Source organism: Lactuca virosa, chromosome 4 (assembly GCF_052849685.1).
Source record: "Lactuca virosa cultivar CGN04683 chromosome 4, Lactuca_virosa_CGN04683_v6, whole genome shotgun sequence".
NCBI classification, from domain to species: domain Eukaryota; kingdom Viridiplantae; phylum Streptophyta; class Magnoliopsida; order Asterales; family Asteraceae; genus Lactuca; species Lactuca virosa.
In genome coordinates this window covers 359,726,370-359,798,458 of record NC_136429.1, presented here as the reverse complement: position 1 = coordinate 359,798,458, position 72,089 = coordinate 359,726,370, and positions in this window count along the sequence as shown.

The following is a 72,089-nucleotide window of genomic DNA, read 5'->3' as shown; positions in this document are numbered from 1 at the left end:
GGGATGCGCCAGGTCAGCCAGAGGGTTTTGTCGATGCGAAGCATCCTAATAGAGTGTGTAAGCTTGAGAAATCCATTTATGGATTAAAACAAGCGTCTCACAGATGGAATCTTTGTTTCGAAGAGAAAGTCAAAGAGTTTGGCTTCCTGCGAAGCGAGGATGAATCATGTGTATATGTCAAAGCTAGTAGGAGTATAGTTAGCTTCCTCGTATTGTATGTCGATGACATACTACTCATAGAAAACGACATCCCGACCCTACAGGAAGTTAAGTCCTGGCTTGGGAAGTGTTTCGCTATGAAGGACCTCGGAGAGGCTGCCTATATTCTGGGAATAAGGATAGTGAAAAACAGGAAAAAAGACTAATAGTACTTAGTCAGAATACTTACCTAGACAAGGTACTAAAGCGTTTTAGTATGGAGAATTCCAAGAAAGGGGAGTTACCGATCCAAAGTAATGCCAAATTGAGTAAGACTCAAAGCCCGCGTACCGAAGTCGAGATAGCAGAGATGAGTCGAGTACCTTACGCTTCTGCAGTTGGCTCGATCATGTATGCTATGACTTGTACTCGCCCTGATGTGGCCTTCTCTTTGATCATGGTCAACAGATATCAAGGGAACCCTGGCAGAGCACATTGGACCGCAGTTAAGAATATTCTTATGTACCTTCGGAGGACCAAGGAATGGTTTCTAGTCCTCAGTGGGAGTGATGACTTAAGGGTGCGAGGGTATAGTGATGCCAATTGTCAGACCGACCGAGACAACTACCGTTCTCAGTCGTGCTGGGTCTTTTCCATGAATGGAGGAGCAGTAACCTGGAAAAGTTCCAAGAAGGAGACCATAGCTGACTCAACGTGTGAATCAGAGTACATAGCGGCGAGCGAAGCGTCAAAGGAGGCGATATGGTTGAAGAACTTCATTGGAGACCTTGGAGTTGTGGCAGCCATAAAGGAGCCCATGGAAATTTTCTGTGATAATGAAGGAGCGGTTGCCTTAACCAAGGAACCGATGGATCATGGTAGATCTCGACATATCGACAGGAAATATCATTTTATTCGACATCGGGTGGAAGAGGGACTCCTCGTAGTGAAGAGGGTATCGTCAGAGGATAACCCAGCATATCCCCTTACGAAGGGACTGAGTAGGGTTAAGCACTTGCAACACGCTAGGAGCATTGGGCTGAACGACGATATTATTTTAGATTAGATAGCTTCAAAACGTGTAATAGATAAATTGTAATTAACATTTGATGATTAAATAAAGAAGTATTATTTATGAGTAAAGTTACTGTCTTATGTTAATTCTTTACCTATTGTTTCATTTTTCTTGTTTTGACTTCCTGAATAATAAGATTATTCAAACAGTCCACAGTCGCTCATACTTTGGAAGTAGGTGTGAAAGAAGACTGTCATGAATTGGTTTGTAGATTGTCTAAAGTGTATTAGACATAGCAAAAGTTTGTTGCAATGTTCATGAGTGCTTATGAATAAGAGTTGAGCATTGGATTAAACCCGCGCTTGCTGGTATTACTTCATGGAATTTATCACGAGTGATCGCAAGACGATAATATCATATGTTCTATAAACCTAGATATATGGTTTATTGTTTGCAAGTTGGTTGTGCATTGATAATGCGAAAACACATCAGTAACTTGATGTTATAAATCCCATTGTTGTGCATGATTTGATGAGTGAATGGTAAATGCATATAAGTCGAAGTTTATCTATTCCTTTTATCCTAAGAGGGTAAATGCAATATTTAGGCCCCTCGATGATTTGGTTTGACTTATGTGTCGGACCCGGTTAGGACTTAATTGATGTGTTCAATTAAGTTCTATGTCAGACGAATCAGAGATCGAGAAACAAACTGCTGGACAATAAGTATGACTATGTTCCATGTAATTGTTCGTACAATATCTAGAACGGAGGACCGTACGATCCCTTTTCTAAAGGACAGGTTACTGATTAGTCAGAGTTCGACAACGTCTTTGAGAGCTAGGATTGCTAATCGGATCCTGAAGTCGTACTTGTATTTACAGTTACTAGACTTATCTAAGTGGGAGAATGTTGGATTAGTGTCTAAGCCCGTAACTATATTTGGTATGTACTTGACCCGGTTGTGCATACTCCTTTTGGGTTGCCTTCACCAAAGCAACAAACCAGGATGATTTATGGAGAGAGAGAGAGAGAGAGGTTATTATGGTTTATTAATATATTATATGAATAATATATTAAAAGAGAAATCATATAGTTTGATTAATATTGGTCAAGAATTAGTTAAGAATTAATTATGTGGGTAAAAGAGATTAATTAAATAAAGGGGGACTAGAACTGTCAATTATAAGATAATTGAATTTGGGCTGTGAATCCTAATGGGCATAAGGGGGACGAAATTTGGAGTGGAAGCCCACCCTAATTTCATCCAAAGGGGCCTTATTCCAGAAAGTTCTTAAGCTGCTTAGAGCCTAAGTCACCCAATTAGGGTTTTGACTGAAAACTTTTGACTGAAACCCTAGCAGCTCAGCTATTTAAGGTAACCCAGGGCTTCAGTTTCGGCTACACTAAGAAACCCTAGAGTTACTATAGCCGAAATTGTGCCTCTCCCCTTCTCTCTTCTAGATCATCTTCTTGCTTTGGTGTTTGTAAGCCATTAGAGGTGTTACACTTGTGACACTAAGCTTCTTGAAGATCAAAGACTCTTGCAACTATTGAAAGGTATCATCTAAACTTGTTTTGTTATAGATCTCATTTTTCAAAGTATGTTAGATTAGGTTTTACAAGCTTTAGATAATTTGCATGTACAATGGAGAAACCTAGATCCAAATGCTTTAGGGTCTTGCATGTATACATAGGATGTTCTTTTGCTCAAAACCCATCAAAGTCATCCTATCAAGTTGCAAGATAGAAGGCAACCTAAAAGGATTATGCTTCTATCAATTCAAGTATATATGTAACATCCCGTTTAAAATAGAATAAGTAAATAATAAATCTAGAACCCCAAAATGTAATTTTATTATTATTTTATAGCCAAAATCAAATAATGATTAGCGGGGCATTGGTTTCGGGGAGCCAAATGTCATGATTTAGAGTTTTGGGGGTTAAAGTGTAATTTTGGGATTTATTTTGCAAAGGATTTTAGAAGTCAGGGGGTGTTTGGTATCATTTGGACTTAGATTGAAAAGATTTTTGGAAGCTGGGGGCTGCTTGGTAAATATTTCGGACTTGATTTGTAAGGGTTTTCGGAATGGGAGGTTTAAATGTTAAATATTGGGTTAAAGTTGAAAGGATTTTATGGAGTCAGGGGCTAAAGGCTAAGTTTTGGGTTTTATTTAAAAAGAATAAGCGGAGGGGGGGGGGGGAGACTGGAAGTGTAAATTATGGAAAGTTCTTAAGTGACCGGGTATATGAACCCGTAACCCTAAACACCGCATATTGCAACCGCCACCTCTCCTTCCTATTGTCCGACCGCCACCACCTTATACCCCATTCTTTGTCGTTCCGATCAACCAAGACACAGGCGAACCCTTTGCTGTCGGCGAAATCGTGAGACATCGAGCACCACCATCTTGCTAGCCAGGAAGACCGGAGGAAGAAGACTGGAGTTGTGCCGCCGCTGTACCGCTTCAGTTGCAGACGAAGCAATCGCCGGGACGCGGCAACTGTTATGGTTGTTGTTCCAGTTCACCTCTTCTCCATTCTCTTCCACCGTTGCGCCGCCACTGCCGTTGTTTCGTGCTACCACTCTTTCGCCGCCCCTCTACCGTTGAAGCTGGAGAACAACCGTTAGGGCGTCGTCAGTCGGGGCGTCATCATTCATGCCGTCGTTGATGTTGCTCACGATTTTTTGTATGTCGGAGACCTTGAGAAGAGTGTTGAGACGGTGTTGTGGCCGCTACGGCTGCTGCTGCTATTTTCCGTCACCACTAGCCACCGTGGAAAGTGGCTGTGTGCGTGCTTTCTATGTACTTATGTGTGTGTGTAATGCTGTTGTATTTCATTAAGAGTGTGTGTGGTTTGTGTAAACGGGAAACAAAAGTGAGCCACCACCACCACCGTGAGGTGGTGGCTAGCACCTCCGGCCACTGCCTGCCGCCACAGTGCGGTTGTGTGTGTGTGTGTGTGTTTACCTTGGTGTGTGTGTGTGTGTTTATTCGGGATTTTGGGTTGTAAACTGTAATCGGTATAAGAATAATAAAAGGAAAACTTATAACCACCACCGTGAGGTGGTGGCTGCCGCCTCCTGCCGCCACCAGCCGCCGTGTTGGGTGGCGGTGTGCCTCGTTTGCTTTTTGACTCGTTTGGGATGCTTGGACAGAATGGGCCCAATGAAACCCTAATGGGCCCAATGAAGCCCAAATTGATCTAAAAGCCCAAACATGTGACTAATGGGCTAGTATTGGGTTGAAAACCCTAATTAGGGTTTGGAAAACCCTAATTTTGGGGATTTATCGGGACCCGAAGTAGAATTATTTAATAAACTTAAAATATTAGCTAATAATCATTTGCAAGTTAACCTAAGGGAATATTGGAATTAATGGATTAAGTCCTTAATGGGTTAAGTAAGAAACACTTAACCCTAATCGTCATTTTATGTGAAAACCCTAACTTCACTTGGGCCTTGAGTTGGGCTTTCCTATTGGGCTTTGGTGATTGGACTATTGATGGGCTATCCAAGATCAAGTAAATGGACCAAAATAATTGGATGAGCTTTACGATGAGGCCCATGTGAAGGACTTGGGCCCAATTTGGAAAATTGGGCCACAGGTGGGCCATAACTGGGCCTTGATGATTATGTGAGATTGGGCCATGGAAATACTAAGAGTTTGGACTAGATTAACTGGATGGGCCTTAGGGTAAGACCATGTAGAGGTCTGGGCCCAATTTGGAAAATTGGGCCATATGTTGGGCTTTGGCCCATTACTTGACTTTTGGGCCTTTAGGGTGTGAGTTGGACCTTGGGCTTAGAACCTAATTATTAATTGGGTATTGTTTGATGTTGGCAGTTCGGGAATCTGTCAACCAACATCTGGAGTTTTATCCGTGGGACTTCAGCAGTGCCAGGTGAGTTATCCTCACTATACTCAAGGGTCTAAGGCACCAAGGTCGACCCTTTTGGATTGTTATCCTGATATGTTGTATGCTTGAGTATTGTATGATCCGTTAGATCAGTATCCTGGTAGATGGGATGTTATATGTTGTTATGATCCGTTAGATCAGTATCGTGGTAGATAGGATGTTATATGTTGCTATGATCCGTTAGATCAGTATCCTGGTAAATAGGATGTGCTATGTTGTTATGATCTATTAGATCGGTTTTGTCACACCCCAAAACCGGAACGGTGGAAACGTTCGGGGGTGGAGGACGTCATGTTTAGTATCACAAGACATGCATCATTGAAACCAAAGTAATAAACAACCATTTCATTAGAAAGAAAGTGTTTACAAAGTATGTGGTTCACAAAACATAGACTACATATGTAAATAACAAAACAAGACATGAAGGTATTATGCTCCATCTTCTGATAACCCAGTGCGCGTACCTGTCTATTGGTCTCCTAAGAATACAAGTTATTTTGAAAGAGTATATCAGCATTTAACCTAGTGAGTTCATAAGATTTTAGTGATCTAAGTAACTTCTAAGTTCTTATTAGAAAAGTTCGCCTGTTCCTCCAGAAAATACTATATTTCCTGCTTTGATGAAAGATAAGTAAAAATGACTCTACAATCCTTTCTATGAGTACTAAATGGATACTAGTTATATAAAACCCAGAGTAAACAAACAATCGGTTGTGTGAATCTGCCCTAAGCCCACAACCAAACAAGGAACAGGAAATGAGGTGGAAGTCACACATCCCATTGGTTGTTACATCATCGTTGTATATAACCCTGGTGTATTCACTTGGTACTCACAGAGTTAACTGCAATAGTTCCTTTATATTTGATGAAAACATTCCTTAAGAAAACCGTTATTTCTTTTAGTAAAAATAGTAACCACAATAGTTCCTTCTATAATCACTTAGTTTATACTAGTTATATATAATCTAATATCGAACGGATAGTTAATTGTATAAATCTGCCTTAAGCCTACAACCAAATAAGGAACAGGAACTAAGGCGGAAATCACACATCCAACTACCTATCAGATATTAATTATATATAACACTGATGTATAAACTAATGTATTATAGAATTAACAACTTAAGGTCCTTTAAGTTATACTGGTTTAATAAAATGGATTAGACCCTTGTTTCCTTTAGTAAAATGGTAACCACAATAGTTCCTTCTATAATTACTTAGTTTATACTGGCTATATATAATCTAATATTGAACGGATAGTTAGTTGTGTGAATCTGCCCTAACCCCACAACGAAACAAGGAACAGGAAGTAAGGCGGAAAGCACACATCCAACTGCCTATCGAATATTAATTATACATAACCCTGATGTATAAACTAAGGTATTATAGAATTAACCACCAAAGGTCCTTTTTCTGATAAGTTTCTAGTTTAGCCTACTAAGTGTTCTAACTGAAAAGTATGTTCTTATACTAGAAAACGATGTATTTAGTTTGTATACCATGACCTGACCTATACTTGGTACTCCTTATGATTACTTCGAGTATACAGAATATATATAACTAAGATCGGATAGATAGTAGACTGGGTGCATCTGCTCTAAGCCCATAACCAAACAAGGAACATGAAATGAAGCGGAAAGCACACATCCTACTATCTGTCGGACCCGATTAATACATATCCCTGATGTATAATCTAAGGAATGATAAAGCTAGAATTATAGGCCCCTTTCTACTGAATATACTAACTACCTTAAAACCAGTTTGTTAATTAAGGTTGAATTGTGATGTGATTATAACCATACTGATATGACACGTGATTTACCACGTCGACCGAATGGCGCCGAAACTGATGTGACGTTTGTCACCCTGTTAAGCGTGTCAAACCCAACAAATAAAGGGTACAAATGACTCCTTAAACACTACTACTATGCACTAAAAACGTAGTACAAGGTAAGTAGGGTCGATCCAGAGAGACACGGGACAAGTGTTTATACCTTTTTGCGTAAGGTACAAAAATGGTCACAGAATGGGGGGGGGGGGGAATTTATAAGCAATGATTCAAACTATAGAATAAAGCAATAAGTAAATGATTGATTAAGTGAAATAAGTTCAAGATTTGTAAGTACTCCAACTCTATGCAAGACAAATTAGCAATGTTATTCCATGGATGACAAGATATTTGTTTAATTCTATCTAAGTTGGTACTTGAAAGTGTTAACAAGCTCTAACACTTCCCTTTCACCACAATAATTAACCAAAACAAGCTCTTTGATTAATCCTAACCTTACCAATCTAATCTAAACAAACTCTTAGAATTAGGTTGAAATATTGCATTAAACTTTATGTGAATGTTCCCAACAACACTCAATACTCCTCATAAGCTCGGGAGCATAAGAATGTGTGAATAAGATTTACACTAAATTCATTCAATAGAAATCAGTTTAGTGCTTGTTACCTAGTCCAATTTACAAAACAATTACGGATTTTGCAATTAGATAACTTGAATGATCTAACCCTAATTCAAATGGCCAATAAGAATCACAATTAGAATCAAACATTCGATTGAAACAAAATCAAATTCACTAGATAGAAAATTGAAAGAAAACATCAAGTCATATGATTGAAATCACAACTAGAAGTCAAGACATAAAGTTGGAGAATCTGGGGTTCTAGCCACTCATGACTAGAACAAGATCACAAATCTAGAAAATGAAATTAAAGTTCTTACAAAATGAAATCAAATGTTCCCAAGTGTTAATCTACTTCCAAAAGCTCTGAAAATCGCCTTCTCTCCGCCCAAAAGTCGACCTCCCTCCAAAAAAATCGATTGTCTCAATTATATGAGAGTAAAACTACTTTAAAAACTGTCGAGACGTTTACACGGCCCGTGTAAATTAAAGGGTACAATTTACACGACCGTGTAAACAAGAAAAGTAGAATGCTCCTGTATATGCGTTTACACGGCCCGTGTAAATTATAGGCTTCCATTTACACGGCCGTGTAAACTCCTGTAAAACCAAAATCTTCATTTTCTTCATAACTTCCTCCTCGATGCTCCAATAGCCCTGAAATTTTACCCTCAACTCTTTTTAACCTCCTAAAGCAAGATCCAACCTCCAAAAGTCCCTGAAATATTACAAAAGTGTGTGAATGGAATTGCATCATGAAAAATCCCGAAAAACATGCAAAATGCATGAGTTTAAGCCTATATGCAATGTACTTTTATGAAATAAAGCTACAAAATGGGTACATGAAATGCACCTAACACACCCGTAGACTTGCAAGTCCCATTGTAGCTAGCAGCAAGGTGTGGGGTGTCAATCCCATATAGATCTATACACAAACTCATGCTCTCCCTCTAGGAGACTCTGGTTACAAAACGCAACCTAGCAAGTATATTGCTAATTCATGAAGTAGTGGCTCACATTAATGTTATAGTATTCTTGTATTAGTATTGTATGTTCTCTCTGGATAGTGTATTGTATGTTCCTCCCTGTTTCTCATTGTAGTATGTTTGAACTCCTAAACTATACCTATTATATTTTACTAGTGTGTTTACTTGAACTGTTACTGACTTGATGAAAAGACTCATTTATCTACTAAGTTATGATTGTACTTTAAAAACGGAGTTTTGTAAACTATAAAGTAACATAACTTAAAAAAGACTGTTTGAAGTGTTTTGATCACTTATAAATACATAAGCAATCTATTAAAATGATGTTTATAGAAAAACATTTACACAGTTATCATTGTGTTCAACTTGTATTCCCCCCCCCCCTTAAAAGCATTTAAAATAATTAAAAGATTGATTATTGGGGTATGAACTCACCTTAAGTGGGTGACTCAATCGAATATGCGCGTAAGGATGAGAAGTTCCACGAATGAATTCCCGAGACACAAACGAGTCCTAATGACATCTAAAGGCATGAATTTAGTGTTTAAAGCAACTAACATGCAAGGAAACACCCTTAGGGACTAGGGAACACTTGAAATGAAGTGTTGAAGTCACATGTGATTGATCAAAGGTAGTTTACGGCCACACCTTAGGAGTTTACGGCCATATGGTGAGTTTACGGCCAGGAGTTCTTGAGTTTAAGAGGTGTTTACGGCCATAACTAGCATCTATTAAGGGTTCAAGGTCCTATGTTTGGTCTTAAGGAGTGTTCATGGCCAAAACATGCCCAAAACAAGGGTTTACGGTCATAAAAAAAGAGTTTACGGCCGTAAACTCTTGGGGTTTATGTAGCTAGATGATGTTTAGAGGTCTTGAATCAAGTGCTTTTTATGCGTAACTAGATGATATAGGAAAAACTCACACTTTGGATGACTTTATGGAGTTTATGGCCACCAAGAATAAGGAGATGTTCTTGGTGTTCTTGGTGTTCTTGAAGATCTAACTCAAAAAGAGATGATTTCATGGATTAAATCATAGAGTTTCACTAGATCAAAAAGGCTATTATGAAAGAAATGGAAGAATCACTTACATTTTTGAAGATCAAGATGAAGATCCTTATGATACTTGAGAGAGAATGGGTGTTTCTTGACTTGGAAATGTGAATAATGAAGAAAGTGAAGGAATATGAGACTTATGGGCATGAGTTTACGGCCACCATGAGTTTACGGCCATAAACTCATGTGTTGTGGCCGTAAACTCCTCATGATGGAGTTTATGGCTTGTTTGATGGTTTTGAACTTCAGCAGATACTTCCTAACACTCATTCCTTCGATGTACTAGGCTTAGAACCCTCAAACAGACTCTAAACAAGGCTAAAAGATAGCAGAAACGAGTCTGACACACGGTTGAATTGAATGGCTGGACTTACAAGGCAAAAATTTTCGGGTTGTCACATCATCCCCCCGTTAGATAGAATTTCGTCCCGAAATTAGCTTTCTTAGCAGTACTACTGGGGTTGTGCTCCTCTGATTGGCAGAATACTCACTCGTAGACCTGGCAACTTTGCCCTAATGTTAATAATCGGATTCATACCTGGTCCATCTATGTGACAACCCGAAATTTCTATCTTGTACATGTATTCAACTCAATCAAAGTCAGACTCGTTTCTGCTAACTTTTAGCACTATTTAGAGTCTGTTTGAGCATTCTAAACCTAGTACATCAAAGGATTAAGTGTTAGGATATGTCAACTGAATTTCAAAACCAACAAGAAAGCCATAAACCCCTTTATGAGGAGTTTACGGGCAGGGAACATTAGTTTACGGCCGTAAACTCATGATGGCCGTAAAGTCTTGGCTATATGTTTAAAACTTGGCCATTTTCCAACACTTTTACCATTTCCAAGCCAAGAAATCGGGTTTTGCTCTCAACTATCATCAAGGATCTTCATTTTCTTCAAAAATGTAAGTGATTTATCCTTTGATTAGTCACTACATCTTCTTATCTAGCATAACCCATCAATTACATCCATTAACATCATCTTTCGGGTTAGATCTTCAAGAAACACCAAGAACACACACTAGTGTCTTGGTCAAAAATCAACCTTTTTAGCTTCTATATCGTAAGTATTACTTCCCTATACTTGATATCTATTTGAAACACGTGTTAAACACCTTGAAATCATCCATTTCCCAAGAACAAGACGTGTTTATGGCCAAGAGCATCTCCCTTGGCCGTAAACCCTAGTTTGAGGTGCATATGAGCCTTAAACTCTTCCTAGGGCTTGGACTTAAGGCTAGAACACTTCTTTGTGGTATGTAAGACCTTAAAACACCATTTGGCACAAATCATCATGAGTTTACGGCCATAAACTCATGAGGCTGTAAACTCCATTGGGCCGTAAACTCCATGGCCGTGAACAACTTGTGTGGACGTAAACTCCTTTAGAACAATCACATATGATTGTAACACTTAAATTCAAGTTTTTCCTAGTCCCTAAAGTGGTTTCCTATCATAATTAGTTGTTATATATACTAACTATATCCATATATGAATCATTATATGTTTAATAGGATCCGTTGTGTTCAAGACTTCACTTGACACTTAGCATCCTACACCGATTATACATTTGAATAACTTACATCAGGTGAGTTCATACCCCCGTATTTTCATATTTTTTACTGTTTTAAAGGGGGGGGGGAATACGTCTAACACAAAGTTTTTGTGTTATAAACAAGTGAATTCAAATATCTTATCAAAATGAATTTCAGTTATCATCAAATCAAATGGTTTTCAATGTTTATTTCAAAACGACATCAAGTCACCAAAAAGAATTTTAAAATATCAAACTTCTTTTAAATGATTTTATAAACTTTTATTTCTCCCAAAATCATACAAGTATATATATATTTATATAAATAAGATTTAAAAGGCTTAGGACTGATAACCCACTTTGGTTCCTTTTCCTTGTTTGGATGTGGGATTATAATTATTAGTTATTTGTCCGAGTGTCATTTAAATTTTACTTATATATAATTGTATATGTATACAAGTATAAAAGTTAGTTCATTAAATTTCAATTACCCTATGTAACATGTTGAGCAAGGGGTTACATTCATGAATACTCGTTATCAAATCAGAAAGTACATATAAATTATAATAGGTATAATTTATGACTCTCAGAACATTAAATCATGATCCAAGTATACCAAAGTACATTGTTTTACAAGAACACAGGATTGATTCAAAACTATTCAAGGGTATACATTCTTTCAGATTTATACTAAGAGCATACTATCAATCATCTAATTCAGAATGAGTGGATTTTTCATAACTATTATACATGTAACGTTTATATGCTTTTATGAGTCAAGTAGTACAGGTTGTTTAATTTATTTAAACAATATAGTAATGTCCTGACATTATAACCAGAATCTCCGGCCGGAGATCGAGACAATGTGTGTATAGATCTATATTGGGATTGACAACCTCGCACTCGGAGTGCTAGCTACAGTCAGGCATACACGCCTGTGAGTGACAAATTGTTATCAACATGTTTTCAACGCATTCATAGCGTTGGGTCAGGCCATCTAGTCAATATGTTTTTAATAACTCATTAAAAGATATTAACAATACGTTAGTGTATAATTAATTAAACTTATGTACTATTTTAAAGTACTAGTTTACAAGATATAGTTTACATATTAAAGAAATAGAAGACATTCTTCCAAAACATAAACACTTATGCACTCACTCAACCAGTAGATAGGTACACCTCGAGCTTTTGAGAAGATGGAGCTATTTATGTCTTGTCTTCTTCTTTTGTATAACTATTTGGTTTTAGTATATTATGATGAAACACATGTAAATACTTATACTTTTTAAATACCGTGGTTGCTTGTACTCTGATTACTATAATGCGTGTGTTGTGATACTACAAATGAAGTCCTCCACCCCCGGACGTTTTCGCCGTCTGGTTTGGGGGTGTGACAGATTGGTATCAGAGCATTGTTTTTTGTGAACTCAGTATATCAATCCATAAAAGATATACAAACTATAAATACATTTGGTGACAAGAGCTCTGACTACAAGTATACTTTAAAAAATTTAAGTATTTTTACTAGAAGTATACTAACACTCATACCTACAAGTACAGTATCACAGTCATAAGAACTTAAAAGTATTTGGATGTTGGACATTACAGTCAAACCTGGGCAGTTATGTAATCATATATGGGATTAATATAGCCTGATCAACTATATTAATATGAGATATGACCAACATGTGTTTGGGGGTGATAGTGGTGTTGCGACATGTCTAAAACTTGCCAATTATACATATTCAGAAGAACTCTAGAACAGAACATAAAGATTAAAATAGTATAGGGGTATTTTAGGCACTATATACTAATAACAAATATGTGAAAACAATAGAACAATTAAGGGTAGAACTATAAATATTAAGGGTATATTACAATTATATATAATTAAAGTTATATAGACTTAGAATATGTGATTTAGCTTCATTTCCTGTTCCTTGTTTGGTTGTGGATTTAGAGCCGGGTCATTTAATCAAAGGTCGAATATACCCAAGTTATATATAATTAGTATACACTTTATAGTTATAGTAATGTCTAGAACAAGTCATACAGAATACATTAGTTGTTAACTGTAGGTCTCTCTTGTAGAAACTTGTATCCTTAATCTATCGTTACTAACTATATTCTATATCTCTTATCCCTATTCTCGCTTAGATAACAATGGCTGGATTTCACTTACCTGGAGATCCGTACTTCCCCGATCAAGAACAAGAGGCCGAGCCAGAAGAAAATTACGAAATTCCCTTAGATGATGATTTTGCAGAAAACTTTCCTGAAGACGATGATTCCGAATCAGAAGCCTATAATCCACCACCAGTTGCCCAAAATCCTAACCCTCGTCCGGCTTTTCAAGACCAGACACCTCTGTGGGTAGAAAGCTTGGAAACATGGAGTCAATAGCAAGGTCAACCCATGCCATTCAATGGAGACAAAATCTTCTACAATTTGAGCGAAGGAAGATCAGCAAACAGAGTTCTGCCAATTCTGTTCCGCAGGGCTGCTCGAAATGAAATACAGGGTAGGACAGCCATCAACCGAATTATGGAAGTTGATGCCAATGCAGGAGTTAATACAGTCCGCATTCGTCGTCTTGAAGATGCTCGTGACAGAGCTACGAGAGACAATGAGTCTCTGCTGCAAGAGTTAGCCGTAACTCGAGCTGAAGTCATAGAGCTCCGAACTCGTCTGACAGTTTATGAAATACATTTGCTTGCTGTGGAGCGTCAACTGGCTGAGTTGAGGTTTCGTCCAAGTGGTACCCGTCGCCATTAGAAGATGCTCTACTCATTTCATGTTCACTCTTTTGGTTATAGTTTAAGTCTACGGATAGGTTCTAGCTTTATTTTTCACGTTTTTCAATAAGACCACGAAAATTTTATTTTTCGTAGGTCTGTATGACGTCGATGTTTTTCTCAGAATTTGGTGTATTGTAGACCTGTTTACGGTCAAAATTTTCAGACCTTATGTATTCAATATACCAATTTAATCGACATGCATTTGCTTACTATTTGAAAAATAACCATTCAATTTCATATCATTTTGTTACAAGTTGTACTTGTCGTAGACTTCTATTTCCAATTCATTACAAGATTCATGTTGAACTATATGTTTTAGTTCAGAGATATCAAAATTCATATTCACTCTTGATATCTTACCATCTTTGTATCTTTTGACTTATATAGAAAAAGATGCCTCCTCGTAGAAATCCAAGACGTAACATTGTTAATGAAGAGCCGGTGCCACCTCCGCCACCACCTCCTCAGTTCGACCCCGCTATGTTCCAAGCGGCGGTCACGGCGGCTGTAGCTGCTGCCATGTCTCATATTAATACTTTTGGAGCTAGTGGGTCGGGAGTTGGTGCATATCCTTCTAACCATGGCGAGAGTCATGGGCACTCGTGAGAGTGCACTTACAAAGATTTTCCAATGCCAAACCCAGGACCTTTAATGGAACTGGAGGAGTTATGGCATTAAGATAGTGGATAGAAAAGATAGAAGCAATTTTCGAAATCTTCTCCAGTCCTGAGAACAGCAAGGTCAAATTCGCTGCTTGTACCTTTTCGGATAGAGCTTTAACGTGGTGGAATGGCCACGTTAAGTCACTTACTCTGGTAGTGGATATTTCGATAAGCTGGGAGAACTTCAAGGCCATGCTAATGCGGGAATACTGTCCGCGAGGAGAAATTTAGAAACTCGAGCAGGAGCTCTGGGGTCTTACAATGGTTGGTTCTGACATATCAACCTATACTAGTAGATTCTGTGATCTAGCAATTATGTGCCCGGATATGGTTGCTCTGGAGAGCAAGAATATTGAGAGATATATTTGGGGATTGTCGCCCCAAATTCAGTCAAGTGTTTTAGCTTCGAGGCCTATTACTTTTGACAGTGCCAAAGAGCTGGCACAATCTCTTATCGACCACAGAGCCCATCAACACTCAGTGGTTGCTTTACCAGAACAATCGAAGGGAAATAACAACAACAACAATAACAACAACAATAACAACAACAACAACAACAAGTAGAAAGGTCAGAACAAGAGGAAGGGCAAGTTTACACATGATTCCTCAAAGAAACAACAGCTAGTTACACTTAATGCTGCTACTGTACCCGCTGTTGTTCCTATTAACCCAGTACCAGCTAAGCCTTATGCTGGTAATCTCCCTAAGTGCAACAAGTGCAATTTTCATCATAATGGAAATTGCAGAGAAATGCAGTGTCGTAACTGCAACAGAAAAGGGCAAACTTCCCGATTCTATAGAGCACCACCGCAACCACTTAACCAAGTACCTGCTGCTGGAGTAGGTCAAGCATGCTACCAATGTTGTGAAGTGGGTCATTTCAAGAAAGATTGTCCTAAAGCTGGAAATTCCGGTGGAGTTGGGAGAATTTTAGCTTTGGGTCATGCATAAGCGGTAACAGACCCCGCAGTAGTTACGGATACGTTCCTTCTCAACAACACTTATGCATGCATTCTATTTGATTGTGGTGCTGAGAAGAGCTTTGTGAGCCATAATTTCAAACACTTGCTAAATCAAAACTCCCAACCACTAAAAGAAACATTCACAGTCGAAATGGCTAACGGAAAATCCAAATCTACCAATGATATATACATAGGATGTATTCTTACCTTGAATAACTTTTCATTCTCAATAGACCTTATGCCGGTCTCTATCAAAAGTTTCGACGTGATAATAGGTATGGATTGGTTGTGCCCTAACCATGCTGACATCCTATGCTATGAAAGAGCCATTCGTCTGAACTTGCCAACTAACGAAACTCTTGTTATTTACGGCGACAAACCCGAAACGAACCTCCAGATCATTTCTTGCATCAAGGCACAGAAGTACCTTCGCAAAGATTACTGCGCTTTCTTAGCTCACGTGGTAGACAGAAGCCAAGAAGTGAAGGATATTGCGAGCATTCCTGAAGTCTGCAACTTTCCTGACATTTTTCCCGATGATCTTCCAGGAGTGCCTCCTGAACGACAAGTCGAATTCAGAATCGACTTAATCCCTGGGGCTACCCCTGTAGCCAAATCCCCCTATCGTCTTGCACCTTCAGAAATGTAGGAATTATCCAGCCAACTTAATGAACTCCTTAACAAAGGTTTCATAAGACCAAGCTTCTCACCCTGGGGAGTACCAGTCTTGTTCGTAAAGAAGAAGGATGGATCATTCCGTATGTGCATAGACTACCATGACCTAAATAAACTTACCAGTAAGAATCGATACCCTCTGCCTCGCATTGACGATTTGTTCGACCAACTTCAAGGTGAGAGCTACTTCTCAAAGATAGACTTAAGATCAGGGTATCACTAGTTATGGATTTTGGAGGATGACATTCCCAAAACCGCATTCCGAACTCGTTATGGTCATTACGAGTTCGTAGTGATGCCATTCGGATTGACGAATGCACCTGCTGTGTTCATGGATCTAATGAACAGAGTGTGTCGTCCATTCCTTGACAAATTCGTTATAGTCTTCATTGACGACATCCTTATCTATTCAAGAAGTGAAGAGGAACATAACCAACATCTTCGTCAAGTATTACAAACTCTTAGATCATAGAAACTCTATGCGAAGTTTTCAAAGTGTGAAATTTGGATCAGGAAGGTTGAATTCCTAGGTCACGTGGTCAGTTCAGAAGGACTACACATCGACCCTTCCAAAATTAAGGCAATTGAAAACTGGTCAGCACCCAAAACACCTATAGAAATCCATCAATTCTTAGGTCTCGCTGGCTATTATCGCAAGGTTATCCAGAATTTCTCTCGAATAGCTAAACCTCTTACCACCCTGACGCAAAAGGGTGTGACTTTTAGCTGGGGAGAAAAACAAGAGACAGTGTTCCAAATGCTGAAACGAGCTTTGTGTAGTGCACCGATCCTGTCTCTCCCTGAAGGGACAGAGGATTTTGTAGTGTACTGTGATGCTTCTAATCAAGGGCTTGGATGTGTTCTTATGCAAAGAGGAAAGGTGATATCCTATGCCTCAAGACAGCTAAAGACACATGAAGTCAACTATACAACACATGACCTTGAACTAGGAGCAGTAGTATTTGCTCTGAAGATCTGGAGACATTACTTATATGGCACGAAATGCACAGTATTCACGGACCATAAAAGTCTCCAGCATAATTTCAATCAGAAAGAGTTGAACACGAGACAACGACGATGGGTGGAGCTACTGAACGACTACGATTGTGAGATTCTTTATCACCCTGGTAAAGCTAACGTAGTAGCTGATGCCCTTAGCAGAAAAGAATACTCGGGACGCCGAGTAAAGTCGTTGACCATGACAATCCATTCACATCTGTCCACATAGATCAGAGAGGCTCAAATTGAGGCCTTAAAACCTAAAAATGTGGCAGGTGAAACCTTGAGAGGAATGGATAAAAACTTCAGAGTCAGGGATGATGGAGTCTATTGTTTCATGAACCGAACCTGGACACCAAAGTTTGGAGGTTATAGAGATGTGGTTACGAATGAAGCACATAAAACCCGATACTCCATTCATCCAGGTTCAGACAAGATGTACCTGGACCTCAAGAAACTATACTGGTGGCCTAACATGAAGGCCGGAATTGCTACCTTCGTGGGCAAGTGCCTTACTTGTGCCAAAGTCAAAGTGGAATACCAGAAACCTTCAGTATTATTGCAACAACCTGAAATCCCTGAATGGAAGTGGGAGCGGATTACAATGGATTTAATAACCAAGTTACCCAAGACATCGGGTGGTTATGATACTATTTGGCTAATCATCGATAGATTAACCAAATCCGCACACTTCTTACCAATCAAAGAGACAGACAAGATGGAGAAGCTAACGAGAACTTACCTCAAAGAAATCGTTAGACTGCATGGTGTTCCAATATCTACTATTTCTGACCGAGATAGTAGATTCACTTCTCTTTTCTGCCAGTCTTTACAAAAATCTTTAGGAACTAGGCTGGACATGAGTACAGCCTACCATCCACAAACTAACGGACAAAGTGAGAGGACGATTCAAACTCTAGAAGATATGTTGCGAGCTTGCGTGATAGACTTTGGAATGGCATGGGATACTCATTTACCCCTTGTCGAATTCTCTTACAATAATAGTTATCACACTAGCATAAAGGCTGCTCCTTTCGAAGCTCTCTATGGCCGCAAGTGCAGATCACCTCTGTGCTGGGCTGAAGTGGGTGACACGCAACTAGCTAGAAGTCAAGTTCCTGATGGTGCTCTCACTGGTCCGGAAATCATTCGCGAAACTACGGAGAAAATCGTACAAATCTGGGAGCGACTTAAAGCTTCCAGAGATAGGCAGAAAAGCTACGCAGACAAAAGAAGAAACCCTTTGGAATTCCAGGTTGGAGATCGCGTCATGTTGAAGGTCTCACCCTGGAAAGGAATGATACGCTTTGGAAAGCATGACAAGCTGAATCCTAGGTACATAGGACCATTCGAGATTCTTGCTAGAATCGGATCCAGTAGCTTACAAACTCCGACTACATCAAGAACTAAGCAACATACATCCTGTTTTCCACGTATCGAACTTGAAAAAGTGTCTGTCCAACGAGACTCTTGTGACAACCCGAAATTTCTATTCTGTACAACCATTCACTTCAATAGAAGTCAGAACTGTTTCTGCTAACTTTTAAGCTTTTTGGAGTCAGTTTGGGTGTTTTAAAGCTTAGTACTTCAAGAGATAACTGGAGAGAGGATACTTTAGGGTTTATTGTGCATCGATAAAGTCTCAAAACTCCAAGAGTTTGGAGTTTACGGCCCAAACATGGAGCTTACGGCCGTAAACTCTAAGGAGTATATATATGACACTTAGTCATTTTATACACTTTTTACCATTTCAAGCCTAGAAACTCATTCTCTCTTAAGTAGCATCCGATTTTCCTTCTTGATCTTCGACTTTGTAAGTGTTTCTTGCCTTAATTAGTTGATATCCTTCATCATATAGTGATCTTACATGATTTCATCCATGAAATCTCTTCGTTTTGTTAGATCTTCAAGTGTTCTTCATTTCACCAAGAACACCAAGAACACACACTAGTGTTCTTGGACTTTAAACACCCTTACAAGCTTCTATATTGTAAGTACTCTTACCTTAGCTTGTTATAGGCTTGATATACTTGTTAAACAACTAGAAAACAACAAGAAACATAAGATCATAAGAGTTTACGGCCAAGGCAATCTCCTTGGACCGTAAACTCTAATGAAAGGGCCATTGTGAGCCCTAGTCCCTTACTAAGCCTTGGATACAAGTCTAGATCACTTCCTTGTGGAGTATAGGACCTTAAACAAACAAAAGAACCAAGCACACATGAGTTTACGGCCGTAAACTCATGAGGAATGGTCCATGGGCCGTAAACTCTAAAAGGTGGTGCAATGGTGCCACAATTACTTCCTAAGGCTTGGACTTGATCATAGTATGCTTAACCTTGACTTGTTAGACCTTAAAATACCAAATGGTAGAACTTACCATGGGTTTACGGCCGTAAACCCAAAATCGTAAACTCATGAAGAGTTTACCCTTGGGCCGTAAACTATAAAGCAAAGCCCTACAACCCTTAGATGCAATCCTTGGTACTTATAGCACTTGAATCAAAGTGTTTTTCATGTCCTAGGGTGTCTTAACTTGGTTAATTAGTTGTTTAAAGACTAATTGGATACATGTATGTGTTATTATATGTTAATTAGGATCCGTGTGTGTGTTCAAGTCTTCACTTGACACTTAGCATCCTATACCATCCGTTCATCCAAACTACTCACTACAGGTGAGTTCATACCCCTTAATCAACCTTTTAAATGATTTTAAATGCTTTTATGGGGGGGAATACAAGTTGAACTATTATAGTTATTATTTCAATCACATGTGATTAATAACTACCAAACAAGTGGATTTCTTACTTTTCAAACTGTGTTATCAAACAAACTACCTCAAACTGTTTTACAAACTCTTTTACGTGTTAAATACTTTCAACAAACTCTTTTACGTGTTAAATACTTTCAACAAACTCTTTTACATGTTAAATACTTTCAATAAACTCTTTTAAACTTATTTTTGTTAAATGTGTATCTATATAGATATAGTTATATAAGTAGGATTGAAAGGACTTAGGACTGATAGCTCACCTTACCTCCTATTCCTTGTTTGGTTGTGGACTTAAGGTATCGGTTGTTTGTCTGAAGGTCGTTTAAATCCTAGTTATATATTATGTATATGTATATAGATATAAAAGTTCCTTCTTTCAATTCAATACCTTTGGGTAGCAAAGGTATGCAAACATGTTCATACATACAAACAACATTACTAGTACACTATGATAGGTATAGTTTAGGAAGTTACTAATACTATTACTAGAACAATGAAACATACAATGAGTCAGTTCATTCATGAGTCATAACATATAGTGATGAGAAACAGAGAGAACATACATACATACTAGACAGAGAGAGAACATACAATACAACTACTACATACTATACATTATACAAGAGAACATACTATTATGAGAAACAGAGAGAACATACATACATACTAGACAGATAGAGAACATACAATACAGCTAGTACATACTATACATTATACAAGAGAACATACTATTATGAGAAACAGAGAGAACATACATACATACTAGACAGAGAGAGAACATACAATACAGCTAGTACACACAATACATATACAAGAACACTACTACAGTTATGTGAGCCACGTAACGGGGCATGACATCACCTGTCATGGCTCGTTTTGTATCCAGAATCTCCTTAAGTGGAGAACGTTGAGTTTGTGTATAGATCTATACTGGATTGACTATCCTATACCTTGCTGCTCGCTACAGTGGGACTTGCAAGTCTACGGGTGCCAAACATCATTCCTTCCGACGTCTTTCATCGTCGTGTTTTTAGTCGGTAGTATGGTACAGGCATATCACATGGGTACTTTAAATAACAATTGGTTTAAGGTAGTTAGTACAACAGTAGTTACTTAATACAACACTACAATACTATTTTATTTCCCATTGCATTCACTTTGTGATCTTCACACAATGAACAGTAATGTAAAAACTATATTTTTGGTTAATGATAGTCAGATTTGGGAAAATACATACTCTTACAAGAGACACACATACAAACACTTGATGCCTTGGTAGAAGGCTACTTTTAGTAGAGAAACATAGGGTTTTCTAGGAGATTCAAACATTTTACAAACATTCACAAACCTTTACAAACTTACACATCGCATACTTATAAACACTTTCTTACAAACAATGACACTAAAATACTTATGATCTCACCAGCTTTAATGCTGATAAACTCTTTCAAAATAACTTGTATTCTCAGGTCACTAGTAGACAGATACCGGTGCCAGGTTTTGAGAAGATGGAGCTCATTCAAGACTCGTCTTTTATTTTGATTTATATTTTTGGTGTCTATTAAACTTGACAAAACATACTTGTATTAAATTATATTATTAATGTAATGGATGATGTTGTTGCTTGTTTACTACTATTCATTGTTGTGATATTGTACATGACGTCCTCCACCCCCGAACAATTCCGCTGTTCCGGTTTTGGGGTGTGACAACTCTTGTTATCCCACTCGACGAGATCGAGATTGACGAGAGCCTCAACTTCGTGGAAGAGCCAGTAGAGATCATGGACCGAGAGGTCAAGCAAACGAAACAAAGCCGCATCCCGATAGTGAAGGTTCACTGGAATGCCAAGCGAGGACCTGAATGTACTTGGGAGCGCGAGGTTCAAATGAAATTGAAATATCCTCGTCTTTATACTTACCTATTTGTAACTACTTATTTGCTTAAACTCTAATTTCGGGATGAAATTCTCTCTAACGGGGGGATGATGTGACAACCCGAAATTTCTATCTTGTACACTATTCAACTCAATCAAAGTCAGACTTGTTTCTGCTAACTTTTCGCGCTGTTTAGAGTTTTTTTGAGCTTTCTAAACCTAGTACATCAAAGGATTAAGTGTTAGGATATGTCAACTGAAGTTCAAAACCAACAAGCAAGCCATAAACCCCTTTATGAGGAGTTTACGGCCAGGGCACATGCGTTTACGGCCGTAAACTCATGATGGCCATAAACTCTTGGCTATATGTGTAAAACTTGGCCATTTTCCAACACTTTTACCATTTCCAAGCCAAGAAATCGGGTTTTGCTCTCAACTATCATCAAGGATCTTCATTTTCTTCAAAAATGTAAGTGATTTATCCTTTGATTAGTCACTACATCTTCTTATCTAGCATAACCCATCGATTCCATCCATTAACATCATCTTTCGGGTTAGATCTTCAAGAAACACCAAGAACACACACTAGTGTCTTGGTCCAAAATCAACCTTTTTAGCTTCTATATCGTGAGTATTACTTCCCTATACTTGATATCTAGTTGAAACACATGTTAAACACCTTGAAATCATCCATTTCCCAAGAACAAGAGGTGTTTACGGCCAAGAGCATCTCCCTTGGCCGTAAACCCTAGTTTGAGGTGCATATGAGCCTTAAACTCTTCCTAGGGCTTGGACTTAAGGCTAGAACACTTCTTTGTGGTTTGTAAGATCTTAAAACACCATTTGGCACAAATCATCATGAGTTTACGGCCATAAACTCATGAGGTCGTAAACTCCATTGGGCCGTAAACTCCATGGCTGTGAACAACTTGTGTGGCCATAAACTCCTTTAGAACAATCACATATGATTGTAACACTTAAATTCAAGTGTTTCCTAGTCCCTAAAGTGGTTTCCTATCATAATTAGTTGTTATATATACTAATTATATCCATATATGTATCATTATATGTTTAATAGGATCCGTTGTGTTTAAGACTTCACTTGACACTTAGCATCCTACACCGATTATACAATTGAATAACTTACATCAGGTGAGTTTATACCCCCGTATTTTCATAGTTTTTACTGTTTTAACGGGGGGGGGGGGGGGGGAATACAATTCTAACACAAAGTTTTTGTGTTATAAACAAGTGAATTCAAATATCTTATCAAAATGAATTTCAGTTATCATCAAATCAAATGGTTTTCAATGTTTATTTCAAAACGACATCAAGTCACCAAAATGAATTTCAAAATATCAAAATTCTTTTAAATGATTTTATAAACTTTTATTTCTCCCAAAAATCATACTAGTATATATATATATTTATAAAAATAAGATTTAAAAGGCTTAGGACTGATAACCCACGTTGGTTCCTTTTCCTTGTTTGTATGTGGGATTATAAGTATCAGTTATTTGTCCGAGTGTCATTTAAATTTTACTTATATATAATTGTATATGTATACAAGTATAAAAGTTAGTTCATTAAGTTTCAATTACCCTTTGTAACATGTTGAGCAATGGGTTACATTCATGAATACTCGTTATCAAATCAGAAAGTACATATAAATTATAATAGGTATAATTTATGACTCTCAGAACATCAAATCATGATCCAAGTATACTAAAGTACATTGTTTTACAAGAACAAAGGTTTGATTCAAAACTATTCAAGGGTATACATTCTTTCAAATTTATACTAAGAGCATACTATCAATCATCTAATTCAGACTAATTGGATTTTTCATAACTATTATACATGTAACGTTTATTTAATTTTATGAGTCAATTAGTACAGGTTGTTTAATTCATTTAAACAATATAGTATATTATAACCAGAATCTTCGGCCGGGGATCGAAACAATGTGTGTATAGATCTATATTGGGATTGACAACCCCGCACTCGGACTGCTAGCTACAGTCAGGCATACACGCCTATGAGTGACAAATTGTTATCAACATGTTTTCAATGCATTCATAGCATTGGGTCAGGCCATCTAGTCAGTATGGTTATAATAACTCATTAAAAGATATTAACAATACGTTAGTGTATAATTAATTAAACTTATGTACTATTTCAAAGTACTAGTTTACAAGATATAGTTTACATATTCAAGAAACATAAGACATTCTTCCGAAACATAAATACTTATGCACTCACTCAACTTTATGTTGATACTCTCTTTTCAAACTACTTGTATTCTCAGGGAACCAGTAGACAGGTACACCCCGAGCTTTTGAGAAGGTGGAGCTATTTATGTCTTGTCTTCTTCTTTTGTATAACTATTTGGTTTCAGTATATTATGATGAAACACATGTAAATACATATACTTTTTAAATAAAGTGGTTATTTGTACTCTGATTACTATAATGCGTGTGTTGTGATACTACAAATGAAGTCCTCCTCCCCCGGACGTTTCCGCCGTCTGGTTTGGGGGATTGACAATCTATCATTACCTCGTGTATACAAGTCGTATATAATTAAGATTAGTAAGACGGTCGGATGTGCGACTCTGTCCCAGGTCCACAACCAAACAAGGAACAGGAGATAGAGCGGAAACACACATACTAAATCTGCATAATCATGATTATATACCACTCTAGTGTATACACTTATTAGTGATAGGTGGGCTGTATTCGTCCTTAGCCTCTGTGCTTCAACTTGATCTGTTGGACGAGTGGTAATTCGGAAGGTTTGCTAAATATACGGCGGCAAGGTTTCGGAGGGCAAAGTACTCTTCGCATGAGTACTTCGGGGTTTAGAATACAAGGTAGACGATTCCGAGGTCTGGGTCGGACTGTCGTTGTGAATGATGATGGTTTCGTGAATTTGACGGTCGAGGCGTTGGAAACATATGAACTTAGTATGGTGAGGACCACGCCAATTCATGACGAATGATCGCAACTGACTCTTTACTGAACAAAATTTTGGCCGATTTGAAAGAAATATTTGTTATACGATCATGTATACATAGTTTGTTCGACAATGTACTTTGTATAAACGTTCTAGTGCTTTCTGTTTTCTCCTTGATGTTAACACTTCTACGTATTGTACCGCGATGTGCGAGTACATACCATGCAAGTGCTTTGATAACTAGTGTCGATACTTTATACTACAATCCTCCTCGGTACCACTATGATCGCATGGAATATACAAGTTATGAATAATTAAGATGAATAAGACAGTCGACTGAGTAACTCTGCCCCAAATCCACAACCAAACAAGGAACAGGAATTAAGGCGAAATCACTCACTCTAAGTCTGCGAAATCTTAGCTATGCACAACCCTGATGTACTTACTAAGCCATCATAGCTTCTCTGAACGGATCTTTTAGTTCTCTTGAATATTGTGACTTGTTCCGATAAGTGACTTATTATAATTACTTTTAAGTGTTTTCCCCAAGTTTTAATCTTATATAAATATAAATTAATTTTTAAAGTAATTATTATTTTGAAGACGTACCACTGCTCGCTGGCGACTCCGGGGTAGATTCTCCTACGGTGATCATCAGAATTCGTCCATCCGCTCCTGAGTTCTTTGTTATCGGGCAGTCCCTCCTATAGTGTCCAATCTCACCCCAGCCATAACATGCTTGGTTTTCTTCAACACCGGGGACTTGGGAGATCGGTTGAGCCAGTGCCCTGCAGAAACAGACTATGTGTCCCTTTCTGTGGCAGTTCAGGCACTGCATTTCCCGACATACTCCGGTGTGGTGATAGTTGCACTTTCCACACTTCGGGAGAGTTCCAGCATATCGACTGGCCGCTGTTGGAGTAGTAGGCGTTGTGGCGGCGTATATAGAACCCTTTTGTTGCTCTTGCGGGGTTTCCTGTGTTGTTCGCTCCTTCCTCGTTTTCCCCGACTTTCGTTTATTGTCCCCTCCTTTAGATGAACGGGGACCACCACGCCATGGTGGACTCCATGGTCGATGAGTCGTTGGGCCAGGCGTTTGGCACTATCAAATGTAGTTGGGTTAGAAGACAGCACATCTCCTTGAATCGGGGTAGATAAACCCAAGATGTACATTTCTATCTTCTTACTTTCCGTGTTAACCATCCCTAGACACAGTGCTGCCAGGTCGCTAAACCTGTCAGTGTAGGTCACTATGTCCGAGCCGACCATAGTGTGCTCCCATAGTTCTTGTTCCAACTTTTTAACTTCGCCCCTCAGGCAGTATTCTTCCAACATCATTTCTTTTATGTTCTCCCAACCTATTGAGTTAGCCACTGATAGGGTCAGTGACTTAACATGGCTATTCCACCATGTCAGGGCTCTGTCGGAGAAGGTGCAGGCAGCAAACTTCACTTTGCTCCCTTCTGGGCACGAATAGATTGCAAAGACCGAATCTGTTTTCTCGAACCATCGCATCAGAGCGATGACTCCACCATTTCCTTTAAAGGATTCGGGTTTCCACTTCATGAAGTCCTTGTACGAACACTCCCTTGGGTGTCCGCGAGTAACTCAGGGGTTTGTAAAGTGGGTACCGCTACTAGTCCCGTAGGTACAACTTTCGTTGATGTGAGATAGAGCAATTGCCACTGCGGCTGATATCGCTGCTTGGAGAGCAGCAGGATTGAACTGAGGAGGAGGTAGTGGAGTTTGTGTTGGATTAATGTCTAAGTCCATAACTATAATTGGTAAGACTTCACCCGACCCGGCATGGTCCATTTGGGTTGCATGGCATCATGCATTTGGATAGACTATAATGAGAGAAATAACACTTAAGGTTGGTTCATATATTATAAGTTCTAATATATTAATAAGGTTATTTAATTAGTATTGATCAAGAATTAATTTGGAATTAATTAAGTGATCAAAAGGAGACTAATTAAATATATGGGTTGATTGTGTAAATCATTCAATCTTATATATGTGGGCTTGTGATCCAAGATTCCTTATGTTGGACTAAGTCCATGGGGTGACCCATGGATACTCCATGGAGGTTAAAATCCATGGAGCATAAGGAATGGGTAAAGTTATGAGTTACATGGTGTAACCCTAATAGCCACCATATAAAAGAATCCCATGGCTCAAGAAATCGTGCACTAATGTGTGAGTGTGAGGGCTAGACGATTTCAAGGAGTGTTCAAGTTTCTCTCAAGTTATTCCAAGTGTATTTGGTATTGTGTGAAGCATTTGAGGTGTCATACTTGGGGCACTAGGCACTCAAGCTTCATGAAGACATTCTACATCAAAGAGGTATGTATTCTATCTTGTTATATTTATTATTTTGTATGCTAGATTAGGATAATACCTTGGATGTTCATAATTGTATGTATAATAGAGAAAACATAGATCCAAGGTATTTAGGGTTGCATGTACACTTAGGAGTGTTAGAATGCTCATAACCCAACAGTGGTATCAGAGCCTAGGCTTGTTTTCTTGTTATACTTGCAAAAGTAGCTGAAAATTCGAGTTGGATGCATATATTCGATTGTTTTGGCTGGAATTGGACTAGGAACATTACCCTAAGATGTTTTTGGACTTATAAACTTGTTTTTGATGTGGTAATGTTCATGCTAATCCAATTTCTAAGATAATTGTCATAATTTCAAGATTTGTATTAGTTTGTATGTTCATGCTAATTTCTTGAAGATTGATGATTTGAATTATCTTGTTCTTATGAGGTTCTTAGATTAATAGAGAATTTGTGTGAAATAGTTGTTTTCAATCCATTTTAATCTAAGAGTTGATTCCAAAGTGTGTTTTTGTAACTTGTCCTCAAGTTATATGAAAAGTCACATTTAAGAATCATAAAACTCATAAAAGTTGGCAAAGGTTACAAAATGAAGAGTCTAGTTCTAATTAAATGGTTTTATGACTCCATAACTTGTCCTCAAGTTATGGAGGTTCAAGAGTCTCTTCATTAAATTAAAAAAAAGTGTAGCCTTAATTAGTTCCATAAGTTACAATAAAAAAAAGTTATTTTTTTTTTATTAATTAGTTTAAAGTCTTCCATAACTTGTCCTCAAGTTATGGAACTTGAAGACTTTTTTTTTAATTAAAACTACTTTAAACTCATAAGTTAAAGAATTAATTAGTTTTGAATAGTTTCAAAACTTGCCCTCAAGTTTTGGAATTTGAAAAGTTGTCACTTATGAATACTTTAATTCCAAGTTAGCCCTTAGAATTTTAAAAGTTAAAATTCAACCCTTATACTTTATAATATTATAAGTTAATAATATTTATATATATGTATAAGAGTAAAGTCAGTCTTACCGTTAGTAGGCCTCATTCACGAAGCCGGTCTATAAGGGGGGTATAAGGTTACTGCCTATAAAATGGCAGTTTAATGGGTGTCCACTCTCACCCACCGCTTCCTTGACTGGTGGAGGGTCGTTAGCCGAACGGGTAGGACAAGGACTATAATTCTCCTTTCATTAAAAGTATTAATGATAAATACTAAGTAACTAAACTCTTATTAATACCCAATCTTAGTTACTTAGGAAAATGTGAATTTGGTGCTAACCCATGAAATTACACTTTGCACTTTGCTTAAGTCGTTAGTGGAGCGTGTGTGGTTAACCGGCACACTAACCTGCACTTAACAAGGTAGGCAAAGGGTAACTTAATATTTATCATAGTATCGGTGGAGCGTGTGTGGTTAACCGGCACACTGATTAAGGGGTAAATATTAAGGGTACCAAGTATATTTGCATGGTTATTCACACCTTGTTTTGTGATCCTCGGCATCCCAGTCACAAAACCTGAAGGGCACACTCGAGATTGAAACATGCCTTTGAACAGTTCAATGAATCTCAAAGATCTAGGACTTTCAAATCCAATTAAAACCTAATAAATTATTTCGTTTTTCATGGTGGAAATTGGTGAATCGTCATTCACCTACCTTCAAATATTTTATAGCTTGGATTACGGCATCCCTCTTCTAAGTTATAAAATAGTTTGTTGGGTCCTAGCCTTAATATTTCATATTGGGTGTCATATTAAGGACTTTAAATCAACTATCTTGAATATCTCCCAAAAAGATGTATGGTCTAGACATTTATGATCTTCCCAAATCTCTTGAAACAAGCTTTCCTAAATGAAGATGATGTCCCATGGATATCATACTTCTTTCACCTCCTCCAATTATTCTCCCTAACCCACAAGTTCCTAAAAAGTTTAAGGTCACTCATGCCCTATTGGCAAGGCAAGGTCTAGGTGTGATCACATCTTGGAGATGTAGTCACATATTGACAAGCCGGGAGAGTTGGGTGTCAAAGTCTTGAGAAAGTTGGTGGCTCAACTACTTTCTAAGTCACATAGTGAGTTCTTTTGGGAATCCTATGAAACAGACTAGGACAAGACCCTTAATGATCTTATCTATTTACTAAGATCAACTTCCTAAAATGCTATGGACATTGACAATGATGACATTGGATATCCAGTAAAGCTCTCTCTTCCCAATGGAAAGGGATCGGCCATAGTCAACTCGGTTGACCCAATGGTAAAGAGAGAGGCGAAGTCTGAGATAGTCCCATTATCAAGGGTCCATAGGTAACTATTGCCAAAGGAAGGGGCATTGGTTACGAAGCTGCCAAATTTACCTAAGGATGTTAAAGTCAATAAGTTTGGCTCTACTCAGGTAAAGTCCATTGTCTAACTCTATTAAGTACATGTTGATTCTGATCGCGAAGATGGATTTCAATCGCATGGTTCGGTGATCAGAATTTTGGGCTATTACTTAAGAGTTATGATATTTATATTGCTTAGGAATAGATAACAACAAGGTTTTCATATGGATTGTAAGGATAAGTTTTTCCGCAAAGTTTTAAAATAAAAGAAAAAGGTTTTGATTTTATTTATTTTAAGTATCCTTACAATGGCATTTGTGAAAAGTTGTTGCTTATAAGATTCCATTGATAGCAATATTGGAAAAATGGATTTTATTCTTTCGGTTGTGGTAGTGTCTAATATTACCAAATAAGGAAAGATTCTCATCACCCAAGGTTCAATTGGACCGAAATTTGGAATCATGCACGTTGTATAGTATGATGAATGAGAACTTTCAGCTTGGAAAATTAAGACTAATTCCTTATGTGAATAAGGAAAGGACTAAGGGATCGAGTACACATTCTTGTGCACTGGTCAAGTCCACCACAAAAGATCAAGAAGACTATTCGTCATGATTTACTTAAGTTCAGTAAATATGGTTATACTTATAAGTTTAAATATAAGTCTGTAGCATTGGAGAAGTTTCAATGTGAGACAGAACGAATAAGAAGAATCAAAGTATGGCAGAAAGATAAAAGTTTCTCAAATCTGAAAAGATGGGAGAGTACTTTAGTATCATGTTTATGATCATCTTAATGATTAAGATACCATATCACAATTGGTCCTCTAAAGTCATCTTAGTGCATTCTTATGACTAAGAAGAGGAGTCATGAATTGTTGAAATGGTTAAATCAAAAAGATGAGTCATACTTCGTTCCAAAACAATTCTTAGAGTCATACTCCAAGATTGTAACTTGAGTGACATATCTTAAAGAGGGTTTGTTAACACTAGTCAAATGTAAGAGTAAAAGGTTATCTACTCTTGTACATTTGAAATTGGTAAGTTGTGATGTTTTGGATAAAACAGAGACCAACTTAGGCCAATTGTGTAAAGTGTTAGTCTTGATAAAGAATCCGCACTATCTCTTGAATATTTGACAAGGGAGTCTTATATGTCAAGAGGACAGTGGGAGTCTTAAAGCTCTTGAAAGTTTCAAGACTTAATCAAGAATAAAACCTAAAGTCCTTCACTAGCACACGACTTGAGGTTTATAACCTATCATGTTGAAATTGTTGTGGCTATTCAAGTTGGCTTTACATAGCAGTTCTGAGAGTTCTCAATTGGTTGCACAACTACTTGGAAGCAATGACAGGCACCTGAGCTGCCAAATGGCAAGAATTTAAGATTGCACAAGTTTAATCAATATGAGTTTGGATTTGTCACTAACCTTGTCTTGTGATTATGGTTTTGACAAATTCACATGGATAAGAACACATACACTATTAAATCTAAGTGTCATAAGGTTTCTCTCCGATTCATGAAAATGATGGTGAGGAAACACTTTCACTAAGTAGATTTTAGCTAGATAGCAATTGTGATATTTGCATTCTCAAAGTCATTAGTGGAGCGTGTGTGGTTTACCGGCACACTAACATGGACTTGTGAGAAGCGGCAAAGGTCTAAGCAATTGAGACTATGATTACGGCATCCCTTTTCATAGTTCTAAAATTGTTTAGACACCCATGTGAGCTATTTAAGAGAGGTGTATGATTTTGATAAAGTTTTATCAAAACAATCTAGTATCAGAAATCTGAACTTTGGTAAGAAAGTCAGCTGATTTCTGAGTACATGTCAAAGCTAGTGGGAGCATAAGTGTTATGCTAATAATCATCATGTTAGTGGGAGCATGATAATTATGACAAAGGTTGCAAGTTAGCAATGTTAATTATAGAAAACAAAAGTTTCAATTCGTGAGGTTGCAGGGGTTGAAAAGTTGTTTTGCTATAATTAAGGGAGAGGAAATTATACTTCATTTCAATTCTAAAAGCTTAGATTGAGATTTTAATCGTATTTAATCAAGGATATATATATGAATTTCATGTTGGAATGGCTCAACATAAGGAAATTCTATATATGGGTCCATTATTTGCGTTCTAAAATTCGATTATGATTACGGCATCCCTTTTCATAATCTGAATTTTGAGAACTTGGCAAATTGAAATGGAAATATTATAGCAAAAGACTAGTTTAGTCTTTATGTGAGACATCGTGAATCGTGTCCCATATGCTTCGGATATAGGATCGATTACATGTGTTATATTCATCCTTTCTAAAATTTTCCAAATGCCTGGGGCATTATGAAGGGAAAAGGTCTAGAATTGGATATGACTAAAATGATTAAGCAATTGTCGAGGACAATCTAAGGTTTACCAAAGATTGGTTGCTCAAGGACAGTTGGAAGTATAATGTTAATTCTGGAAGGACCATATTGACATAATCTGTAAGGAGGCAACTCTTGTTCAGAAGTGATAGTCAAAATGGAATATGGAAATGTTTCAAAGTTAGAAATTATTCAATCTGTGTAAGATTAGGAAACTTAATGAAAGAAGGATGTTTCCAAGGAGCTGATCTCCTTTCGAATGCTCTGTAATGATTGTTGTCAAGTCTTTCTGACTTCGTGCATAATCATTAAGAGGATCAATGCATATAAGTTTAGAATCTAACAGATTTCAATAAATGGCATGAATTTGGAATTCTTGCATTTGCAGTAAGGATTTGGGACTGTGAAAAGAGGATTATTGGAGTGATGTTCAATTGATCTATTTTACAAAGTAAAGATCATAGACAAACATAGTATGCATACTTGGTGTATGGCATGGCTAGTGTTTAGAAAGCATAGTGTACATGCTTGGAGCATGGGACAACTATTGTTTTAAATTCAAGTATAAAGTTGATAAAACCCAAACAATGAATAATGAGTAATCAGTATGGTGATAAATAAAAGTGTTTATTTATATTCATAGGGTTTGATACCATATTTGATTCATTTATTCTTGTGTTTCACTTTGCATGTTTTGACTTCCAGAATAACTAAGTCGCTCTTCCTGAATGATTAAGTTATTCAAACCATCCACAGTCGGTCATATGTTGGAAGTAGATATGAATCAAGACTGTCATGGGTTGGTTTGTAGAGGTCCAAGTTGGTGGACAAAGTGGTGCTACAACACTCATGAGTGCTCATAAGTTCTGAGTATTGGATTCAACCCGCGCTCATTTGAATCACTTCATGGATTTTATCACGAGTGATCATGAGACGATAATATCTTATATTCTTCAAACCTAGAGATATGAGTTGTTACTATGAGTTGGTTATACATTGATTGCACGAAAACGCATTTGGTAACTCGATGTTATAAAACGTGCCTTTGTGTATGATTCAACAAGTAGTAGAACAAGCCATATGAGTCGAAGTTTATCCATTCCTTTTACCTTCGGGATAAAAGCGATATATGTGGGCCCCTCAATGATTTAAAGATGATACATTTGAGTGCTTGGCCAAGCCAGGACTGATTTGATTTGTTCAATCAGTCAGTCATCATGAATCGGAAATCGGGAAACAACAAATGGACAGAGAGAATGATTGATAATCCATGTCGCAGTCCATATGATATCTAGAATGGAGGAATATATGATCCCTTATCTAATGGACAAGTCATTGACAAAGGTCAAAGTTCATCGACAAGGTCAGAGTTCGACAGAAGCTTTTGAGAGCTACGATTGCTGATCGGTTCCTGAAGTCATACGCAATAATAGTTTTAGACTTATCCAAGTGTGAGACTGTTGGATTAATGTCTAAGTCCATAACTATAATTGGTAAGACTTGACCCGACCCAGCATGGTCCATTTGGGTTGCATGGCATCATGCATTTAGATAGACTATAATGAGAGAAATAACACTTAAGGTTGGTTAATATATTATATTAATAAGGTTATTTAATTAGTATTGATCAAGAATTAATTTGGAATTAATTAAGTGATCAAAAGGAGAGTAATTAAATATATGGGTTGATTGTGTAAATCATTCATTCTTATATATATGGGCTTGTGATCCAAGATTCCTTATGTTGGACTAAGTCCATGGGGTGACCCATGGATACTCCATGGAGGTTAAAATCCATGGAGCATAAGGAATGGGTAAAGTTATGAGTTACATGGTGTAACCCTAATAGCCACCATATAAAAGAATCCCATGGCTCAAGAAATCGTGCACTAATGTGTGAGTGTGAGGGCTAGACGATTTCAAGGAGTGTTCAAGTTTCTCTCAAGTTATTCCAAGTGTATTTGGTGTTGTGTGAACCATTTGAGGTGTCACACTTGGGGCACTAGGCACTCAAGCTTCATGAAGACATTCTACATCAAAGAGGTATGTATTCTATCTTGTTATATTTATTATTTTGTATGCTAGATTAGGATAATACCTTGGATGTTCATAATTGTATGTATAATAGAGAAAACATAGATCCAAGGTATTTAGGGTTGCATGTACACTTAGGAGTGTTAGAATGCTCATAACCCAACAGTTTGAGTTGGAGTTATCGCAGTAGTGCGTATGTTTGTCTGCGAGGAGGAATCTTTGCTAAAAAGAACACAAAGATGAGATGGAAATAAGTCTATAGCAGTGAATAAAAGCCGAAAGCTGAAAGACAAGGTTATCCTAGTTCTGAGTGTATCGGGTCCTGACTTTCACAGGGTTCTGGAAACAATTCATAAAAGAGTCTATACCAAATAAACTTTATGAACTAGAAATGGCTATCCTCGAATGAATATCTGTGACTTGAATAACTGTTACCAGTTGCACGAAAAGAAAATAATCCTAACACATAGTGTAAGCAGTGTCTCCACTAACTCATTAAGTTAACAAGATTATTATTTATTAGTGTGACGCATAAGACGTTTTGGTTACTTCGGCTGATCCTTCTTTGAAAACTTCTCATGAACCTGCTCTTGCTCCTGCTTGACTCTTCTGTTGACTGCTATGAGGAAGTGGTTGCATCTATCTGGGTTTGTCGTGTGAGAATGGAAGTGTCTAAAGAATTTATGAATTTAAGTGAAACATTATGGGGTGATCCTTACAGAGTCCTCCTATAATTGAACAATGTATACAAGTTGTATATAATTTAAGATTGAATAGACCTTCAAATAAGTGATCCTACTCCAAAACCACAACCAAACAAGGAACAGGTAGTGAAGCATAGATCACAAATTCTAAGTCTATAAAATCTCAATTATATAAAACCTTGGAAGTATACACTCCAAAATTATAGATCTATCCGTAAGGGTCTTTTAAGTTATCACATAAGTTATTTATAGTGCCTAAAATACTCCTATAGTATTTTAATGTAGTGAACTTGGTATGTTTTAAATTTTTTGTCGTGTTATAGTATCATAAAATACTCCCATAGTATTCTATCTTTATGTACTGATCTAGAAATCCCTTGAATAGAGTTAGGTAAGTTTTAAGACTGTTGCACACCACATCACTCCCAAACACATGTTGATCACATCTCGAATGAATATAGTTGATCAGGCTATATTGATCCTAGATATGATTACATAACTGTCCAGGTTTGACTGCAGTGTTCAACCTTTAAATACTTATGTTCTGTTCTTCTTCTGATACTTGTTCTAGTATGTATATATGTATAAGCACGTATATATACTTTTATAAAGTATTGATATATCCTTAAAATCTATTATTATCCAGAGCACTTAGGCCCCATTGTATTTATAGTTGTATATCTTTTATCGGTTGATATACTTAGTTCACTATAAACAATGCTCTGATACCAATCTGTCGCACCCCAAAACCGGAACAGCGGAAACGTTCGGAGGTGGAGGACGTCATGTTTAGTATCAAAAGACATGCATCATTCAATCCAAAGTAATAAACAACCATTTCATTAGAAAGAAAGTGTTTACAAAGTATGTGGTTCACAAAACATAGACTACATATGTAAATAACAAAACAAGACGTGAAGGTATTATGCTCTATCTTCTGATAACCCAGTGCGCGTACATGTCTACTGGTCTCCTAAGAATACAAGTTATTTTGAAAGAGTAGATCAGCATTTAAGCTGGTGAGTTCATAAGATTTTAGTGATCTAAGTAAGTTGTAAGTTCTTTTTAGAAAAGTTCGCCTGTTCCTCCAGAAAATACTATATTTCCTGCCTTGATGAAACATAAGTAAAAATGACTCTACAATCCTTTCTATGAGTACTAAATGGATACAAGTTATATAAAACCCAGAGTAAACAAACAATCGGTTGTGTGAATATGCCCTAAGCCCACAACCAAACAAGGAACAGGAAATAAGGCGGAAGTCACACATCCCATTGGTTGTTACATCATCGTTGTATATAACTCTGGTGTATTCACTTGGTACTCACGGAGTTAACTGCAATAGTTCATTTATATTTGATGAAAACATTCCTTAAGAAAACCCTTATTTCTTTTAGTAAAAATAGTAACCACAATAGTTCCTTCTAGAATCACTTAGTTTATACTAGTTATATATAATCTAATATCGAACGGATAGTTAATTGTATAAATCTGCCCTAAGCCCACAACCAAACAAGGAACAGGAATTAAGGCGGAAACCACACATCCAACTACTGTAACGACGTAAATTTTCAAAACAATTTTTCATTTTTAAATCATACTTTCAATCACACGATAATCACAAAAAACATAATGTATCCATTGTGTCATAACAAAACATGTCCCAGAATCTCAATAACATAAACTCCATAAGTGTGTACGGATCATGCCGGCGCCTTCCCGCGATCCTCGCTAGTACCTGAAACACATAACATAACAACTGTAAGCATAAATGCTTAGTAAGTTCCCCAAAATACCACATACCACACATATGCCTTTCCAGGCCATAACTCTGTAGGATCCTCTGATCCATGTGTCTCAGGGGACTTCCGTCCCGAATCCCGATAGACCTTCCGGTCCTACCCGTATCGACCTTCCGGTCCGTAACCTCTTGACCTTCCGGTCCATATCATCTTGACCTTCCGGTCCATATCATCTTGACCTTCCGGTCCTTATCGTACATAACATACATAACACATACATATCACATAACAACATACAGCTCATACATCTCATAACATATAAGACCTTCCGGTCACACATAGGTACCCTTCCATGTACAGTATAGTGAGAAGACTCACCTCAATGAAGTCGGATAAACTCTCGTGCTCAACGTCCCGACCTAGCCTCCTCCTATTATTCAAATAACATTCCCGATCAATATTCTCTCATAGCCTCATCTCTACAGATTGGGTAGAAGGCCATTCTACCCTTCCCTGAACTCTCTTGAATCAGTCTTGACCAGAACCCTCAAGTCAACGAAAGTCAACGGTCAAACTTTGACCCGACTCGTCGAGTGCACAAGGGCGACTCGGCGAGTCCAAGCGGGTCCTCTGAATCCTTTCAGCCTATCTTGGCTCGTCGAGTCATCGTCCCACTCGACGGGTTACACCTATCACGAATCGCGGTGCAACCCCGACTCGACTCGTCAAGTCCACTTATGGACTTGGCGAGTTGCTCCCATAACAACTCTCAAATGACCTTCTGAGGTCAGATCTGTTTCTCTAAACTATAGATCTGGCCTTTCCAACCACTAAAATCACGTAAAGGTCCGACCTTTACACTCATGCAATGTACATAAAGCTTCTTTTGGTGAAATAACCTCTAGAATGGCAACCTAGTGTCATATCTCTAATGGAATAGCAAAAAGCAAGGTAGATAGGACTCTCTGGACCTCTTCAGGTCCAGATCTAAGAAGAACTTCACCTTGGGACTTCACATACTTCGAATCCAAGCCGAAGAAGGCATAAGAAAAACCTAGATTCAAGTAGATCACCAAATAGACGAGATTAAGCACAGATTGGTACCTCTAGCATCCTCTTCTGATCAAATGGGTGATAGATCTGAGCTCCTCAACCTTCCTTGTTTGTCCTCCTTCCTTCTTTCTTGCAAAATGACACTTAGAATGATGAATTAGCCCTCCTTTTGCACTACAAGCTTTCTCTCTGCTCTCTAGGGTTTCTCAGGGGTGCATTGGCCGCAAATGGAGGCCATAAAGGCCTTTAAATAGGGCACATGCCCGGGGATTTAGGGTTTCACTTAACAGCGTGGACTCGCCGAGTCCACGCATCGACTCGTCGAGTCCTTCATTAAATCAGACAAGAAATACGTGCTCCTACTCGGCGAGTCTGAGCGCCTACTCGCCGAGTCCCTCCCTAAAACTCAAGATAAATACTTAAAATAAGATACCTGGGAATCTGGATGTTACAATTCTCCCCCACTAGAATCAGACTTCGCCCTCGAAGTCTTGCTCGGCAAACAACTCTGGATGCTGCTCCCGCATCTCCAACTCCGGCTCCCAAGTCAGTTCGGACCCTTTCCGATGTTGCCACTGGACCTGCACTAGGGACACTTCCTTGTTCCTCAGAACCTTGATCTTCCGATCCATAATCGCCACCGGCCTCTCAACATAATTCAGGCTCGCATTCACCTGAATATCTCCCAATGGCACCACCGCCGACTCGTCGGCTATACACTTCCTTAACTGAGACACGTGGAAGGTATCATGAATCTGGCTCAACTCCGCAGGTAGCTCCAACCGATATGCTACCCTGCCCACCCTCGCGGTCACCCTGAACAGACCGATGTATCGGGGCCCCAGCTTGCCCCTCTTCCTGAATCAGATCACTCCTTTCCAAGGAGACACCTTCAGGAGTACGAAGTCTCCCACCTGGAACTCAAGCTCGGATCGTCGCCTATCTGCATAACTCTTCTGACGACTCTGAGCCGTCAATAACCTATGTCTAACCTGCTATATCTGCTCTGTCGTCTGAAGCACTATCTCAGTGCTACCCATCACACGCTGCCCTGCCTCTCCCTAGCAAATGGGAGTCCGACACCTCCTATCATACAACAACTCGAAGGGAGGCATACCAACACTCGAATGGTGGCTGTTGTTGTAGGAAAACTCAGCCAACGGCAATTACGTGTCCCAACTTCCCCCGAAGTCCAACACACATGCTCGAAGCATGTCCTCGAGTGTATGAATCGTCCGCTCACTCTGCCCGTCCGTCTGTGGGTGGTAAGCGGTACTGAAATGCAGCCTCGTACCCAACTCCTCATGGAACTTCTTCCAGAACCTGGAAGTGAAACATACATCTCGGTCTGACACAATCGAGATCGGCACTCCATGCCGCGATACAACCTCCCTGACATACAATTTTGCCAACCTCTCAGCAGAAGAGCTCTCACTGATAAGAAGAAAATGTGTTCTCTTCGTTAGCCGGTCGACGATCACCCTAATTGCATCGACACCCCGCGCGATCCTCGACAATTTGGTGATGAAATCCATAGAAATCTGTTCCCACTTCCATTGGGGAACCTCAATTGGTTGTAACTTGCCATGCGGACGCTGGTGCTCGGCCTTAACCCTGCAACAGGTCAAGCACCTCTCAACAAACCATGCTACATCCCTCTTCATACAGGGCCACCAATAGCCCTTCTTTAGGTCCAAATACATCTTAGTGGCCACAGGATGGATCGAGAACCTCGATCGGTGTGCCTCCTCCATCAAAGTGGTGTGCGTCCCGCCTGCATACGGCACCCAAATTCGACCCTGAAAGGTCATAAGCCCACGACTATCGGTAACAAACTGATGTACCTGCCCAATCACCCGCTTTCTCTTGCGGTTCTCCGGTCTCACGGCCTCTGCCTGGGCCTCCCGAATGGTGTCCAACACCGGAGTCATCACTGTCAATCGCATACAAGTGTCTCGAATCGGGGCACTCTCCTCCCTACGACTCAGCGCATCAGCTACAACATTATCTTTGCCCAGGTGGTACAGGATCGCGCAATCGTAATCCTTTACCACATCCAACCATCTCCTCTGGCGCATATTCAGGTTGGGCTGATCCATCAGATACTTCAAACTCTTGTGGTCCGTGTATATGGTACACCAAACCCCATACAGGTAATGGCGCCAGATCTTAAGGGCGAACACCACTGCCCCCAACTCCAAATCGTGGGTGGGATACCTCGTCTCATGAGGCTTCAGCTGCCTTGATGCATACGCTATCACATGCCCCCTCCGCATAAGCACCGCACCCAACCCCGATATCGATGCGTCACAATACACCACAAAATCCTCCATCCCTTCCGGGAGGGCTAACACCGGGGCTTCGCATAATCTCTGGCGAAGTGTCTCAAACGAGGTCTGCTACTCCGGACCCCACGAAAAAGTAACGCCCTTCCGGGTCAACCTGGTGAGAGGCACGGCGGTCTTGGAGAAATCCTTGATAAATCTCCGATAGTAGCCGGCCAACCCCAGAAAACTCCTGATCTCGGTGGGAGATCTCGACACCTCCCAACTCATCACTGCCTCAATCTTGGCCGGATTGACCAATATCCCCTTCTGATTGACGAGATCCCCTAAGAACTGAACCTCTCGCAACCAGAAATCACACTTGGAGTATTTGGCGTACAGCCTCTCCGATCTCAAAACCCCGAGGATCTCCCTCAAATGCTCCTCATGCTGCTCTCGAGACCTCGAATACACCAGAATATCATCAATGAACACGATCACCGATCGGTCCAACATCGTCCTGCACACCCTGTTCATGTGATCCATGAACGCTGCCGGTGCATTGGTGAGCCCAAAAGGCATCACCACAAACTTATAATGCCCATAACGAGTTCTGAACGCCGTCTTCTGGATATCCTCATCACCCACTCTCATCTGATGATATCCAGACCTCAGATCAATCTTGGAGAACCAAGACGCTCCCTGCAACTGATCGAACAAATCGTCGATCCTCGGTAATGGGTAACGGTTGTTGACCGTCAACTTGTTCAACTCCCGGTAATCAATACACATCCGGTGTGAACCATCCTTTTTCTTGACAGAAAGGATCAGTGCTCCCCATGGTGAGCTATTCAGTCGAATAAACCCCTTCCCCAGTAGCTCCTGAAACTGCGAGGATAGCTCCTACATCTATGGCGGCGCAAGGCGATAAGGCGCATTGGCGATAGGCGCTGCCCCCAGAATCAAATCGATATGAAACTCCACCTGCCTCTCGGGAGGCACACCCGGCAACTCCTCGGGAAAAACATCCGGGAACTCACGCACTATCGGAACGTCATCCATCGAACTTGGCCTCCCAGCGGCCTCTCGTGTGTCCATCATATAGGCTACAAACCCGTTGCAGCCCTGCTGTAAACTTTGTCTCGCTCTGGCAGCTGAACAAAATGCTGCCCCAGAAAGGGTACCCTCACCGTACACCGTAAGTACTCCCCCACTAGGGTCTCGTATCGTCACCAGCTGTCGCTCGCAGTCTATAACAGCCCCAAATCGGCTCAACCAATCCATACCCACTATGACACACACGTCCCCCATCGCTATCGGGACCAGATCTATCGGGAACTCAACACCGAAGATCTCGAGTACACATCCTCGAATCACATCCGTAGCATACACCGCTCGCTCGTCAGCTATGGAAACTCGTAAAGGTCGACTCAACGCCTCTCGTCGGCTACTGATGTGCCGACTAAACGCCATCGACACAAATGATCGACTCGCACCCGAGTCAAATAACACTAAGGCAGGTACAGAACTCACAAGAAAAGTACCTACGCATATCATAATATAAGCACAATATCTCAACTCAGCATAAATAAATAAAGAATACATACCAGGCACAACATCGAGCACTGCACGGACCTCCTCCGCCGTCAACTGGAAAGCTCTCCTGCGAACCTTCGGTGCCTCGGCCTTCGCTGGCCGAACCTCGGTAACCCTAGCAGCAGGTGCAGATCCCTGTGCTGATCCCTGATGTAACTGCGGGCACTCGTCCTTCCGATGGCCAGTCTGGTTGCAATGAAAGCAAACCATAAACCCCTTGGGGCAATCCTTGGCGATATGCCCCTCCTTGCCACAGTTGTAGCAAGCACCTGATCGACAGACCCCATCATGTCCCTTTCCGCACTTCCCACAAGTGCGGCCCTTCTGGCCTCCAGATCTCGTATCAGCGGACTTTGCCCGCTTGGCTGCCGGCTGAGACTGTGCCGGTCGCCGATCCATCCTCTGAGACTCGGCCTCCTCCCTGGCATGAGTCTCCAACTCAATCTCCCTCTTCCGGGCATTTTCCTGGAGCTCAGCAAATGTCCGGTAAGTCGAGTTCGACACGAACTCCCGAATATCTCTCCTCAAAACGCCCAAATATCGGCTCATGCGTGCCTGCTCGGTAGACACCTGCTCAGGGCAGAACATCGCCCTCTCATGAAACTTCCTGGTAACCACGGTAACAGAATCAGTACCCTGTTTAGGGTCAAGAACTCCTGTGCCAGTCGTTCCCTCTCCACCGGGGGAACATACTCGTCTTTGAACATAGCGGTGAACCTCTCCCAGGTCACCTCTGAAATCTCTACAAGAGTGAAGCTCGCCATCACGAACTTCTACCAATCCTTCGCCCCCAAGCGAAGCTGGTTCAGCGCGAACCGTACTCTCAGATGCTCCGGACAAGAACACGTATAGAAGCATCCCTCAATATCAGAAATCCACCTCATCGCAGCGATCGGATCCTGCGTCCCGTCAAACTCTGGTGGCTTCGTGTTGCTGAACTTTCGAAGCAACAACGAGTCACCTCCCTGAGGTCTGGCAGCAGCCACAACTGAGGTAGCTGCAGCAGCCGCAGCCTCAGTCACCGCTGCGTACCGCTCATCAAAAGTCTCAATCAATGTGGTCTTGATAGACCCAAAAATCTCCGGAATCTCGTCTCGAATCGCCGTTGCCACCTCATCGTGGATCATCTAACGAAGCTCCTCGTCACTCACGTCGCTCGTCTCAGGTCTGTGGCGTGTCCCAACCATGATGTCTCTGAAATACAACATAATAATATCAGAGACTCGCTCGAGCATACTCGCACTTGATAACTCAACCCTACTTGTTCCCTAGTACCCTAAGGATTCTTACTTGGACTGTGCACTGATCCGGTGTCTTCAGTAGTATGGGCCCTATACTACCGTCCACACCACATCAATATTCACCCCAAGTCCTCCTCCTAGGATCCCAGATCACAAGTACTCTATATCTCACTGGCATAGGCTACCCTTCAGTAGACCTCTCATCAGCTCCTCATTGCTACCTACTCGCTCTCAAGCATCACATAGCAGCAAAATCCTTCCTAGGCTAAGGCATCATAAAATCAGGCCACTCTAGTCCTAATATGAATACCTAGCCAACTCTAGCATGCATATCATATCATAACACATAATGTAAGGGTATTTTGGGAAATCACCGTTCAGGCGCTGGCTGATCGTACACACTGCTTCCTTCTGCTTTTCTCAAAATCTTTTACTCTCTTAGAAAAATTGTTTATTTTATGAAAAACTTTCTCAAATCCTCAGTTTGAGTTCAGATTCATCCGAAGATGCACCCGAATCCCTCAAACGAAGGCTCTGATACCAACTTGTAACGACGTAAATTTTCAAAACAATTTTTCATTTTTAAATCATAATTTCAATCTCACGATAATCACAAAAAACATAATGTATCCACTGTGTCATAACAAAACATGTCCCAGAATCTCAATAACATAAACTCCATAAGTGTGTACGGATCATGCCGGCGCCTTCCCGCGATCCTCGTTAGTACCTGAAACACATAACATAACAACTGTAAGCATAAATGCTTAGTGAATTCCCCAAAATACCACATACCACACATACGCCTTTCCAGGCCATAACTCTGTAGGATCCTCCGATCCATGTGTCTCAGGGGACTTCCGTCCCGAATCCCGGTAGACCTTCCGGTCCTACCCGTATCGACCTTCCGGTCCGTAACCTCTTGACCTTCCGGTCCATATCATCTTGACCTTCCGGTCCATATCGTACATAACATACATAACACATACATATCACATAACAACATACAGCTCATACATCTCATAACATATAAGACCTTCCGGTCACACATAGGTACCCTTCCAGGTATAATATAGTGAGAAGACTCACCTCAATGAAGTCGGATAAACTCTCGTGCTCAACGTCCCGACCTAGCCTCCTCCTATTATTCAAATAACATTCCCGATCAATATTCTCTCATAGCCTCATCTCTACAGATTGGGTAGAAGGCCATTCTACCCTTCCCTGAACTCTCTTGAATCAGTCTTGACCAGAACCCTCAAGTCAACGAAAGTCAACGGTCAAACTTTGACCCGACTCGTCGAGTGCACAAGGGCGACTCGGCGAGTCCAAGCGGGTCCTCTGAATCCTTTCAGCCTATCTTGGCTCGTCGAGTCATCGTCCCACTCGACGGGTTACACCTATCACGAATCGCGGTGCAACCCCGACTCGACTCGTCAAGTCCACTTATGGACTCGGCGAGTTGCTCCCATAACAACTCTCAAATGACCTTCTGAGGTCAGATCTGTTTCTCTAAACTATAGATCTGGCCTTTCCAACCACTAAAATCACGTAAAGGTCCGACCTTTACACTCATGCAATGTACATAAAGCTTCTTTTGGTGAAATAACCTCTAGAATGGCAACCTAGTGTCATATCTCTAATGGAATAGCAAAAAGCAAGGTAGATAGGACTCTCTGGACCTCTTCAGGTCCAGATCTAAGAAGAACTCCACCTTGGGACTTCACATACTTCGAATCCAAGCCGAAGAAGGCATAAGAAAAACCTAGATTCAAGTAGATCACCAAATAGACGAGATTAAGCACAGATTGGTACCTCTAGCATCCTCTTCTGATCAAATGGGTGATAGATCTGAGCTCCTCAACCTTCCTTGTTTGTCGTCCTTCCTTCTTTCTTGCAAAATGACACTTAGAATGATGAATTAGCCCTCTTTTTGCACTAGTGTGTTTACTTGAACTGTTACTGACTTGATGAAAAGACTCATTTATCTACTAAGTTATGATTGTACTTTAAAAACGGGGTTTTGTAAACTATAAAGTAACATAACTTAAAAAGAGTGTTTGAAGTGTTTTGATCACTTATAAATACATAAGCAATCTCTTAAAATGATGTTTATAGAAAAACATTTACACAATTATCATTGTGTTCAACTTGTATTCCCCCTTAAAAGCATTTAAAATAGTTAAAAGATTGATTATTGGGGTATGAACTCACCTGATGTGGGTGATTCAATCGAATATGCGCGTAAGGATGAGAAGTTCCACGAATGAATTCCCGAGACACAAACGAGTCCTAATGACATATAATGGCATGAATTTAGTGTTTAAAGCAACTAACATGCAAGGAAACACCCTTAGGGACTAGGAAACACTTGAAATGAAGTGTTGAAATCACATGTGATTGATCAAAGGTAGTTTACGGCCACACCTTAGGAGTTTACGGCCGTATGGTGAGTTTACGGCCATAGGGTGAGTTTACGGCCAGGAGTTCTTGAGTTTAAGTGGTGTTTACAGCCATAACTAGCATCTATTAAGGGTTCAAGGACCTATGCTTGGTCTTAAGGAGTGTTCATGGCCAAAACATGCCCAAAACAAGGGTTTACGGTCATAACAAAGAGTTTACGGCCGTAAACTCTTGTAGTTTATGTAGCTAGATGATGTTTAGAGGTCTTGAATCAAGTGCTTTTTATGTGTAACTAGACGATAGAGGAAAAACTCACACTTTGGATGACTTTATGGAGTTTACGGCCACCAAGAATAAGGAGATGTTCTTGGTGTTCTTGAAGATCTAACTCAAAAAGAGATGATTTCATGGATGAAATCATAGAGTTTCACTAGATCAAGAAGGCTATTATGAAAGAAATGGAAGAATCACTTACATTTTTGAAGATCAAGATGAAGATCCTTATGATACTTGAGAGAGAATGGGTGTTTCTTGACTTGGAAATGTGAATAATGAAGAAAGTGAAGGAATATGAGACTTATGGGCATGAGTTTACGACCACCATGAGTTTACCGCCATAAACTCATGTGTTGTGGTCGTAAACTCCTCATGATGGAGTTTATGGATTGTTTGATGGTTTTGAACTTCAGCAGATACTTCCTAACACTCATTCCTTGGATGTACTAGGCTTAGAACCCTCAAACAGACTCTAAACAAGACTAAAAGATAGCAGAAACGAGTCTAACACACGGTTGAATTGAATGGCTGGACTTACAAGGCAAAAAATTTCAGCTTGTCACAGGTTTGTCTGTCTATAGACTGTTATTTGATTATCTGATATATGTGCACATGTTTGATTAGTGGTTGAGGCTTATCTTCTTTGTGCGAGATCCAACAGACCTGGGCATTCCAACCCGATGGTTGTGGGCCATGAGTATTCCATCCTGACGATGATTGGACTCGTAGTATGTGGGCATTCTAACCCGATGGTTGTGGGCCGAGGGTATTTCATCCCGAGGATGACTGGTGTAACATCCATAAAAATTCAAGCCAATTTAAAACTTTTTAAAACATTTAAAATCCATTAAGCTATTATAATTTGTTTTCAAAAGAGTTTAAGCATCAGAGTATCCCCAGAATCAATCATGAAAATATGAGGAGGTGCACGATCACACCTTCGCCTTCCCGCGATCATCAGAAGTACCTGAAACAAAATAAACAACTGTAAGCCCAAAGCTTAGTGAGTTTCCCCAAAATACCAACGTCGTACAAATATAACCATATCATATAACACATACAGAACAACATACATAATGAGTCTTCAGCCTGACTGGACCACCTCGCAGGGCCTACAACCTATCTGGACCGCTCCCGAGCCTTCAGCATGACTGGACCGCCTCGTTGTAAGGGTGGAAGACCTGTTGTAATATGTCGAAGATATAAGTTTGTTGTACAAGGCATATATGTAACGAAGCTGTGATGTTCAGTCCTTGTAATTTTTTATATGCTTTCATGTTTCCTATAAATAGGGACATTACTTAGAGTTAGATAAGTGTATGTACGAACTTGTCTAGTTTTCTCTCTGTAAACATTTGAAAGCATAATAGAGCTGAAACCAGATCATATTTACATCGTGTGTTCAATCTATATTTGTTTAACTCTGATTTGATTCGTACTTGATTCAACACTTCATCAATTGGTATCAGAGCAGGAATCATAATTTGTGATCTGATTTTCACTCTGATTCAAAAGGTTTTGAATCAAATTTCTGATTCAAAAAGTTCCGCACCTTTTGACATGAAAAAGTTTTCTATATCTTCAGTTGTGATTTGATTCTGCAACTGATTTGTTGAATCCAGTGTTCTACTTGATTTCATTGATCAATTCAGCAATTTGTTTTCAATTTCTCTTTGATTTCTAAAAAATTCTTAAAAATTTTCTTCTGTACATCAATGGCGAACTTCAATCTTAACTCGATGACTTCATACTTTCATCTGCTAGGATCTTCAACGAAGATTGCTATGCTAATTCCAGAATAATATGATCAGTGGTCTGATCGTATGCAAGATTACTTGAATGGACTCGATGAAGAACTTTGGTCTTGTATTTCTGGAAATGTTACTCTTCCGACAAATCTTCAACCAATTGGATCTTCATCTAGTAATACAAGTGTAGATACTCAATCTGATCGAATGAAGAAACTTGAAAAACGATGCATAAGGGAGTTACGTTGTGCGTTGCCTCCAGTTGTGTATAACTATGTCATGAGTTGTACAACTGCTAAAGAAATCTGGAATAATCTCAAAGAAAAGTTTCAAGGTAGCGAGAAGACGAAAAGATGGTGAACTGATTGAAAGTTACTATGATAGGCTAAACGAGCTGATTTACAAATGCAATCGTTATGGAATCACGAGGTCTGCTATGGAATTTAATCTCACATTTGTTATGGGACTCTGTAAAGAATGGAGGAGTGTTAGCATGATGGTGAAAAATCAACAGAGTTTAGACACATCTTCATTGAATGATTTGTATAATCAACTGAAAACTCACAAAAGTGAAGTGAACTAAATGGTAGAAGAGTCGAAGTTTAGTCTGGGAGGTCCATTGGCACTTGTCTCTAAAGTTTCTGAAAATGAAGCAGTCGAAAAAGGTGATTCTGATGATGAAGAAGGGTTTATCATGAATTCGGATGATGAGGCAATAGCTTTTTACTCAAACAACCGAGTCAAAAAGTTTTTCAAGAAACCTTTAACTTCAAAAGTGAAGCAAAGTGAGGGTAAAGGAAGTTTTGTGAACAAGGCTGGAGGAGAGGAGAAGAAGAAGTATGAGAAGAATGATGGGATGGTTGCTGCGGAAAAGAAAGAGAAGAAACTGAAAGGAGATTCGGGAATGGATTGCCATTATTACAATGGAGCTAATCATTTAGCGAATGATTGCATGCTTCGTAAGAAGGATGAGAAAAAGAATAAAGTGAAGGATGAAGCATATTATGTGGAGAGATTGGAGGAGGTGTGTACGAAGACTACAAATTTGTCTTTGGTTGCTCATGGTGAACAGGAGGATGATGGCACATATCAAATTTCGTCTTCAGGCTCAGATGATGAAGAGATGCGTAATCCTACACACGGAGCCATGTATGCGAAGCTTGAGGAAGATTTGGATGAAGAAGTGAAGGGCTGATGTTTCGTGTCAAAATCTGCTGATAAGTCTCCAATGACAACTAATGTACGTAATATTCTTCAATCTTTCAATATTCCTCTGAGTGCATATGATTCTGAAATTGTTGCTTTTGATGATATTGTTGCTTATTTTGATAATTTGGTTGTTTCTGCTAGCAATGAAGCTAAGAAATTAAGCAATCAATTATTAGAGACTCAGAAGAAGTTAGATTCGAAAGTTGTCAAGATAGAATGTTTAGAATTGCAAATAACAAACATTATGTGTGATAGAGATCCGTTGTCTAGTGATGTAAAACTCTTATTAGCTCAACGAAATATCTACTGCAATTCTGCTAAACGTCTGTATGGCAAGTTAACTGCATTGCATCATTCGTGTGAAATTAGCAAAGAACAACATAGGAAATTATTACCCTTTCTAGCATATGAGACAGCGAAGATTGATAATATTTCGTATGATTGTGAGAAAAATATTGCAGAGTTTGACAAAATTCCTGATGATAGATATGCTTATGGAATTGTCAAAATTGACGAATGTCTTGATTCAAGTGAATTAGTTAATATTGTGAATGATACTTTGACAAAATCAGAACAAATCAAAATTTTGAAAAAGGCTGAGAATTCAACATCTGATTCTCAATCTAATTTTGCCGATATTGAAGATAACTCTGACAATATTAGCGAAATTAGTGATATTGAGGATGTTGATTGTTCTCAGTTGTCTGTCATTGATGTTGAATCAAAATCTAAAGGAAAAAGAAAAACTTAAGGATTTGATGGTTAAGAATGACGCTGACAAACCTTCAACTTCGAAAGATCATGAGTTTGTGGATATCCGAGACAGTCAAACGGATAGCAGTGATGATGAAAATGATGAAGATGATTCGCACAAAAAGGTCTCATCAAACAAAGATTCGAAAGAAAATGAAATTACAGGTACGGTCATTGATCAAGTGTTTGGGGACACTAAAAACTTCGATAAAGTGTTGTTTGAAAAAGGAGCCCATTATTTGGAAACAAATCAAGTGGTGTATCCGAATTTTAAGTGTACTGATGATCTTGTTTTCCCAAATCAAGTGTTTGTTATTACTGGAAATGTTGAGGACATTAAACCAGAATTTAACAAATTGGTCGAAGATGATAACAAGCAAACAACAGATGAAGGATTCTTTTCAAATCAAATCACTGTCGAAAATAACCTAACACAGAATTCGTATGTTTTTCAAAGACAAAAATCACAACGTAAATGGGTTGAAAAATCTAAAGTGGTAAAAGATGTTTCAAAAGAGGTTGTTGTAGAAAATGAAACTGTTGTCAAATTGAATTCAAAAGAATTTAAAGAACAAATTGACAAATTTTGAAAAGATAATGAAATTTCAAAAAGACAAGCTCGAAAGAAATTTTTTCGGCAAACCATGGAGTCTCGAAAGAAACAAAATGGTTTGACATTGAAAATGTATGAATTCAAAAAGACTAAATCTGTTGAGAACAAGTCTTCAAATTCAGCATCTTATTCAAATCAAAAGACAAAACCTACTCAATTCAACAAAACAAAATCTGAATTTTATCCAAAAACACATTTTTCGAAAGATCAACATACAAAGTTTTCAACAAATTTCAAAAATACTTCAAAGAGTTTTTAAAAACAATCCTCAACACGACGATTTTCTTCTAATCAACAATCAAGATTTTCTCAAAAACAAAACTTTCACAATCGCTTTTCTCAAAATTCAAGTATTGGCAACGATGATAGAAGTCGATATGTAATGACATTTCGTCCGAAATCAAATGTTGATTTTGTCCCTGAAAAACTGAATTTTTCGAATCCTTCAGGGAAACAAAACTTAAAAGTTTCATATACAAAAGGGTTGTCTCGTGACAAAAACATTGATCATTGGCTTGAAGGAAAAGGACGAATGTATCAATCAAGAAAATTCTCTCAACAACAAATTTAAGAAGCTTATGAGAAGTATGTGAACACTTCGTCAACTGAAAGCTCATCTTCAAAAGATTTGAATGTTCCGATAAAAGCTTGGCAATCGGTTTCGAAAACAAAGGATCTTCATACTCCATCTAAAAAGTCGAAGGCATGTGTCAGTAACAATCCCAAACTAACAAAAACTTATGTTTCTGATCCTTTACCTAGTGATGTCGACTTAATTGATAGTCTCAAAACTAAAGTTTATGATTGGGTTAAAGGTTCTACATTTCATTCTGTTTTTAAAGGTAATTTCCAAGGACCCAAAAAGCCTTGGGTACCTAAATTCTTTCATTGATTGCAGGTGCTATGTGACGAGCAATATGATGAGAAATGGTATATCGATAGTGGTTGCTCTCATCACATGACTGGACGAAAAGAAAATTTAAGAGATTTTCGAAGCTTGGAAAACGCAGGTGTTGTGAAGTTTGGAAACAATCATAAATGTCAAGTGAAAGGTTATGGGAAAGTAACGAATGGACAGTTTACTGTAAATCGCGTTGCTTATGTTGAAGGTCTGAAACATAATTTGATAAGTGTCTCACAACTTGTTGTGGGCACTGGCAATCAAGTTGTGTTTAATGAAGAAGGAAGTGTTATTCCAAAGGTTGAAACGAACGAAGTGTTGCTGAAGTCGAAACGATATGGCGATATGTTTACTCTTGATCTAAAACTGATTGTTGGAAAACCTTCAGTTTGCTTACTTTCGAAAGCTACATATGAAGTCGGCTGGTTATGGCATCGTCGATTATCACATTTAAATTTTCGCAATTTAAATAAGTTGGTACTTGATGATCTTGTTAGAGGTTTACCGGTTTTAAAATTTGACAATGATACCTTATGTGCAGCTTGTGAACAAGGGAAACAGCATAGGAAAGGTCATCCAATTGTGATAGATTCGAAAATTGTGGAACCGTTGGAACTTCTTCATATTGACCTTTGTGGACCATCAACTGTTGAAACTCTCAACAAGAAATGGTACATTTTGGTTATTGTTGGTGATTTTTCTCGATTCACTTGGGTATATTTTCTCATGTTAAAATCTGAAGTCGCTCAAACAATGATTGATTTTATCAAGAAAATTGAGATGAGTTTGAAAAAGAATGTTCGAAAAATCAAAAGTGATAATGGTTCTGAGTTCAAAAACAATTTGTTGGATTCGTATTTAGTTGAGAAAGGAATTTCGCATAACTTTTCCTCTCCATATACACCACAACAAAATGGTGTAGTTGAACGAAGAAATAGATCACTTTGTGAAGCATCAAGGACTATGTTAGTATATGCGAATCTTCCTCAGTATCTATGGGCCGAAGCGGTGTCAACAACATGTTTTACTCAGAATCGTTCTTTCATCCATCGTCGATTTAATATCACTCCGTATGAAATCATCAATAACCAAAAACCTAATGTCAAATTCTTTCATGTTTTTGGTTGTAGGTGTTTTGTAATGAATCTTAAAGATAGCCTTTCAAAATTTCAAGCTAAGGCTGACGAAGGCATATTTTTGGGATATTCGAATAATTCGGTTGCATACAGAGTGTTAAATAAGCGCATAAGAAAAGTCGAAGAGACATTCAATCTTACTTTTGATGATTTTTATGTCAAACAAGTCGAAAAGCAATTTGAACAAAAACCAATTATTAATGAATCATCTGATGACCCTGAAGAATCGAATTCATCTGACTTTGATTATGATTTAATTTTTGGTATTTCTGACAGGGTTGTGGATGCTGAAGTTCATGTGAATGATAATCATCTCTCTGAATCTTTGAAGCATACTGATGACTTGGAAATTCCTCAAACTATTATAGATGATAATTCAACAACGAATTCTCCAGGAGTTGGCGAAAGTATGCTTAATAATCTAGTGGAGGGAGAGCACATGGATTCGAATACTCTGATTGAGGGGGAGCATTCTTTCGAGGGGGAGAATGGGAGAATGGATGAAGTTGTTGAGGGGGAGCATCAAAATGATAATCATGTTGAAGAGGAGCATGAAGAAACTGAAACAATAAATATTAATCAAAATGATGAGTTTTATGATCTAAATGATAATGTTTCTGTTGTAGGATCTGAAAATGAAGAAATGTACGAAGATGCACCTTTGGAATTTGATCCGGCATATCCACTGTTAGAAAAATGGACAAGGACTCATCCGAAAGATCAAGTCATTGGAAATCCTCAAGATGGAGTATTAACAAGAGCTCAAATTCATGCAAAGAATGAGGTATTAAATACTCATCAAGAATTTTGCATGTTTAATGTTTTCATCTCGAAAATTGAACCAAAAACAGTTAAGGTTGCAATGGAACAATCAGATTGGGCTGTTGCAATGCAATCTGAACTGGCTGAATTCGATAGAAACAAGGTTTGGAGGTTAATACCTAAACCTGAAAATGTTTTGATTGGCGGGTTAAAATGGATTTTCAAAAACAAAACCGACAAAGATGGAAATATTGTACGAAATAAAGCACGATTAGTCATAAAAGGATATTCACAGCAAGAAGGTATTGATTATGAAGAAACCTTTGCCCATGTTGCAAGACTCGAGGCTGTTCGAATATTTTTAGCTTATGCAGCCCATAAGGATTTCGATGTCTATCAAATGGATGTGAAATGTGCTTTTCTCAATGGAGAACTCGAAGAAACTGTTTATGTTGAACAACTTCCAGGTTTCGTAAATGAAATGCATCCTGATCATGTATACATTTTAGATAAAGCTGTATATGGGTTAAAACAAGCACCAAGAGCATGGTATGTAACTCTTACTAGTTTCTTAAAACAATCGAAATTTAAACAAGGATCAGTTGACCCCACATTATTTCGAAAGAAAGTTGGGAATCATCTAATGTTTGTTCAAATTTATGTCGACGATATTATTTTTGGCTCTACTGACCCTGCTTTATCTAATGAATTTGAAAATTTGATGAAAAGCCAATTTGAAATGAGCATAATGGGTAAAATCAATAATTTTCTTGGCTTAAATATTTATCAAAGCAGAGAAGGCATTTTCATCAATCAGGAAAAATACACAAGGAATTTGCTCGAAAAGTTTGGATTGACAAATAGTACGAAGTTAAGAGTACCAATGGCAGTTGGCACAAGGCTATCACCTTCATTAGAATCGCTTGCGGTTGATCTTACCTTATACAGGAGCATGATAGGTTCATTGCTTTATCTTACTGCAAGTAGACCTGATATCATGTTTTCTGTATGTAATTGTGCTAGGTATCAAGCAAATCCATGAGAACCACATTTAACTGCTGTAAAGAATATCTTTCATTATCTCAAGGGAACGATTTTGTTAGGATTGTGGTATCCTTCGAAAATAGGATTTTTCATTCAGGCATTTTCAGATGCAGATCTAGGAGAGTTTACTTTGGATCGAAAAAGCACAAGTGGTGGATGTCAGTTTCTGGATGGAAAGTTAGTGAGTTGGCAGTCGAAGAAGTAGATGTGTGTTTCGATTTCCACGGCTGAAGCTGAATATGTTGCAGCTGCTTCTTGTACTTCACAAATTATTTGGATCCAGAGTCAACTGCGAGATTATGTTATGAATATGAAAAAGATTCCATTGTACTGTGACTCACAAAGTGCTATTCACATTTGTCATAATCCAGTACAACATTCGAAAAGAAAACATATTGCTCTTCGTTATCATTTTATCAAAGATCATGTGGAAGATGGGAACATTGAAGTCCATTTTGTAAAAACAGCTGATCAGCTTGCTGATATTTTTACAAAAGCTTTGGATGAAAAATCATTTGTTCGAATTTTGACAGGTTTGGGAATAATCGAAGCGAGTTCAGTTCCAGGAATGAGTTCGAATGTATAACAAAGGAGTGTTATACAAATGTGTCGATTCAGAGGCAATAATACTCTATTCAGCGGTTACTGTTCATAGTCAACGCTTCGACAAGCTTCGAATTCGACAATGTGCATAATAGTTATGTGATACAAAGTTTTGTTAGTTTGTCAAATTTTCGTAAGGTTGTCAAATTTTCGTTAATTTACAAATTTTTGTTTGTCTATTAGCATTATTTTCGAAAAATCAAAAATTACAAAAAGATTTTCTTTTGTTCATTGTTTTCTTTTTCGAAAAATTCACAAAAACACAAAAATATTTTTTTTTGTTAGAAAAATCAAACATATCAAAAAGATTTTTGTTATTTTCGTTAACTTTCCTTTGTGCGGATTACAAGAAAGTTTTTCAAGGGTCATGCTTGCATTTCTATGGGAAGGTACAATTTCGACAACTATGTCCTAGTTAGATTGTCCCTAGAAGCATGCTGCAGCATGTCGACCCAAGCCTCTATAGAATCAATGTGTGTTTACGAAAGCCTTAATGAAATTTTTCATACGAAAATTTCTTCCCAAGTCAGGCTTATATTCACATTAGTCAATTGAGCTACCTTACTCTTCTCACATGAGTTAAGAGTTTTCTGTTTTGTCCAAAGATAACAGAGGTACAATTCGCTTCTCAAAACAAATCTTTTTCATCACAAAATTCTAACACATTTCACAAACAAAGACATATGTCCGAGAGGTCATTGATCAAACCAATCATGACTTAGGCATGTCAAAAGTCTGTGTTAATGATCTAACATCATGATACCGTGATGAAAGTGAAACCGAACCTTTCGAACCCTTATAAGGAATTGACGAGGAACTAAGTTCCAGCTTTCACGAAACATGTGTTTCAGTACCACTTTTTGAAACTCCAAATCATATTCATTTCTTATGAGTGGTCTTGATCAAACTATCGAAGCCCACGATATTTGTTACCCAACAGGATCCGGTGTAATTTTTTTTTCCTTGAATATGATTTCCGTGTGAGTTTCATCTGATTTCTAAGTCACTTTCAAAATAATTCAAAGCATACTTGTCACTGACTACACTGGTCAAATAGGTAATTTCGGTTACAATTACTCACCTTTTGTTTAGGATGATATGTAACGAAATTCTAAACCACCCATGAAACCTTGTCAAAAGAAGCCCTTCGATACTTCTCTATAAGTATTCGATTGTAATTCACAGGAACATACACAAGCAGTTGATTATCTCTCTTGATAATTAACTAAGCAACTTTTGCCCGGGGTTTTTTCTACTTTTGTGTCAAAAATTTGTTTTTCGACATCACAGATGTGACAACCCGAAAATCCTTGTCTTGTAAAGTTCAGCTATTAAACTCAGCCGAGTGTCAGCCTTCGTTTTGCTATATTTTAACGAAATTGTGGGTCTATATGAGTGTTCTAGGCTTAGTATAACCTAGATAGGAGTCTTGGGAAGGGTTAGAAAGTGTGTAGCATCACAAAATCGGGCCAAACACACCAAGAAAGGTGTGTGCGGCCGCACACCCGCGTGTGCGGCCAGCCAGCCGCACACCCACCCTCCAGCCGCACACTCACCCTTATATATAAGGTGACCCTCTTCATTCATTCCTTTCATTTGGCTGCACTCTACTTTCTCTCTCTACTTTCTCTCTCTAAAAACTTCATCCAAGAACACCCTAAACGCCTCAAGAACGTGAATTACTCCGGCATTCAGCTTGTTATAGTGGTAAGACACCTTGATCTAAGCTTAAAACTCATCATATTCTTCGTGTTCTTGGTCACTTCAAGGTGTACGGCCGCACACCTTCATAAGGTGGCCGTACACACCTCAAAGACTCTCCAAGGTGAAGACTTTGGCCTTCATTTGCTAGTTGGACTTAGTATTGGCTTTGAAACACCCGAAAATCGACATTTTAAGTGTGAAGGAAGAGAGTACGGTCGCACACTCGCATGTACGGCAGCACACTCCCATGTACGGCCGCACACTCCCATGTACGGCCGCACACTCCCATGTACGACCCCACACAGGCCTGGGCGCACACCCTGGCCGTACACCTGGCCGCACACACATAAAAGTCGAGTTTGGTGGCCTTACACTCAAATCTAATCCCCTACACTCATTTAGGGACTTCAATAGGTGTTCGTAACACTTAATTCTAAGCGTTTTCATGTCCCTAAGGTGTGTCCATGTGTCTATTAGTGGTTATATACCCTAAGTGTATTCATATATGTGTTATTACATATTAAACTAGGATCCGTTTGTGCTCACGACTTCATTCGACACCCGGCGATCCTATATCAATCTTTCTTTCGAGTTACTCACTTCAGGTGAGTTCATACCCCTTAATCAACCTTTGAAATGATTTTAAATGCTTTTGTGGGGGGAATACAAGTTGAACTATTAATTTATTATATCAATCACATGTGATTAATAACTGTCAATCAAATAGATTTTTGCATGCTAAACTGTTTTTATTCAGCTAAAGGTTTTCAAATATTATCTTCAAATCTCTTTTAAAGTACTAAAATCTCTTTTTAAATTACTAATCTTTTATCAAAGTCTTTTAAACTTATATTCTTGTTAGATTCATGTCTATATAGATATAGTTATATAAGTAGGGCTTGAAGGACTTAGGACTGATAGCCCGCTTTATTTCCTGTTCCTTGTTTGGTTGTGGACTTAGAGTATCCGGTTATTTGTTCGAGTGTCGTTGAAGTCCTAGTTATATATTATGTATATATGTTTAGATATTAAAACTCTTACTCCAGTTCAGCGCCTTTGGGTAGCAAAGGTACCTAGATAACCTCTCAAGTAAACTATAGTAGGTATAGTTTAGAAACCAACAATAACTTTTATGAAGAGAAACTAGCTATATCAATATTCTAAAACGTGAACTTTTAGTAAAAAGAAACGTATATAGCAATCAGAGCATGAGATACATCCTCATGACGCGGATTTCACCGTTGTCGAGTGGTAACCAGAGTCTCCTGGAGGGAGAGCAGGCATTGTGTGTATAGATCTATACAGGACAGACCATCCTACATCCTGACTTCTAGCTACAGTCCCGGCCGACCAAGCCCAGGGGTGACAAATGTCACATTTATTTCGACGCCAGCAGGTCGTCATGTTTACATCCGTCAATCAGTATGGTTACGAGTATCTTCACATTTACCTTATAATTCATGGCCTTAAGGTAATTAGTACCCCGGTAGTTTCTACATATAAAACTACGGTACTATAATATTTTCCCTAATACATTAAACATAGAATGTTTTTGACATAAAACGATAATGTAAAACTATATTTTGATAATGATAGTAAAATTTGGGAAAAATGCTCTTTAAACACAAAACAGTCGGGTCTTGGTAGAAGACTGCTTTTAGTAGAGAAACTCATTCTTTAAACACAAACCAGTCGGGTCTTGGTAGAAGACTGCTTTTAGTAGAGAAACTCATTCTTTAAACACAAAACATTCGGGTCTTGGTAGAAGACTACTTTTATTAGAAAATATAGGATTTTCTGGAAGGAATTCAAATACTCTATAAACTTTATGAGATTATTTTAAGGAAAAACATGTATTTATATCAATGTCATTAAAATACTTATGAACTCACCAGCATTAAAATGCTGATCCTCTCTTTCAAAATAACTTGTATTCTCAGGTCGTCAGTAGACAGGTACACTCCGGGAGCGTTTGCGAAGTCAGCCTAGTATAGAGCTGCATCCTATGTTATTCTCTATATCTACTCTTGATGTTGTTGCTAAATGTAACCTATGTAAAAACTTATACTATTAATGCAATGGTTGTTGTACTTTGATTACTATACTGCATGTGTTGTGATACTTGACATGACGTCCTCCACCCCAGAACGTTTCCGTCATTCCGGTTCTGGGGTGTGACAGATTGGTATCAGAGCATTGTTTATAGTGAACTCAGTATATCAAATCATAAAAGATATACAACTATAAATACAATGGGATAAAAACACTCTGACCAAGAGTTATACTTTAAAATATAACCATATTTTACAGAAGTATAAGTACATCCATAATATAAAAACCCGAACAAGTATCACAAGAAGAATAAGAATAAAAGTCTTTGGATGTTGAGCATTACCGTCAAACCTGGACAGTTATGTAATCGTAGCTGGAATAAATATAGCCTGATCAACTATATTTATTCAAGATGCGACTAACGTATGTTTGGGAGTGATGGTGGTGTTGCAATGAATCTGAAACTTACCATGTAGGAATGCTAGAGCCAAACATAAAGTTTAAAATACTATAGGAGTATTTTATGATACTAAAAGACTAACAATAAATCTAAAAGCATGTTCAGAAGTTCTAGAATCAAACATGTAATTAAAATACTATAGGAGTATTTTAGGAACCATAAATTGTTAGATTAATGTCTAAGTCCATAACTATATTTGGTATGTACTTGACCCGACCCGGCATGGTCCATTTGGGTTGCACTTCACCGGCACAATTTATATGGATAGTCTTTTGAGAATAGTATATTTATGACTTATATTAATATATTATAAGTTCTAATATATTAATATGGAATCATATTATTTAATTAGTATTGATCAATAATTAATTTAGAATTAATTAAGTGATCAAAAAGAACTAATTAAATATGGACTCTTATATATATATGGAATGGGCCAAGTTCATTTAGGTTGGGCTAAGCTTTCATGGATGGTCCATGGAGCTTTTAACCCACGGATCCTATGTAAATGAAAGGTCATGGGTATTAGGGTTTACATGGATGTAACGCTAATCCTCCATAATATATAAAGGGGTCCTTGGCTCACAAAATTGGCACAAGTGTGTGAAAATAAGAGTGGGCCGATTTTAGTGTGCATACATATTCTCTCAAGTTCTTCCAAGGTGTTTTGGTGATTTGTGATTCCATTTGAGGCTTCCACACTATTGGGGCTAAGCTCTTAAAGCTTGAAGACATCAAGCTACATCAAAAGGTATGTCATCTAACTAGAACTTTGTAGTATAGGTGCTTCATAATATGCTAGTTAGGATGAAACCTTGGAATAGTTAATATTTGCATGTATAATAGAGAAAACATAGATCCAAGGTTTATAGGGTTGCATGTACACCATAGGAGTGTTAGAATGCTCAAAACCCAACAGTGGTATCAGAGCCATGGGTTGTTTTCTGTTATATTGATGCAAATGTTTTATTTTCAAAGTTGGAAAAAAAAACATGACGTTTGTCAAATTTTAAGATAATTACTTGTTTTTGTGAAAAACTAATTATTTGTAAAATTTGAATCATTTGCTATATAAGTTGAATTATGTCAAATTTAGTAAAAGATAAAATGATATGATTATTTTATTAGTTTTAAAAGTTTGATTAAAGAGTTTTTTGAAACCTCCATAAGTTATGGATATGAAAAGGTTTTTAAAAAAAATTGATTCAAAGTTTTTTATGGAGTTACAAAACTTGGTCTTAATGTTTTAAAGAATTCCATAACTTGTTCTTAAGTTATGGAACATGAAAAGTTTCATCATAAAACAAGTATTTAACTCCATAAGTTATGGAATCCAAAAGTTTTCAAGAGTTACCAAACTTGCCCTCAAGTTTTGGAATTTGGAAAAAAAAAATTTATGATAAAAAAAAAAAGAATTGAATTCTAAAACTCTTGGGTTCATAACTTAAACAATTAATTAAATGGTTTTAATTTTGAATTTAATAATTGGAATTATGATGTTTTTATTGAATAATTCAATTAACTCTTATGGACTTTATTAATAGATAATTAAAGTGTTTAATTAAAAGAGAATTAATAATTCCATAATGACATGGTTTAAATTTAATTAAATTAAGAGTATAGTTTAATTAATAGATTAAACCACCAAGTATTTTAAATGTCTAAAATACACCCTTATACTATTATAATATTAAAAGTTTAATATATTATATGTATAAGAGCAAGTCGTCTTACCATTAGTAGGCCTCATTCACGAAGCCGGTCTATAAGGGGGGTATAAGGTTACTGCCTATAAAATGGCAGTTTAATGGGTGTCCACTCTCACCCACCGCTTCCTTGACTGGTGGAGGATCGTTAGCCGAACAGGTAGGACAAGGACTATAATTCTCCCTTTATTATAAGTATAATGATAAATACTAAGTAACTAAACACTTATAACTTCCCAATCTTAGTTACTTAGGAAAATGTGAATAAGGTGCTAATCCATGAAATTACACTTTGCACTTTGTTTAAGCTGTTAGTGGAGCGTGTGTGGTTAACCGGCACACTAACCTGGACTTAACAAGGTAGGCAAAGGGTAACTTAATGTTTATCATAGTATCGTTGGAGCGTGTGTGGTTAACCGGCACATCGATTGAGGGGTAAATATTAAGGGTACCAAGTATATTTGCATGGTTACTTCACACCTTGTTTTGTGATCCTCAGCATCCCAGTCATAAAACCTGAAGGGCACACTCGAGATTGAAACATGCCATTGAAAAGTTCAATGAATCTCAAAAGAATCTAGGAGTTTCAAAACCAATTAAAACCTAATAATACATTTCGTTTATCTTGGTGGAAATTGGTGAATCGTCATTCACCTACCTTCAAATATTTTATAGCTTGGATTACGGCATCCCTCTTCCAAGTTATAAAATAGTTTTTTGGGTCCTAGCCTTAATATATCATATTGGGTGTTATATTAAGGACTTAAATCAACTTTACGTGAATTTCTCCCATTGTTGATGTCTGGTTTAGACAACAATGATCTTCCCAAACCAAGCTTTCCTAATGAATATGACTTCCCGAGTTCGGCTCATGGAAGTCATACTTCTCTTCCTCCACCTCCTCCAATTATTCTCCTTAACCCACAAGTTCAAGGTCACTCAAGCCCTAATGGCAAGCAAGGTCTATGTGTGATCACATCTTAGAGATGAAGTCACATATTGACAAGCCGGGAGAGTTGGGTGTCAAAGTCTTGAGAAAGTTGGATGTTCAATCACTTTCTAAGTCACATAGTGAGTTCCTTTGGGACTACTATGAAACAGACTATGACATGAACCTTAATGATCATATCTATTTGCTTGGTGCTGCTGAATCAGCAATGATTTGGAACGATAGTAAAGCAAATTTGATTAGAAGATCAACTTCCCAAAAACTTTATGGACAGTGACAATGGTGACACTGGAAATCCAAAAAAAGCATTCTCTTCCCAATGGAAAGGGATTGACCATAGTCAACCCGGTTGACCAAATGGTAAAGAGAAAGGCTAAGTCTGAGATAGTCCCATTACCAAAGGGTCCCTATGTTTATTTTGCCAAAGGAAGGGGCGTTGATTGCAAAGCTGCCAAATTTACCTAAGGATGTTAAAGTCAATAAGTTTGACTCTACATCAGGTAGAGCCCATTATCTAACTCTGTTAAGTTATATTCTGAGATCCTCATGACATGATGTGACTGGGTCACATGTTGATGTTTTAAGAATCAAAGAATAGAGAGAAATCTTAAAGGAAGTATATGTTGATTCTGATCGCGAAGGTGGATTTCGATCGCATCAGAATTTTGAGCAGTTGCTTAAGAAGTTATGATATATTGCTAAGGAATAGATAACAACAATTTTCCATGTGGATTGTAAGGATAATTTTTTCCGCAAAGTTTTAAAATAAAAGAAAATTGTTTAATTTTATTTATTTGAAGTACCCTTACAATGGCATTTATGGAAAAATTGTTGCTTATATGATTCCACTGACAGCAATATTGGAAAATGGATTTGATTCTTTCATTTGTGGTAGTGTCTAAATTTACCAAATCAGGAAAGTTCCTCATCGCCCAAGTTTCAATTGGACAGAAACTTGGAATCATGCAAGTTGAATAGTTTGATGAATGAGAACTTTCAAGCATTGGAAAATCAAGACTAATTACTTGTTCACATGGATGTGTGAGTCAAGTGAAGGACTAAAGGGATCGAGTACACATTCTTGTGCACTGGTCATGTCCACCACAAAGCTCGTTAAGACTATTTGATTTACTAAAGTTTAGTAAATATGGTTATACTTACAAGTTTAAGTATAATTCTGAAACATTGGAAAAGTCTCAATGTATGGCAGAACGAATGGGAAGAATCAAATTAGGCAGAAAGATAAAAGTTTCTCAAATCTGAAAAGATGGGAGAGTACTTTAGTATCATGTTTTTGATCATCTTAATGATTTAGAAATCATATCACAATTAGTCCTCTAAAGGTCATCTTAGTGCATTCTTATGACTAAGAAGAGGAGTCATGAATTGTTGAAATGGTTAGATCAGGAAGATGAGTCATACTTCGTTCCAAAACAATTCTTAGAGTCATACTCCAAGATTGTAACTTGAGTGACATATCTTAAAGAAAGGTTTAAAACACTTGTCAAATGTAAGAGTAAAAGTGTCCTACTCTTGTACATTTGAAATTGGTAAGTTGTGATGTTTTGGATAAAACAAAGACCAACTAAGGCCAATTGTGTGAAGTGTTTGTCTTGATAAATAATCCGCACTATCTCTTGAATATTTGGCAAGATAGTCTTATATGTCAAGAGGATAGTGGGAGTCTTAAAGATCCTAAAAAGAATTTCAAGAACTAATCAAGAATAAAACCTGAGGTTCTTCACTAGCATACGACTTGAGGTTTATAGTCTATCGTGTTGACATATTCTGTGCCCATTCCAGTTAAAGTTGGCTTTGCATAGGAGTTCTGAAAGTTCTCAATTGGTTGCATAACAACTTGGAAGCAATCGCAGGCCCTGTACTGTCAGGTGGCAAGAAGTTAAGATTGCATAAGTTCAGTCCATATGAGTTTGGATTTGTCATTATCCTTGTCTTGTGACTATGGTTTTGACGATTCACATGGATAAGAACACATACACCATAAAATCTAAGGGTCATAAGGTTTCTCTCCGATTCATGAAAATGATGGTGAGGAAACACTTCCACCAAGTAGATTTGAAGCAGATGGAAAAAGGTCTAAACAATTGAGACTATGATTACGGCATCCCTTTTCATAGTTCTGAAATTGTTTAGACACACATGCATGCTATCTAAGGAAAGGTGTATTATTTTGATAAAGTTTTATCAAAGCATCTCATATCAGAAATCTGAACTTTGGTAAGAAAGTCAATAAAGTATTGATTTCTAGAAGTCCAGCTGATTTCTGAGTACATGTCAAAGCTAGTGGGAGCATAAGTGTTATACTAATAATCATCATGTTAGTGGGAGCATGATAATTATTGTTAGTGTTGCAAGTTAGCAATGTTAATTATAGAAAACAAAAGTTTCAATTCGTGAGGCTGCAGGGATTGAAAAAGTTGTTTTGCTATAATTAAGGGAGAGGATATACTTCATTTCAGTTCTAAAGGCTTAGATTGAAACCTTAATCATCCTTAGTGAAGAATATATATATATATATATGAATTTCATGTTGGATTGGTTCAACTTAAGGAAATTCTATATATTGCGTTCTCAAAATTCGATTATGATTACGGCATCCCTCTTCATAGTCAAATTTTGAAAACATGGCAAATAAAAATATTGTAGCAAAAGACTGGTCTAGAATCATGTCTTTATGTGAGACATCATGAATCGTGTACCATTTGCTTTGGGTACAGGATCGATTGCATGTGCTATAATATTTGTCATTTCTAAATTTTTCCAAATACCCAGAGGCATTAAGAAGGGAAAAGGTCTAGAATTGGATATGACTAAAATGATTAAGCAATTGTCGAGGACAATCTGAGGTTTACCAAAGATTGGTTGCTCAGGGACAGTTGGAAGTATAGTGCTAATTTTGGAAGGACCATATTGACATATTCTGAAAAGAGGCATCTCTTATTCAGAAGTGATAGTCAAAATGAGAATATGGAGTTGTCTCCATAGGTGGAAGTTATCTGTGTAAGATTAGAAAACTTAATGCAAGAAGCATGTCCAAAGCAATGTACTTTGAATATGAGACTTAGTTTCCATGGAGTTGATCTCCATTGGAATACCTTATAATGACTGTTGACAAGTCTTTGTGACTTTGTACATATTCATTACAGGAGGGTCTGTGCATATAAGTTTAAAATCTAAACAGATTTCGATAAATGATTGGAATTTGAAATTCTCACATTTTTCGATAAGGATTTGGGAGTGTGAAATTAGAATCATTGAAATTATGTTCAATTGGTTTATTTCACAAAGTAAGGATCATAGACAAACATATAGTGCATACTTGGTGTATGGCAAAGCTATTGTTTAAGAAAAACATAGTGTACATGCTTGGAGCATGGGACAACTAGTGTTTTTAATTCAAGTATAAAGTTGATAAAACCGAAACAATGAATAATGAGTAATCAGTATGGTGATAAATAAAAGTGTTTATTTATATTCATAGGGTTTGATACCATATTTGATTCATTTATTCTTGTGTTTCACTTTGCATGTTTTGACTTCCAGAATAACCAAGTCGCTCTTCCTGAATGATTAAGTTATTCAAACCATCCACAGTCGGTCATATGTTGGAAGTAGATATGAATCAAGACTGTCATGGGTTGGTTTGTAGAGGTCCAAGTTGGTGGACAAAGTGGTGCTACAACACTCATGAGTGCTCATCAGTTCTGAGTATTGGATTCAACCCGCGCTCATTTGAATCACTTCATGGATTTTATCACGAGTGATCATGAGACGATAATATCTTATATTCTTCAAACCTAGAGATATGAGTTGTTACTATGAGTTGGTTATACATTGATTGCACGAAAACGCATTTGGTAACTCGATGTTATAAAACGTGCCTTTGTGTATGATTCAACAAGTAGTAGAACAAGCCATATGAGTCGAAGTTTATCCATTCCTTTTACCTTCGGGATAAAAGCGATATATGTGGGCCCCTCGATGATTTAGCGATGACACATGTGAGTGCTTGGCCAAGCCAGGACTGATTTGATTTGTTCAATCAGTCAGTCATCATAAATCAAAAATCAGGAAACAACAAATGGACAGAGAGAATGATTATAATCCATGTCTCAGTCCATATGATATCTAGAATGGAGGAATATATGATCCCTTATCTAATGGACAAGTCATTGACAAGGTCAGAGTTCGACAGCGGCTTTAAGAGCTACGATTGCCAGTTAGGTTTTGAAGTCATACTCAATAATAGTTTTAGACTTATCCAAGTGGGAGACTGTTGGATTAATGTCTAAGTCCATAACTATATTTGGTATGTACTTGACCTGACCCGGCATGGTCCATTTGGGTTGCACTTCACCGGCACAATTTATATGGATAGTCTTTTGAGAATAGTATATTTATGATTTATATTAATATATTATAAGTTCTAATATATTAATATGGAATCATATTATTTAATTAGTATTGATCAAGAATTAATTTAGAATTAATTAAGTGATCAAAAAGAACTAATTAAATATGGACTCTTATATATATGGAATGGGCCAAGTTCATTTAAGTTGGGCTAAGCTTTCATGGATGGTCCATGGAGCTTTTAACCCATGGATCCTATGTAAATGAAAGGTCATGGGTATTAGGGTTTACATGGATGTAACCCTAATCCTCCATAATATGTAAAGGGGTCCTTGGCTCACAAAATTGGCACAAGTGTGTGAAAATAAGAGTGGGCCGATTTTAGTGTGCATACATATTCTCTCAAGTTCTTCCAAGGTGTTTTGGTGATTTGTGATTCCATTTGAGGCTTCCACACTATTGGGCTAAGCTCTTAAAGCTTGAAGACATCAAGCTACATCAAAAGGTATGTCATCTAACTAGAACTTTGTAGTATAGGTGCTTCATAATATGCTAGTTAGGATGAAACCTTGGAATAGTTAATATTTGCATGTATAATAGAGAAAACATAGATCCAAGGTTTATAGGGTTCCATGTACACCATAGGAGTGTTAGAATGCTCAAAACCCAACATAAATAACCTTGCGTGAAAACTAAAAAGACCCTTATTGATAGATTTATGATTACAGACTATATACTCTCAAGGTTATATATAGTGAGGATCTCATAGACTAAGAATGTGTGGTTTCGCTCTACTTCCTTTTCCTTGTTTGGATGTGGATATAGAGTAGTATCACATATTTGAAGGCCTATTAGATCTAAGTTATATATGATTTGTGTACACTATGTAATTGTAGAAGGACTCGATATGGATCACACATTAAAATGTTTTAATAATCTCTTAAGATCCTTTTGACATTCCCATTCTCGCATAAACCCCTTTAGAAAACCTTACCTACTTCAGTAATCGGCAGAGGATTCGATAAAGACCCAGAAGAGGTTCATTGAGAAGATTTCCAAGTAGGAAATAAATGAACAGTGATGAGACTATCGAAATCACCATGTGCCTATACCTTTTAGGGACATCGGTGGGAAATTCGCCTGAACTTCCGAGATTCCAGTCATCCATTATGAGGTGACGATGATCGAAGTCAAAATCAGAAGTAAGTCAGAGCAGAAATTCAATATGTCTACAGGAGAAGTGAACCCCATAAAAATACCCGGAGAAAACCAAAGTTCATTTCAGCCAAGAATAAGCGGTGAACAGAGGGAGCCAATGCATGAAACCCGAGAAGTGTTTCTACCTCTTTAACGTCACACTAATAACCCATAAAATAATACAACTTAGTGAGTTAGTGGTTACACTACTCACACTATGTGTTAGGCAAATCGTCTTTCCTGTTGCGACTAAGATAAATAGATCGGATCCCAAAACCTCGATTAAGAGTGTTTAGCCCTAAACTTTCATGAGTCTTTTTCTTGTGTAATCTTCGTTCTGAAGTTCTTTCAAATCTTTTCAAAGCCGGAGAGTGAACCTCTCCAATATAAAGATAACTTAGTTGGAACGACACCCATTTTATGGCTTTCCGATACATCTACTCTACCCTGTTACCAGGACTGCATCATAGGGATGTAGGTCGACACTTAGATAACCATAACTCAAAGCACGGGGAAAATTTATGCCTATTATAATAAAGAAAGATACGTCTAAGGGTAACTATCGTCTCTCATCCGCTTGTGTTCCTCATCGTGTAGGAAAAACCATGCCTCCGAAGAAACGTAACCAACCCGCTAGCAAGACACCGACTCTTCTGATCGATGAAGCTACGTTCCAAGCTGCAGTTTCAGCAGCCGTAGCAGCTGTCATGGCTCACCTGAATGCTAACAACGCAAATGTTAGTAGGAGCACTATCGGAATCCCGATCATAGCAATGGACAGCAGCAACCAGCACCGGTGTGTAAAGCCACCCAAGAACTCCAACCTAATCCCCTAAAAAGAAAGTTTGGGAACGAGGAGGGGAGTACCTCGACTCAAGGACCTTCCGAAGGGAAGCAAGCTGAGGTAGTCAATACCCCTGTCAACCCGCCTGTCTCGACACCAAGAAGACCATACCTAGGAAACTTCCCCCACTGCAGCAAGTGTGACTACCATCATTATGGAGTCTGTCGAGTACCATTTTGCGTTAGGTGCAACATGAAGGGGCATACCGCTCGCAACTGCAGGACTCCGGTTGAGTTCATTACATCAACCACCAACGTTGGGACTAGTCCAATATGCCACCTATGTGGTGAAATTGGGCATCTCAAGAGGGACTGCCCAACTGAAAGAAATGACAAAGACGCAGGAGGAGTTTAACCCTAATACCTAGAGGAACATCAAGGAACCCGGTAGAATTTTTGGTACGCTTCTCAACCTTAAGTAGCTAATCGAAAACTTTAAATAATCAATTCTAATTGTAATTACTCCCTCGTTAAGACAAAAGTCGCAGCACTGTGGTAAAACTTAAAAACCCATCAGCTAAAGCTATGATGGCTTAGTATATACGTTAAGGCCATTTATAGTTAGGATTGATAGACCTCGAGTGAGTGATGCGGCCATATCTCTTGTTCCTTGTTTGGTTGTGGATTTAGGGCAGAGTCGCTCAGTCAACACTCCTCTTAATCTTAATTATACATGACTAGTGTATACTAGGCGGTTATAGAGAGGCCTTGTGAGAAATCCGTTCATGAAAAATACATTATTCCAAAACATCAGGACCCCCAGCGTTCAGCTTCTATCATGTCGGTCCAGGTATCCACGATAGTAATATCACGGACGAACCCGAGACGCTAAGAACTTGTGTGCCCTGTTCAGCACATGGTCCTATCAATCTTCATTCTATATCGTGTCGATGTTTATTAACTTCGACACTACCATCAGCCATGGTTCGACTTGGTTCGACCACGCGAAAATCCCTAGTGTTGTGTAAAAAGAACTTTCACCTTATCCTAAGCGTCAAAAAAAAAATCATTTCGAACCTAATAGAAAACCTAATACGAACCATCTGTTGTCTCTCTCATCCAACCTTTAGAAGTACCCAGGAGAGGGGTACCACACGCTGTTAACCAACCCCATTAGGCACTCAAACCAGAAGCGGAAGGCACTGCAGATATTCCGGAAGGCAATAACCGCTCGAGGCCTACTCAATAGATCCTCCAGAAAGACCACTTGCGCCGCACGATCTGGTTCATGAATCAAGAGAAAGAACTCATGGGATTAACTTACTACTACTGAGTATATGCATTGGAGTGGTATATAATTTAGGTCGATAAGATTTAAGATGTGTGCTTCCGTCCTACTCCTTGTTCCTTGTTTGGTTGTGGGTTTGGGGTGGGGCCACACATCTGAACATCCTGTCAATCTCAATTATATACGACTTATATACACTGAGTAATAGTGATTGAGCCGAGTATGAGGTCTACCACGAACCTTAAAATAAAACCCTTCATCATATACCCATAGGAAAGGAGCTGAAGTCAAGAGAACAATTGTGGGTTGAGCTACTAAAATGACTACAAATTCGAAATTTGTTGTCATCCCGGGTTAGGCCAACATAGTAGCTGACACCCTCAGTTAGGAAAAGTAACTCAAGTCGTAAGAGTCAAAAACATTGACTACGACCATCCATTCACGCCTGATTAAGCATCTCAGTAGTGAGCCAAGAAACCTGGAAAGATGTGACAGGTTAAACTCTGAGAAGAATGGATGGGGAAATTAGAGGTTCTGAGTAGGAGAGTCTTATGCCATCTAGATTTAATCTAGATAGAGAAACTTGGTAACATCGGAAGAGTAGCTGCAAGGGATGCTCACACTACTCAAGCACTTCGTTCATCCAGATACAGACGAGAAGTGTGCCTAGGTCGGAAAGAGTTGTGATAGTGTCTCGTCATGTGAGAAAGTTACTGTCGCCCTATAGATGATAGTCTGCATTCACCAAAGTTAATACTAGGATGCTAAGAACCGCATGATTACCTCCGCGACCAGGAATACTTGAGTAAAGTAGGCAGCAAGTTGCGTTAAGTTTTATAACCCAGGTCATAAATAGATTGTGGACTCGACACCAGTCTAGTTGTTAGTCAACGGGTTATACAAGATCACGCGCTTCCTACAAACTAGAGGAAACATACACAATGGAGAAACTAATGGAGCATCTCTTAGAGATTTGTTAGACTACTAGGTGTTCCAAGGAACATTATCTCTAAGAGATAGTAGAACCACCTCCCGATATAGTCAATCACTTCAAAAAATCTCTAAGGGCGAAGCTAGCCCTGATCAGAGACTGCTATCCATGAAACAGCGAACCGAATGAGAGAACGATTCCTTCCGATTAGGGATTATGCTGTGAAAGCATCTATTAGACTATGATGAAAATTGGAGTTATCTAAGCATCATCTGGTAAAACCCTCTATCATCCTGACGTTGAGATATTCCGTTAGAAACACCTCATGAGTCGAAAGTGCAGGTCCTTTCTGCACTGGGCTGAGGTAGATGCCACGCAACCAATAGATGCCAGCATATAGTCAGCACCTTCAATGATCCAGAAAATCTCTGAAAGCCAACCAGTAGGAAATACGAATCCGAATACGACCAGAGACTCCTAGGAACCAATCATGAGGACTACACCTTCGGTAAGGGAAAACTTTTGGAACCTCAGAATGGTGATCACGCCAAGTGATGATCTCGCCATGGAAGTACATTATGCTTTGGGTACTGAAACGTTCCGTATTCCAAAGAACTGAGGACCATCAGAGATTCTTGATAGAATTGGTCCAGTATCCGTCAGACCCAGACTGCTTTAGGGATTCCATAAATTCCACCCTAACCTGTCCACGTCCCAGCGAATGAACCGGTAGTACCCGACAAAACTCTCACCATTTTCTCGATTTGATCCATGGAAACCAGAGCCACGTTTATTAAAGGAGACGGGAGAAATCTAGCTCAGTAAAAAGGGAACCGATGAAACCTTATCCCGTGTGGCCCAGAGATCGAAAAAGAAACTATCCCTCGTAATGAAAATTCGCTAAAACTCAGTATGGACCTGATTTCCCTAAAGGAACGGGTGGATTAGCTAGAGCATGAAGTGTCCACATCTTTCGTATCCATCCTTGAGTGTTCGTTAAGATTCTAATTTCGGGACGAAATTCCCTCTAACGGGGGGATGATGTGACAACCCGAAAATCCTTGTCTTGTAAAGTTCAGCTATTCAACTCAGCCGAGTGTCAGCCTTCGTTTTGCTATCTTTTAACGAAATTATGGGTCTATATGAGTGTTCTAGGCTTAGTATAACCTAGATATGAGTCTTGGGAAGGGTTAGAAAGTGTGCAGTATCACAAAATCAGGCCAAACACACCAAGGAAGGTGTGTGCTACCGCACACCCGCGTGTGTGGCCAGCCAGCCGCACACCCACCCTCCAGCCGCACACTCACCCTTATATATATAAGGTGACCCTCTTCATTCATTCCTTTCATTTGGCTGCACTTTAATTTCTCTCTCTACTTTCTCTCTCTAAAAACTTCATCCAAGAACACTCTAAAGGCCTCAAGAACGTGAATTACTCCGTCATTCAGCTTGTAATAGTGGTAAGACACCTTGATCTAAGCTTAAAACTCATCATGTTCTTCGTGTTCTTGGTCACTTGAAGGTGTATGGCCGCACACCTTCATAAGGTGGCCGTACACACCTCAAAGACTCTCCAAGGTGAAGACTTTGGCCTTCATTTGCTAGTTGGACTTAGTATTTGCTTTGAAACACCCGAAAATCGACATTTTGAGCGTGAAGGAAGAGAGTACGGCCGCACACTCCCATGTACGACCGTACACTCCCATATACGGCTGCACACTCCTATGTACGACCGCACACTCCCATGTACGACCACACACAGGCCTGGCCGCACACCCTGGCCGTACACCTGGCCGCACACACATAAAACTCGAGTTTGGTGGCCTTACACTCAAATCTAAGGCCCTACACTCATTTAGGGACTTCAATAGGTGTTCATAACACTTTATTCTAAGTGTTTTCATGTCCCTAAGGTGTGTCCATGTCTCTATTAGTGGTTATATACCCTAAGTGTATTCATATATGTGTTATTACATGTTAAACTAGGATCCGTTTGTGCTCACGACTTCATTCGACACCCGGCAATCCTATATCAATCTTTCTTTCGAGTTACTCACTTCAGGTGAGTTCATACCCCTTAATCAACCTTTGAAATGATTTTAAATGCTTTTATGGGGGGGAATACAAGTTGAACTATTAAGTTATTATATCAATCACATGTGATTAATAACTGTCAATCAAATAGATTTTTGCATGCTAAACTGTTTTTATTCAGCTAAAGGTTTTCAAATATTGTCTTCAAATCTCTTTTAAAGTACTAAAATCTCTTTTTAAATTACTAATCTTTTATCAAAGTCTTTTAAACTTATATTCTTGTTAGATTCATGTCTATATAGATATAGTTATATAAGTAGGGCTTGAAGGACTTAGGACTGATATCCCGCTTTATTTCCTGTTCCTTGTTTGGTTGTGGACTTAAATATCTGGTTATTTGTCCGAGTGTCGTTGAAGTCCTAGTTATATATTATGTATATCTGTTTAGATATTAAAACTCTTACTCCAGCTCAGCGCCTTTGGGTAGCAAAGGTACCTAGATAACCTCTCAAGTAAACTATAGTACGTATAGTTTAGAAACCAACAATAACTTTTATGAAGAGAAACTAGCTATATCAATATTCTAAAACGTGAACTTTTAGTAAAAAGAAACGTATATAGCAATCAGAGCATGAGATACATCCTCATGACGCGGATTTCACCGTTGTCGAGTGGTAACCAGAGTCTCCTGGAGGGAGAGCGGGCATTGTGTGTATAGATCTATACGGGACAGACCATCCTACAT